Source organism: Nymphaea colorata, chromosome 13 (genome assembly GCF_008831285.2).
Source record: "Nymphaea colorata isolate Beijing-Zhang1983 chromosome 13, ASM883128v2, whole genome shotgun sequence".
NCBI classification, from domain to species: domain Eukaryota; kingdom Viridiplantae; phylum Streptophyta; class Magnoliopsida; order Nymphaeales; family Nymphaeaceae; genus Nymphaea; species Nymphaea colorata.
This window is the reverse complement of record NC_045150.1, coordinates 12,160,079-12,232,167: the sequence shown is the minus strand read 5'-3', so window position 1 is coordinate 12,232,167 and position 72,089 is coordinate 12,160,079. Positions and strand designations below refer to the sequence as shown.

The following is a 72,089-nucleotide window of genomic DNA, read 5'->3' as shown; positions in this document are numbered from 1 at the left end:
TTTTGTGTTTGAACCTTAGATCCAGTTAAGGAGCTGTTGGCAGGAGCTCCCAAGAGAGCTGGTGAGTGAGCTCCTTGGTGATTTTTTTTTTTTTTGAAACCCTCAACCTTGACTAGTGGCTTAACAAGGGAGAAAGAGAGAGAGAGAGAGAGAGGGAGCTTCTCTCCATTGCACATAAATCAAATATGCCTGTTAGTAAAGCTCAAGTTGGTAGTCAGTGTCCCAAATAGATTTAGGGGAAACTAATATGGCTGTTAGCGCATGTAAAGGAAGTCTTATCTAATCTACATATGGGGCAGGGAACTAGGGCTGCACACGTGCAGAGTCGAGCCTAAGCTTGCCCAGCTCGAGCTCAAACTCGAGCCAAGCAATAGCGTAGCTACATATAGGCTGGCGTGGGCAGTTGCCCACGCCAGCAACAAAAGTTTTACTTATTTTTGCATATTTTTACATAGATTTTTTACAATTTTTTACTTATTTATATATGTTGTGTCCCTTCAAAAATGAGAATTTCTATAACTGTGCCCCATAGCCAAAAATTTCTGGCTTCGACACTGGAGCCAAGCTCCCTAACAGAAGCTAGAGCTCGAGCTCGAGCTCGAGCTTGACTCCCTTAACTCTTGTTTATGTCCTAACTTGTTTTTTTAAGCTTGTTTACATCAACTCGTTTAACTCGTTTACAACTCCAAAGCAAAACTTGTTACCTCAAGTTGAAAGAAAAACTTATTATTGGTTTGCCTGTCATACAAACTAGGGTATGATTGTCCTGGAAAACCGAAATATTATTTTTAGTATTGTAAGTTAAATGAGCAACAACCTCGCTACACGTCAATGAGAACAAATTCTATGGTATAACCATAAAAACAAGAGGGTTCAACACAAGAAATGCTAACAAGATTGGTGAACAGTTTAAACAAGTTCCACAGAAGACTGATTAGGACTCGCCTAGCCCTAGCAGACACCATTCCTGGCGTTTTTTTCAAATCCGCATCCTTTTTTATGACCCTGCAATAGGGGTTATTCAGCTTGTAGACCCTATATGGATCAGAAAATCGGAACCGAAATCAATCTAGAATATTTTTATTGAAGGATCCAAAGCTTGTTTTTTAAAAATTAAAAGTTTACCAATAAAAAAAAAAGGGCAAATAAATATTTTGCGATTGTTCAGATCTTGCTCATTCAAGAATCAATTGCGAGGACTAGGTTTTAAAATTGAGCAGATAACAAGTTCAGATTTTTAAATCGTGTTGATCGTGTGATAGCCTCATATGTCAAATCCAAATCTTGTGTGCGTGCATGTGTGTGAATGAGAAAAGTGAGAAGATTGAAGAAGTTTGGTGCTGATGCCATTTGAGACTGTACATCCAAGCTTTGGGGAGAGAGAGAGGTACTTATCATCTGTGCTGTTTCAAGAGTTAAGAGATGAAGGACCCCCCAAAAGAAAAAAGCAGCCTTTAAGAGAAAGTGCTATTTCTTATTGTTGAATTCAGAAAGCTAATTTACCATCGTTCGAATAAGAGCTTTAGTTATATTTTTGAGCAAATATGTCGTCTAAAGGGGCTCTACCTGGCCACGAGAAGGATACCAAATTCGACCAGACGAGACAAAGTTGTTGATTGACAAATTCATAAAAGGAACTAACTCTTCAAAATGTAAAGGTGACAATGACGAGATGCATTGACTGCCGTTCATCTCACACTGGAATGGTGCGATGGACGGTTCCAATGGATGAGATTGTCACTGGCAACTATGCATGCGATGGAACCTTGCATAACATAAATATGCGTAGACATGTACATATATCCCAGTACAATTAAAGATGAAAATGCTTTCATTTAAATAAGAAAAATAAACTTTTCTAAAAACAAAAAAGGAAATAAAAAAAATTAAAAACTAAAAAAAAACATTTTTTTCAATAATTCTATAATTATCTTTTTTCAATAATTCAATAATTCTACCATCTCATGGTCGTCTGTAATTGTTCTATCCCTTTGATGAATAGTAAGGAGCACAAAAACAAGAGAGAAAAGGGTCAGTGCATGGTAGCATGATTTTACAAACAATTTTCAGATTTATATAGATATATTTTTCCTTCAGAAGCATGCGAAGGAACCTTGCATAACATAAATACAAATGTGCATAGGCATGTACATATAGCCCAGGTATGAGTTGAGGGTTTTACAAGTTTCTTATTAAGAAAAAAAGTCATTGAACAACCTCTGCCTTTTATTTTATGACCAGTGCAGGCGCTAGATTTTCACCCGACAATTTTTATTGACTTTAATTTTTTATTATTCTCTCTGGGGAGGGAAGGTAGCATAATAATCATATAAAGAAAAGATCATAACAACCTTCCCGACCGTTCCCGAGTCCGTTGAAACAATTCTCCTCCAGGTCAAGAAGAATGTGATCCCATGGCATGGCATGGACAAGCTGAAAGGGCATATAAGAAATGATGTCGTGGTCTTTTATGATTGGTTCGAGGTGGCAGCACCTAGAAGATTTGCACTAGTGTGCTTCAGGATCAGGGCAAAACAGTTAGCGCGTGCAATCCATGCTGAACCGCAGGCTGCTGGAGGCAGTTAACCCTAACCCTACTGGGAAGCTTTACATGACTCGTACTGTTGCTGCTGGTGCTTACATGCTGCGGTTTGCGATAGGCGCCACCTTGGCTGAAGAGCGCGGCAGCTTGGACAGTCATACAAGAGCAAGCTCGTCTCCTTCTCAGCAAGCAACCTCAACTACTTTAAGATATGCAGTAAAGGCGTCTGGTACAAACTGAACATCATCAGCAGGTGTTCGGTTTATTTGCTTGCTGTTGTTTAGCTATTGATAAATAAATGACATGAATATAACACAAGAGCAACACAACAACTAATCCATTACTTGTTTCTTCAAGTGATACAAAGGTTGACGACACTAAAAATTTGAGCATACTTGAAAATCTTTTTCACACACATTTGGCTTACCCAAATGGCAAAACTGAGAAATAAATGACATGATTCTTTTTGGTTCATAAGAATTTTGTTCTTTTGGCCTTTAGTATCTATTGGTGAGCAAAAATATCTGCAAAGAAGATCATAAACATGAAAATTGCCCTTTATGATGAAATGCAAAAAACCCTCTATAAGGACAAAAAAGGGAAAAACATTTATTTTCAAATGACGAAAATATGCATGTTTTCTCTCACAAGCCAAACTCATCCTTGTGGTGTTTTAACCAAAAGCCAAAAAATTTGTTTTAAGGTTGTATTTCAATTAAAAATATCAAAATTTTATTTTATAAAAGAAGTAATTAGAACACTTAAACGACATTGCCTGCCTAACACTTTTGAATCGTCCATGGAATCAGCTCGCTAGTTCAATTATGGTAATTTTAGAACGAGTTTGCCCTCGTCCCATCACTGGCACTTTACACCACACCAGGATGGAGCCAGAGGGATGGTTAGGGTGATGCCCAGAAACTCAAGTGGAGGGCCTGGCTCGCTGCTTGAAACCCGAGCTCAATCGGCTTGTTAAGGATAAAATAAATATATATATATTATTTTAAAAATAATAATAAATAATTTATCAGGCCGAATCGACCCCGTCGAGCAGACCTGGGCCGGGGGCCGGTGTTTTCGGGTCAGCTACCTATTAGGTATCTTGCCCGATGCCCATCCTAAGGATGGCAGGTGCCATGTCTCCGTCTCTCTCCCTTCCTATCAGCTTTTGAAATTTAAAATTGTATTGTTTGATATTTTGAAAACTTTAATTTAGTTCTCCCTAAAAACCTTAAAAATTATAAAATAGCCTACCTTTAAAAAAATTAAAAAATGCATTAGTTTGGCAAATGAATTAGTAAGTTCTCGACTCACTATACATCCCGTATAATTATATTGAGAGAAGAGGCAGAGGCAGGTGTAGGCACTGGGCAGTTGCCATCCAATTTTTTCTTTTATTTTCTTTTTTTTTTTGTATTGACATTTTTGAACAATTTTTCATATTTGCATGTTAGTGTCTCTAAAATTTTAAAAATTTATACCTCGTACCCTTAACCAGAAATTTTTGCCTGTGTCACTGATAAAAAAGATAATTGAAACTGAAAGCACACATTCGTGAAGCCTTGCATCATAACAAACAAGTCGACCGTGATGACTAAACTGAAATTTCTTAAATTATTGTCACGTTTTAGTCAAAAGGTGATCGTTTTTGACAAAATAAAAAAAAAATCAAAAGATAAGCTTTTGTAACAATCAATAAAATAAGTCTTTGGAATTGGAATGGATGAAAATTTTACATGTAAATTTCATTTGCCATATATAAAAAGTTTGAAAAATGATATTTTGGCCCTTATCAAAAGTTAGAAACTTTACTTTTGTTCCCCCTTATGAAAAATTTCTGACTTCACTCATAAGCTTACCTACAGTAAATGGTCGGACCTACACGTCATACAGAATGTGTCTCAAGTTTGATTCTTATGGGTTTTTGTTCCTCCTTATGAAAAATTTCTGACTTCGCTCATAAGCTTACCTACAGTAAATGGTCGAACCTACACGTCATACAGAATGTGTTTCAAGTTTGATTCTTATGGGTGTTACATATTTTTCATCAAGTAGAACCTACACGGCATCCACAATGTACTTTAAGTTTGATTTTTGCCTGGTATTACATATGAGTTCACATTAAAATATAAGAGACTGAACGTGAGGTCTTGTAGTCAAAAGGTGATTGTTTTTGACAAAATGCAAAAATAAAAAAAAATCCAAAAATCAATCAAATAAGTCTTTGGAATTGGAATGGATGAAATTTTTACATGTAAATTTTAGAAAAATTCATTTGTCATATATAAAAAGTTTGAAAAATGATATTTTGGCCCCTATCAAAATTTAGAAACTTTAATTTTCGTCCCTCTTACGAAAAATTTTTGGCTTCGCTCCTAAGCTTACCTACAGTAAATGGTCGGTCCGCAATGTGTTTCAAGTTTGATTCTTGTGGGTGTTACATAATTTTCATCACTGAGGTAAAAGAAAGAGACTGGTAAGACATACACCGCATGCACAATGTGCTTCAAGTTTAATTTTTGTGGGTGTTACATATGGGTTTGCATTAAAGTAAAAGAGACCCATGACCGTTTTGCTTCTGAGACCGATACATGGATGCGATTCGGTGGGCTGTCCTAACGATATTTTCTTCTTGCTCCGAGACGATATAGGTCTTGTTCTAAAAAGGAAAAAGGTGCATGCCTTGAAAAGAGAGAAAAATTTGCTGCACCCGTGTGTGGTGGTGATGTTCAAGAAATTTGCAGTCCAAGAAATTCAAATTTTGTTGTGGTGGATTGCCGTAAGTTTGTAATATCATTTCATATGCAAGGGATAGTTAAGATACATAGGAGCTTACATACACCAATTCAAGAATGATGGATCGGGAGACAGTTTAGATGTGAACTTGTGTGGGCAGTTGTCCACAATCCTACAAAATCTACTTGTTTAATTAGCCCTATCTATATGCTGATCTTATATCCATCAATCATTTGCTTATTCTTTATGTAGCGACCCGCAGTCTTTCACCATAAAAATTTGCCTCTACCACTACACTGTACGTTCTAGCCGTCGACCGATAGGGTTTCTTTAATTGATAGCTCGGGGTCCCTCCCTCCCATCTACTGTGAATGGATCGGTCATCTTCAGGCCAGATCCCAAAAGTAAAAAAGCAGTGGACCGCATTATTACTAAATAAATAAATATCACATCTGATTGAATTCAGATTCAGTTATAAATAAATATCTTAAAGTTGTATTCAACTTTAAAAAAATGTGGGAATTGCCCCAAACAATTTTTCAAAATTTTATGTAACGTATCATTCTTAAATTAAAAATGGTCAAATAAATAAAAAAAAAGAGCCATGTGACTGGGAAGTGTTGGAAAAATAAACTACAAAGACCAGATTGTCCTAATCTGGCTGCAAATCAATTCACACGAAAATTAATGACATAGAATGGACCATGGATATGATAAAGTTGCCCGACTTTCAGTTAAACCAAAAAATATTTAGATTAAAGTGTTATTGTACGCCACCTTGGAATTTTCGTTTATAAACATAAAAATACAAATTCCTGGCCTACTTGCTAAGATTTCACCAATAGAGTGTGTTTGATCTTCGTTTTTGCGTCGAAAGAAATTGCACCGAGGTCGAAAGAGTATGTGAAACCTCGAGACTAGCACTTGTGCTCAAGCAAAACGTTGATCTGCAAGGAAGTCGAACGAATCACTAGCTTTCTGACCAGCGCCACCAAACCTCCTGTTGCCAAAATTTGGGTTGTTTGCTTTTAACAAAGGGGTGGAGTGATCTAATATTGCGCAAACTATTTTTACACTGTAATGCAGACCGTTTGTAGATGGGAAATAAAATTTTGTACACTTGCCTCCATTTTCCTTCGTGCGAGAATCCGGGAGATGAGACCCGTTCTATCGGTGCCTTTACCACAGGTAATCAGACTAAGGAGTAAGTTTATGGCTTAAGTCTAATCATCTATACATATTATAACAGGAATAAACATGTCCTAGGTTTAGAAAATCTTATGATTTTGAAATCTATGTGGATCATCAAACTTTGGATTCATACAAACTGATAGTATGATTGAGGAACTTACTTCTTGATCCTGACCACCATGGATCCATGCAAACAGAACCTAAGTATAATATGATGCATGCAAAACTAAGTTTAAACATAGTTTAGCCCTAGTTTTTATAGTTTAGGGATGTGGACCAAAAAGATCTAAAATTCAATCAATTTTAAGATCCAAATCCAAGACCCAAATTTACTAAATGATGCTTGATCCACATTTAAATTGGGTTGATCTAAGTCTAGTTTGAAGTTTGAGTATGGTTTGACATCTGAGTTTAAGATGCAAAGCTCTCTTGATCTGAATTATGAAATCCATGATCCAATGTTCAAGCATTTGATCCAATATCTATATTTGATCCAAATTCAAATTCTAAGGTTTGAGCCCATCCAGGTTTGATCCAATTGACCTTGATTTGATAGAAACCTACATAGTTCAGTTTTAGAAGATTCTTTTCCTGCATTATATGTTCAAGGTTAGGGATTTGATCCAACATCTATATCCACTCTAGACTTAGATCTCAATTCAAGTTCTAAGTTCATTTGTTCCAAATCAAGATTTGATCTTGATTTATTATGAATTCTCATGGCTATGACTTAGTGGCATGGGGTAGACCTAGCAAAAGCTAAGCCAAAGTGAGTCTAGGCTCAAACTTTGAGTGGGCTGGAGTAGGGTCGGTAAGGTTAGATCTGGTTCAAGGACTTGGAATAGGTCTAAGTCAAGATGTAGTGGGTTATTGGACCGGTCTGAGCTAGGTCCTAAAAAACTCAGTGGCTTTAATCCTATACTAGGTATCCACAATGCTTGAGCTTAGAGTTTTAGAAAACTGTTTTGAAATGAGTTTGGATTTGATAAAATGCACATTTGAAAAGTCATGATTTGAAAGTGAATCCACACAAAGCCTAAGTTGAGCTGAGCTTTCACGTGTCAGGACTGTTGTTACATGGCGTGAATCAGTCAAATCTCGCTCCTACATGGTCCTGGATCTAGGAGCATGATTTAAAAATAATGCATATGATAGTCCTATTATACTATAATTAAAGAAGAGAAACTATACGCATGATGCAGAAGCGAAAGCAAAGAAAATACGGAATTGAAATAGAACAAGGAAGAAGAGAGATAGACATACAAGAATGAGGGTGAATACACTAAATTCGTTCAAAAATAATTGAACTATATGGATGAACTGTAATTTGAAAACGAGAAAAACATGTTAGAGATAAAAAAAAAGGGATGTAGGTTACTTGAGGTAGACTCGATGACATTTTAAAGTCATGAATATAATCCCCACATTTTATTAAAATGAGAATACCACTTCTATTCAAAGGCATCAGCCAAACCAAGGTGCCTTGCCTTCAAATTTTCATTGTTTTCCCCAACTCTTGGCCACAAGAGAGAAATCAAGGCAGAAATCAGTGTTGTTAACATGGAAAATGTTGGCCCTCACTAACATGGTGCAGGGCAAATATGGCTTATATTCTTTTTCATTTTTCCGTTTTCTAAATCAATTTAAAATTTTTTAATCATTTTTAAATTCAGAAAGATAAAAATTTAGGGTGATACAAGCCAATATCCAGTACTCACCGCTACAAAGATAGAAATGATCATTAATTAGAAAACAACCATGAGATTTCCATTTGTGTTCCAAGAAAGTTTTGTGCTTCTCTCTTTTCAGGGATATATATATGTTTGTCTTTTCTCATGCACACGTACGTGCATATGGAACCTAAGTAACATGGGTACAAGTACGGTTCACGTATATATATGTGGGTACAAACACAACAGCTTTAGAAAATATGGGTACAAGAGGTTGATAACGGATAGGTGTTGCTTTCTAAGAGAGAAGCATCACTTAAATGGAATGGATGCTTAAGGCTACTCAATTTTTATAAGTCAATTTTCTGTAGCACTTATTTCTTTAAGATTTTGTTTTTCTATAACGAAATATGTTATGTTAGATATTTATGTAGGATCAGATCTTTCATGATATTAAAGCTCATGGTACTTAAACAAAGTTTTAGATTATTGTATGTCATAGGTAACACAGCTTCTTGAAAAATGAAATGCTATATTTACCTTTTTTGGCAGTAGAATCTTAGGAAACATGTAGAGGCAATCTAGGGAAAATAAAAATCAGTCGGGCCATCTCCATGGCCAAATGGTTATTTTGAAATTTTGTGTCATTAAAAAAATCACGAAATAAAATCTTCAGAAACATGTATTGTAACTATCCCATCACCATGTCTATTGCCTTGGATAAATCTTCTGTCATGTTATCCATCTTGTAAGGTGATAACATATGTACTATATGTTATTTCTGTATAAGGATAAAATTATAATAAAAAACTTAATAATTCATATCGCAGTTTATGTCGGGGAAACGGCTTTGTGTATATTTTATGTTCAATTCCTATCATGTCACTAAAGGTTACTGCTTTTACGTCAGGATATTACTTCTCAACGGATCAGGTACTATTCTTTAGATTCAAGTATCAAAACTCAAGCTATCCACATTCGGGTTCGGATGATTGGGATCCAGATATTTTTTTAAATTTGAATGTTATGTTATCAATCTGAATCTGTATCAGAATCTGATTGAATAAGTATTCTTAAAACCAAAACCGATCCAAATTCCCAATCTGATCTTAGATGTTTTTCCATTTCACAATTATTTAAAATGGATTTGTCTGATATCTGGTCCGAAACCAAACCATTGACATCCCTATATACATATATAAGGCAACAAAATGAAAATAGTTCTATCCAAACAAAGTGAACGTTATTCCTATGGTTCATCAAAGTGATTAGTATAGTAAAAAAAAAAAAAAGAAAAGGGTCCAAGCAGTCCTAGTACTGTCTAGTAAATATATTGTTCATCGCGTACATACTAAGTATATGATGACCAAAAAAGAGAGACAAACAACCACACAAGCATAAACAGAAAATGGACTATTTTCCATTTGAAGCTTCTTCTGGCAATGCTCTTCGATCTTCTTCTCATTATTCTTTTCCTTCCTGTTATGTTTAATTAGTAATTGAAATGCATATATGCTGCTTTGAAAGTAGGGAAAAACCAATATGCTGAACCTTTATAACGGTAAACTTGCGGCTAACATTGCTCTCAAGTCACAATGTAATACTTTCGATGAGGCTTCATCTTTGATGCCTTACGAAACCAATGTATTAGACTCATACATTGGTAATGGAAATAATTTTTGCATATAAAATCAACATTCATGGTACAAAACTACACATATAATACATTAAGTAGTCTCATGGGACGAACCTACTATTCTGATAAAGAATGAACATTTGAGTTGTCAACTTCACGTTCACCTTTGAAAGGTGCAGATGGCGCTGTCTCATTTGATGGTCCCTCATCAACATCAAATTGCTTAGCATTAGCATTTTATTCTGAATTCAAATTATGTAATACACACGTCGTTAATACAATTTGAACTTGTTTTACAAATGAATATTCTCCTTGACATATTAGTATGGAAGTTTGTGAACCTTGTGTTACAGAAGCATGTGTACCAGTAATACAGTATTTTTCTCATCATACACACTTTGGGTGCTGAATCAAGGGCAACATTGTATGATATGGCTCCTAAGGAGAAGTAGCCCAATTAATTGGGCGGTTGATCAATTTTACAAAGATGAGTTATATCATTCTTAGTTCTAAGGCATGTGTCAAACTCTTCTCAAATTCGGGCAGGAGTTGGCTTGTTATATAACTCGTCATGCACACTTTTATAGTTCCGCCAGAGTCTATATGTATTTCGGGTTACACAAATGTCTTACTTTGGTTCAGATTTTGGCTGTCGTGACTATAGAAACTGAGGGGAAATACTTGTGTGATCGTCGTTCCCGATTGATTGGATTGTGAAGGCTGAACGTTGGTTCAGTGTTTGGATTTTTTAGTGCAGTCACCCTTGTTGTTTTCATGGCACATTTAATATATACACACACATTATATATATGTATATATATCTTGAATAAGGGCCACCCATTTGATGATGATGAATGATTAAAAGAAAAATATGAAAAAATGTGAGAACTCATACTAGAAGATTTAACCGTCTATCATGATTTAACTGTCTGACTTGACCGTCCAAAAGTATAGGTTCCCCCCCGAGTGACTCAGATTTGACAGTCATGTATGTATGAAACAAAATTTAAAGAGTTTAAAAATATAATATATCAAAGAATGTTGCAATTATTGGTTAAGTTCAATCTAAGTGGTAAACAATTTTATTTAGGTAGATCCTTGATTGATACTTAGTTAAAGTACTTAAAAAGTTGATTATTTTTTATATTTATGTTTAATTATTAATCATTTTACTGTTAGCATGAGCTGCAGGAGAGATTTAGATTTGATTCGATTTAGAAATTTGGTTCAACATCTTGAACTTACACAATTGGCTGCCCTTTTTAACAAATGTCACTAAGTTTCACATGTTGGTAGGTGCACCCAAGTTCACAACTTGTAATCCAAATTATAGAACAGCAAAGACTGAAATCTGAACTGAAACCACATGCCACAGTTCTTTACAACCACTTGCCATCTTTACTTCACCTTCAAATTTCAAAGTTCTCCTTCATTTCATAATTACATTGGCAATGCATCTGCCACCACCTTGTGCGGGTTCTTTACCGACAGTAAACACTGCTCGTGGCGGTAAGACGGTCCATATTGAAAGGGTCTTAGCGACAATAAACAGTAAATTTCTTTCTTTAGATAAAACGTTTAGTAGGCAAGGAAGCCCGACACTAAAAGCGAATCATACATTACTCGGGTTTTTTTAGATTTGATCTTCTCTTTTAAAGAAAAATAAATATATCAAGAAAAACTGCAGTCTAGATCATGCCAAATTGAATGGGTCGATTTTATCGGTCTCAACAATTTTTTGAAAAATCCCATTAAAAAAAAAGAATACAAAATGATGAATTGAATCAATCACGATTAACATCTTGCATGGCTTAATAACCTTTAGCATAAGATTTGGGCGGTAAAAAAAAAAGTTATAGAAAAAAATAAAATAGTTTAGATAAATAACGTAAAAGAAATTAAACCGAAGATAACTTGTTGATTGCGATAACAATTAGTTCAATCCTGACGATATTAACACGGAATGGACCTGATGTCTTAATCTAATTATTTCACATTTTATTTCTCAACGTTGTATTAAATAGATTAGCGGTTCCAGATATGGCGGCTAGTTAATATTAATAATGACAACGTTTGTATTGCCAAAATCCTTTTTGAGTGGACCGTCTTCCAAAAAGGATCAGAAAATCGGAACCAAAATCAATCTAGCATATTTTTATTGAAGGATCCAAAGCTTGTTTTTTTTTTAAATTAAAAACATACCAACAAAAAAATGGGCAAATAAATATTTTGCGACTGTCTAGATCTTGCTCATTCAAGAATCAATTGCAAGGACTAGGTTGTAAAATTGAGAAGATAAGAAGGTAAGATTTTTAAATCTTGTTGATCGTGTGATAGCCTCATATGTCAGATCCAAATCTGATCCTCATGCCCTAGATATCATAATGATTCCATATTGATGATACGATGCTGATTCCATATTGATGATATGCAAGTAGGGATGTCCATATATCTGATTTAAGTTGGATACCCACTAAACCATTTTGAAAAATTCAGATATGAAAAAAATTAATATATTTAATTTAAAAAATGACATCGGGTTTCATCTCAATTCAGATATACATAGATCGAATTTAGTTTTAAATAATTATCTATGCTTTTTGAGTTTTGAACATATACTAGATTTGGTTAAAAAATTAAGATTCAAATTCAGATATAAATGTAAAAATAAGATCCAGACTACATTCTTTATTCATTTTTTAATCTAAACATGTGAATATCCAAAAACTTACATATGATTCAGAATATATCAAATTCTAACCTACTCTATTGAGATCCCTATCTGCCGCCACATGCTGAATTTTGTGTTTGAACCTTAGATCCAATTAAGGAGCTGTTGGCAGGAGCTCCCAACAGAGCTGGTGAGTAAGCACCTTGATGTTTTTTTTTTTTTAATTTGAAACCCTCAACCATGACTAATGGTTTAACAGGGGTGAGAGAAAGAGAGAGAGAGAGAGAGAGATTTTCCTTTGCTGTCTTTTCTCCTCTTACATTTCCTGTGTCATCTTCAACCTAGTGTCTCATCCTCATCCTCTTAGTCAGTTATTTGTGGGTCATCCCAGTTTGCATCTGCTGTCATCTTATGTTTTCAATCATCCTTCCTCATATCCACATGGATAGGCACACCAAATAGAGGCCAAGACTTGCATAAGGAGGTCCACTTTTCTATCTTTCTCTGGCTGATTGATGTAGCTTTCACCAGCGAAGTCATCAACCATCGAACAATGATGACCCTGCTTCTCCCTCTTAAAATAGAAACATCTAGTTTCTATCTAATACATACATACATACATATTATGTATCTCCTTAATGTAATGAAAAGAAAAAAGCAAACGATAAGTGAAACTGCAATATATCATGTAACTCAGGAAAATGAAATAGTATCCACCACGCTCACCACTTACTCTTTTCCTTCATAAAGGGTTATCAGTCATTAATAGGCTTTACATTCTATAAAGAAAAAGTAAGTGGTGAGGTACTATCTAAAGTACATTCATGTTTTTATGTGAAATTTTATACCTACAACCTATCCACCTATTTCATTAGAGAGACCCTTCAAGGTCAACCCATATTGCAGGAGTTTGGTTGGCCTGCAAGTCTTCAACTGAAAGGAGCTCTGCACACATTGTAGTGAAGTGGGTAGCACATGATATTCTAGTCCACATCCATCCACGCAATGTCCTGCAAATTTTATCATTTTCGGCCAGCTCATATCCCCCAGTAGCTAACTGGTCAAAAATAGATATAATCCAATTCAAATGCTCCATGATAGGCAACAATACCTTTGTGAGCCTATGAAATTCTCGTTGAAGATAAGAGATGCTAGCTTCCAAGATCTGTGAATAAGCTTTCACAAGCTTGTCCCATAATTCCGTCACTGAACACTCGTCAGGAGCATGCACCAGCACCTCTTGGGAAAGGGTAGAAGTAATAAAAGCAATGGCTTCCTGATCGCGTTTCAACTACATTTCAAATTTAGGATTTGAAACTGATTCTTTAGTGGCAACTCCATGCCTATCCTTGGTCTCATATGTGGTTCAAAAGGGACTGGGTAGAACTATCTAAGTGTTCTGATAGACCTTGATGAATGGGAAGACTGGATGCTCCCAAGTAGGAGAATTGGTATTGGTAAGTTTTCAGAAATAAGCTGGCCCATAAAGTTAAAAGAGATGATAGACTGAGAGAAAGAATCCATGGAACAGCTCAGAAAGAGACCTGTTTTAAAGAATTACTCAGCAAAAAAGGAATACTAGCAGCCAATGAACAACATCGACGTTCAATGCTTACGTTGTTTTTTATGGAACAAACCAGATTAGAGTAACATGGCTGCAACAATTAACTTATCGTACAACAGATTAACTTTTGATCTGAATCCCTTTTTTCCCTTTTTAGCTTTAGGGAGGAAGAATGAAAAACAATAAGGTACAAGATGAGCAAAGAATTAAAAAAAAAAGGATTTTGATGGCTGCTGGGGACAGACTCTGCTAGAAAAAGCAAACAATTTCAATGTCAGGAAAAGAGAAATAGAGAGAATCACGGCTGACCAAGATCAAATGGGGGACAAAAAAGATACTTCCGGAAAGAGAAGAGGTGGTGTGGGGAGGGAGGGGTGGGGGGGGGGGGATTGGCTCTGACTTATTTGAAACTGATATATTAAGGCAAAAGACAGTTCACCAGAGACAAAAGGAAGATTAAGGCAGAATGATGGCCAAAGGAGAAGATTAGGCCAGAATGACTAGATGAAATTTATATATAAGGGGCCGTTTGATGGCCCGGAAAAAAATTTCTGGAAATATATTGCTGGAAATATAGGAAATGGAAAAATGAAATGAAAAAAAATTTTCCGATTCCAATTTTGGTGTGTGTGTGATGACTCAGAAATATATTTCCAATTCTGTATTTCTAAGTTTGATAGTACAAAAATATATTTCTAGAAATTTAATTCTTAGTTTCATAATAAGGAAACATTTATCTAGATTTACAAAAATATGGCAACAACATGGTTATGCATGTATGGACGTATAAACCGGATATACTCGCCCACACATTCGATTAGAACAATTCAATGTCTTATTATTAATTTTCTTTATTTATTTCACATTTACCTAATTTTCAAGATATTTTTAATTTATTAAACAATTTCTCGAATTTCGTCATATTATACCCAAGAAATAACTCGCCGTACATGCTCGTCACCTGACATTCGTCACCGATCACCCTCACCTTGCACCAACTCACAGTTTGTCAAATACTATAACGAATGTTCAATCAAGATCCCATAAAACCTGGTCAAAAACCCACATACAACCAAGTAGGTGGATCCTTGAGAAGAACGATATGTCAAAGTGCAGAAGGATGAAGCCTTATGAATCACTATCCTAACTCTCAACATGCACCGATGATCAACAACATCAACACCCTCAGTTGATAGAAACTATCAAAAACTGAAACCAAATGTGAATAAAAATCATGCCATGCCAGATCCGATCCACCTGTGTCAGATCAGAGATCACTGCAGAAGTAAAAATACTCAACCAAACACCCAACTCGCTGCAATATATACATCAGATCTGAATCTAACATAACCATAACAAAAACGGCTGTGATCTCCACTGCAAGCAGCCAACGACCTTAGCTGCAGTGCCAGGAAAATTGTAGTTGACATCAGACCAACCACCAACAGCATGATAAAAAAAATTGAATCAATCTGGCGTCAACTCCATCACAATTTCAACACTTTGCCCATATCATCACACGAAATCAAAAATCATGTATTCCTATTCTTGACAATTGAAATTCAGATTAATGAAGCATCAACTGCACACAGGAAAAGCAGCTCAATTACAATCGGAGGTCATGCGTCAGTCACCCATACATGGCACATGTTGCCAAAGCTCAACACAAAATACCAACACCCAATAATTGCTGCTCACCTCATTTGCAACTTTTTCAAGCCTGAGGGGCACATTTAAGCCATCTTCTGGAAAGTCATCAAAACAACTGTAATTGACATCAACAACAAAGCGTAACGATAGCACGACAAAGCGAATAAAGACCACACAAACCACATACATAAAGAAGGATCATATCATTGTTCCCATCAGTGATAAAATACTAAACAAACCACATACATAGTCCCATCAGTGTTAAAATATTTACATATTCCCATCAGTGTTCAGTGTTCAGAAGAGCTTCAACATTCAATAGAAAGCCAAGTGCATGTGTCGAGTATTCAAAGAAGCAAATACATATGCAGTGTCTTTGCACCATAACAAAACAAAAAAACTGAAACTGAATCAAACTTTCCCCTTTGCACGACCTTTAAACATACGTCAGACTGATGTCGGTGCTTCATCTTCAACCAGTCCTGCTAGTTGCATAACAATAACAATTAGCACTTAATGAGTTAGAATATGCTAATTAAGCAAGAAACACTGTCGTTGTATGACAATAACAAAATTAATAAATAAGTGAGCATCTAACAAGTAACATGTAATTATAACAGTCAGACCAAACCATGTAAGAAAAAGTTAACATAACTCGTCCGACTCTTCTTTGACAAACAGATAAAGCCAAACCATGTGCATCATTTTTGTTCCTGGTAAATCTACAACCATAGCAATCTGAAAAATGTCTTCATGAGCAGCCCATCGATCTAAAGCTGCCATTGAAGGCAACCCCATCAATCTGAAGCTGCTCAAAGGGCAACAGCTAAGTTGAAGGCTTAATTTTGCGAAATGCATGAAAGAGAATGTGAAGGCATGACCAAAATCATGCCAAACAAAATCTAGTAGAACAGAACTGATATGAGCAAAGCCATTTTAAGTCCAACTGAAACCCAAAATGAAGCCCAGCACAAATCTATTTTGAAATGTAATCCCCAGGCTCAGTTCCAAACTTTAAATTTCGAAATTTATCCTTAACAAGCCGATTGAGCTCGAGTTTCAAGCATCGAGCCAGGCCCGGATTCGACTTGAGTTTCTGGGATGATTGGGATCCAGATATTTTTTTAAATTTGAATGTTATGTTATCAATCTGAATCTGTATCAGAATCTGATTGAATAAGTATTCTTAAAACCAAAACCGATCCAAATTCCCAATCTGATCTTAGATGTTTTTCCATTTCACAATTATTTAAAACGGATTTGTCTGATATCTGGTCCGAAACCAAACCATTGACATCCCTATATACATATAAGGCAACAAAATGGAAATAGTTCTATTCAAACAAAGTGAACGTCATTCCTATGGTTCATCAAAGTGATTAGTATAGTAAAAAAAAAAGAAAAAGAAAAGGGTCCAAGCAGTCCTAGTACTGTCTAGTAAATATATTGTTCATCGCGTACATACTAAGTATATGATGACCAAAAAAGAGAGACAAACAACCACACAAGCATAAACAGAAAATGGACTATTTTCCATTTGAAGCTTCTTCTGGCAATGCTCTTCGATCTTCTTCTCATTATTCTTTTCCTTCCTGTTATGTTTAATTAGTAATTGAAATGCATATATGCTGCTTTGAAAGTAGGGAAAAACCAATATGCTGAACCTTTATAACGGTAAACTTGCTGCTAACATTGCTCTCAAGTCACTTATATTCCTCCTGACCTGCCTTCAAACACAATGTAATACTTTCGATGAGGCTTCATCTTTGGTGCCTTACGAAACCAATGTATTAGACTCATACATTGGTAATGGAAATAATTTTTTCCTATAAAATCAACATTCATGGTACAAAACTACACATATAATACATTAAGTAGTCCCATGGGACGAACTTACTATTCTGATAAAGAATGAACATTTGAGTTGTCAACTTCACGTTCACCTTTGAAAGGTGCAGATGGCGCTGTCGCATTTGATGGTCCCTCATCAACATCAAATTGCTTAGCATTAGGATTTTATTCTGAATTCGAATTATGTAATACACACGTCGTTAATACAATTTGAACTTGTTTTACAAATGAATATTCTACTTGACATATTAGTATACCGAACCATCAACAATCCAGTTGCTCTTTCAATTATTTTGTGTGAAGCTGTGAATGTCGATGATTAAATAGTTCATGTGCGATTCCAATACTACATGTCCCAATTACGTTAGATTCAAACACATGATAATATTGACCTCTATAAGAAGTAAACATGCTGAGAATAAGTTGATAACTACCATCCAACATTTGTTTCATGAAAAAATCTTGAAATGTCTGAGAACTGCTTGGATGTTTTAAGGAATTGGCTCTGACTTATTTGAAACTGATATATTAAGGCAAAAGACAGTTCACCAGAGACAAAAGGAAGATTAAGGCAGAATGATGGCCAAAGGAGAAGATTAGGCCAGAATGACTAGATGAAATTTATATATAAAGGACATCAATAGAGGATATGAATTATGGCAAACAAAAAAACGATAGAAGAGTGTCAACTAGGATAGAACGACTGCAAGACAGAGAAAATACTGACGTGAAAGAGAAATAGAAGGAAAGAAAATTCAGAAAGAATCACCATATCTCAGTGGACACACCCTATTCAGTCCAAGCCCACATGTGCTCTTATACCATGTGAGAAGTCCTCGGAAAATCATCACTCCAGAAAAAGGGAGAGAAGGAAAATTTGAAGATCTGTACATCTTGATGTTTCTGACATGCACAAAAGATTAATAAAATAATGTGACGCCCTAATGCGAACCTTTACAAAAATAACCTCAAGCATGATGGGTAATCACAAAAGATGTAGAAACAACATACCCTATGCAAATAATGGCAGTCGGGTCCATGATGGACCCTGACCCAATAATATTAGTACATACAATTCTTAACAAGCGTGACCATTTTGATGCTCCCCTTTTCATGGCATGTAGCACATTAGGATTGTGCACCTAGTTTTATAACTAAAAGGCTAATGAACCATGCCTGTATGTTCTTTTCTATGACTATTTGATTTCGTTAAATCTAATTTAGTTAATGATTGATAGTCCTGATTATATAGTAGAACCAGATAAATAAGAAAAAAGACTTGTATGTAACATATAGTGACAAATAACAGAGGAAAGAAATCTCATATTTTCATCTAATATGAAACTGGAGAACTTTTAATCATGAAGCTGATTTAATATATGCAAAATGCATGGGTTGAAGCTGATCTTTCTGATTGGGATAAGACTTGTATGTACCATTATCAAGCCCGTAATCTTGGTCGTCCATAGGAAACAAGCTGTCTAAATCAGATGCTGAAGTTGAGATTCAGGTGGTACTGTCAGGTAATTTAACAATCTCTCAAGGTCAGAGAAAGTGTTTATGGATGACCTAGCATTCATGTTATCCAAATATGAATTTGAATTTCCATACAGATCACCAAGATTCTGCATGTCCTGGCAAGGGTGTGATTGGCATATCATGCATGATTGCATTCCAAGGCTTATATGGGTGGAGTTCATGGGGTCGGTCCCAAAAGGGCTAGTGAATGGTTGAGTTGCAGAGCTTAAACCTGAAAAATCATTCTGAGCACATTGGAATATTTGATTAATGCCTTCGCTTCCTGTTTCGAATTCTGCCAGTGGATACCCAGTACTCTGATCATGCATATTATGAGATATGACTGCACTTGTTCCTGCATGCAGACCATCAAACTGAAAACCATCCACCATCAATCCACTCTTAGAACCAGGAGGCAGGAGCTACACCAAAATGAGATGTGTTAGCCAAATTTAACTGGTCATTATTTGCAGCTTGCTGACCAAAAGCATATCCATGAAATGGCAGAAGTTCATGGTCACCATGGTTCAAATTTGAACTCGAACTCCACATGGTTGAAGTAGGATCATATCCCGATTAAGCTACATATGGATTTTGAAGGGTGCTTTCATCTCCCTGCTTTCTCTGCTCCTGCATGAAGGATGGCATTGGTGGATTTTGAAGGCCGCTTTCATGTCCCTGGTTTCTCTGTTCCTGCATGAAAGATGTGTAAGATCATTTGGTGGGCCGACATATGTCTATGAGGAATTTCAGACATTATGGCTGTCTTAACGTAAATATCCGCTTAAGTGATTGCATTTTGGGATATTACATCATTTTAGATGGTATGGGGTAATTTTAAAATGTATAGATACCAATACGCAATTACGGACTCTTTGATGGGTTGAATCCGTAATTGTCCTCGTTATATAATGGTAGTGGTCCCTGGGGTCGTGCAAGGGGTTGCCTGAAACATTGGTTTCTAGGGTTTTCCTCTTCCCCATCTGAGAGAGACCTCAAGCGCGCCGCACGTACCCTGGAAGACCCTGCTGCGATCTTCCCGTGCACCAGTTCAGATGGATTCAGGTACGCTTCCGCTTCAGTTTAAGGTTTCGTTTATTTCAATGATTTAGCATGAGCATGATCCTGTTTAGGGTATATACGTTTGGTTTTGTATATGCGTTATGGGGAGAAATCCCAACATTTGGTATCAGAGCCTATGTTCTTCGTTAAATCGTTGATTGTTGATGATTTTGTGGGTCGTTTCCCGTTCGGATGTTCCTCGTTTGGTTCTTCGGCTCCAAGTTTTTCAAAAAAAAATTGTGTTGAGGGCGTGCGACGGAAGCCGTCGGGCTTCCGTTGCAGCGTAAAAGGGGACAACAGGATCGGGGGCGTCTGTCACCGTTGGGCGATGGCGGGCCTCCGGCCGTTGGGGCGCGTCGCTGCCTGCGGCCACCCACGCCGTGGGTGGCCTGTTGGTGCCGTCGGCGTCTCCTTCGCAGCCATGAAAGAAGAAAACAAGAGGAAGGGAAAAGGCGAAGGCAGGGAGACGATGGAAGGCGTTGGCCTTCCGTTGATGGGCGACGACTGGGGAGGGAGGCCACCGGCGGGTTCGCCGTCGCCGGAGGGAGCCGTGCGACCCACCGGTGCCCACCCGCGGCCTGCCCGCTGCCGTTTCAGCCGCCCATTCCAGTCGATAGGGGCGGAAATCAGAAAAGGGGCAAAAACTGAGAAATTAGGGCACTGCCAGAGGGCGACGGCCGGTCATAGACCTGCCGGCGACTTAGCCGTCGCCGGACGGCGCCGTGCGGCACCTGCCGGCGCCGACCCAAGCTCTCCGGAGGCCTGACGGTGGAGTTCCACCGTTCGGCAGGCCAACGGTGGAGCAGCGGCGTGCGAACCACGCGCGGTAGGCAGCGGGTCGGACCGGGTCGGGTCTTGTAGACCCGATCCGGATCCATCAGATTTTTAAAAAAAAAAAAAAAAAAATATTCGTTCGCCCGCCCGCCAGCCCGCTTTAAGTTTTTCGGACCGGATCGGGTCCTACCGGACCCGACCCGTACCCATACGGTTTGTTTTAAAACAGAACCGGTTCATTAAGTTTAGAACCGATTCCGTTTGATTTAGAACCGGTTCGCACCTTTCTGAACCGATTCGTGCCCTTTTTAGACCGGTTCAGCTGGTTTTCAGACCGGTTCGTACCCTTTTGGAACCGGTTCACACCTTTGGGGACCGATTCGGACATTTGGTGGAGCGGTTCATTCAGTTTTAGAACCGGTTCGGACTTTTTAAACCTGATTCGGACCATTTTGGGACCGGTTCATTCAGTTTTCGAACCGATTCGGGCACTTTCAGACCGGTTCACTTGATATTTAGACCGATTCAGGGCTTTTCAGACCGGTTCATTGGGTTTTGGAACCGATACGGTCTAACTTTGACCGGTACGTTCAATTTTTAGACTGGTTCAGCCCTATGTAGGGACATGCGGGTGCTGTTGTTGTGGTTTAAGAACGATACGGGCTATTTTAAGGCCGATTCAGTAGTTCTTGACCCTCTTAAACACGATTATGGTACCGGTTTATAAATTTTGGACTCTTTTGGGCTCATTTCATTGAATTATTTTGGTTTTGGATTTAATGTAGGGCATACGTGTATGGTAATTTGGTTTATGCATCAGGTTTTGGATTCAATGAATGACAAATTTTGTATGTAAATTTTAATTCATGTATCATGTTTTGCATGTTATTAAAATTATGGGTGTACTTTAGATGAATGTTTGGATTATGAATTTTGATCTTTGGCCATGTCTGTTGTTGGAAATGAGTACGTTTGTACTTTATGTCACCAAAGTGACCTCTGTTGTACGAATTTGCTTGTTTTAAACATTAGATGATAGTATACTTGATCCATGCGGACAATGATCAGCCCAAAGGAGGAGGATTGTTTGGTCAGGTTCAAGTATACAGGGCAATGAATATGTGATAATTTTTCAGGTTTCCATGTGAATAGCGAGTCAATCCAAAGATAGGCTCGTTGTTTGACAGGGTTAATTATCTATATTCATTGAAGAATGCCACTTGCAGTTAATATTTCAATCCAAAGATTGGATATTAGCGTTGCACCGGTACCTTGTGATGGGATTTAAGCCATTGTATTTAAATTCATTTATATTTGTTGTTTCATCTTTGTACATGTATTAATTGTGAGCATGTTTGGTATTTTTGTTGTTCTTTGTACAGTGAGTTCTGCTTATATGATATTTGCAAATTTTGAGTACTATTCCTGAGTTAAATGATTCGATTTTTTCGAGTAAGAAAAGAAAGACTGTTAAGAAAATTGCAGTTGATCCCGCATCCATTAAGAAACAGAAGAAGCATAAGGAAGGCAAATCAAGCTGCTTCTTTTGCAAGGGTGAAGGTCATATGAAGGAGGATTGTACTGAGTATCACGCATGACGTGAAATGGTGGGTACACTTCTCACTTTGGTTTGTTTTGAGGTTAATTTAACTTTAGTACCCAGAAACACTTCGTGGGTAGATTCGGTGTTACTAGTCACATAGTGTCTATGCAAGGCTGCCTAAATTGTCGAACGCCAAATGATGCTGAAAGATTCATCTATGTGGGCGATGACAAGAAGGCGAAGGTTGAAGCCATAGCAGATTTTTGGTTATTGTTAAAGACTGGTTGCTATTTGAATTTGACAGAAACTTACGTGGTACCGTCTTTTAAATGGAATTTGGTTCCTATTTCCTCATTGAACAAGTTTGGTTATTATTGTTCATTTGGAGGAAATTAATTTAAGTAGTTTCTGCATTCAAATTTGAATTCCACTGGTTCTTTGTCTAGTAGCGATAACCTTTATTTGCTTGATATGGTTGCTTCATATAATGAAATCTTGCATGTTACATCTAGTGGTACTAAAAGTAAAATTAGCAAATTAGAATTCTATTATGTTGTGGCATTGGCGCTTAGGACATATCTCTGAAAAGAGAATATAAAGGCTTATGTCAAAAGGAATTCTTGAGTCCCTTGATTTTGTAAACTTTAATGTCTGCACTGAATGTATAAAGGGAAAATGAACAAACATTAAGGGGTTATAAGTTTTATTTAATCCATTCAGTAAGTCTTTATTTGAAAAGGAAAATGTCATTTCTTTGAGGATATTGAGTTTGGGGAGGTGATTAGGTTAAACACATTGCCTTTAAAGAGGAACCTGAGTCCACTCTATTCAGAAGAAGGCAATGATGTCGATCTTCCTACTGGAGAACAAACTCAACAACCCCAAGAAAATCAAGCAGAGGTGCCACTGAGAAGATCCACTAAAGAGAGGAGAAATACAATTTCAAATGATTTTGTCTATCTCCAAGAACATGATGTTGATATGGGCTTAATGGAGGATAATCCTGTCAACCTCCAGCAAGCAATAAAGAGTTCTAAATCTCTTAAGTGGATAGATGCCATGAATGAGGAAATCAAGTCCATGATGGACAATGACGTATGGGAAGTTATTCCTTTGCCTGAAGGTGTGAAACTCATTGGTTGTAAATGGATATTTAAAACCAAGAGGGATTCATTAGGTAACATTGAAAGGTATAAGACACGTCTTGTCGTTAAGAGCTTTACTCAAAAGGAAGGCATTGATTATACAGAGACTTTCTCTCAAGTTTCGTTGAAAGACTCTTTCAGGACTATAATGGCACTTGTAGCTCATTATGACTTAGAGCTGCATTAGATGGATGTTAAAATAATGTTTCTAAATGGAGACATTGATGAAAAAATATATATGGTGCAACCAGAAAACTTTGCTTTAGGTGATGCAAAGAAAATGGTCTGCAAACTCAATAAATCCATCTATGGGCTAAAGCAAGTTTTCCAGTCAATGGTATTACAAATTTCATCAAGTTATAATTTCATTTGGTTTCGAAATTAATATGGTTGATGAATGTGTATACCAAAAGTTCAGTGGGGGTAAATTTATCTTTCTGGTTTTATATGTCGATGATATATTGTTGGCAAGTAATGATGTTGGCATATTGCATAAAACTAAGATTTTTAGTCAACAAAGTTTGACATGAAGGATCTTGGTTGTGCATCTTTTGTATTGGGGATCTAAATATTTCGAGATCGTTCTCGGGGTATTCTTGGATCATCACAAAAAGCCTACATTGATAAGGTGCTTCAGCGATATGACATGAAGGATTGTAAACCATGAAAGACTCCAGTTGCTAAAGGAGACAAGTTTAGTCTCAAACAGTGCCCTAAAAGTAAAATCGAATCTAAAGAAATGGAAATGATTCCCTATTTGTCTGTTGTGGGAAGCCTTATGTATGTTCTGGTTTGTACTCGTTTGGATATTGCATTTATCATTGGAATGTCAGGCAGATACTTAAGTGATCCTGGTATGGGTCATTGGAAAGCAGCCAAAAGAGTTTTGAGGTACTTAAAAAGAACATAAGATTTTATACTCACATACAGGAAGTCAGACCAGTGGGAGATCATTAGGTATTCAGATTCTGACTTTGCTGGGTGCCAAGATAATGGCATTCAATCAGGTTTTGTGATTGCAAAATTTTGTCACGAGGATGCGCATTATGTATGGTATAGAAAGACCACTAAGGTTGCAATTACAGTTCTTATAACAGCCACAGTTTGTCAAAGTCGAAGCACATCGACATTAAGTTTTTGGGCTGTTAAAGAGGGGATACAGAATGGTCAGGTGTCTTTAGAGCATATTGGGACAAACTCTATGATTGCGGATCCACTTACCAAGGGTTTAACACATAAGGTCTTTCACGAACATGTTGTTCATATTGGGGTGTTATCCTTGGATGATGTGCTGGTTTAGTGGGAGTTTGTATTTTGTTTGCTCTTATGTATGGACACAAATTCAGTTTTCTGCAGAATAAAGTTTAAAGTTCTTTGGTTCCATTCTGTGTTTATGTTTTGATCTCCATAAGGTTTTAAAGTTGGACCAGTTGAGAATAGACATGTTGTAATCACATTACATGTAATTCTCATGCTATACATCCATATCAGATCTATGTCATTGATTATGTTAACATTGTGATCATTGAAGGTTTAGCTAATTTTATTATGGAAATGGACGTTTAATAAGATAGCAGTTATGAGCTCTAAGTTTTATGTAATGTCTGAATGTATAAAGACATATTTGGCCCAAGTGGGAGATTGTAAGATCATTTGGTGGCCGACATATGTCTATGAGGAATTTCAGACATTATGGCTTTCTTAACGTAAATATCCGCTTAAGTGATTGCATTTTGGGATATTACGTTATTTTAGATAGTATGGGGTAATTTTAAAATGTATAGATACCAATACGCAATTACGGACTCTTTGATGGGTTGAATCCGTAATTGTCCTCGTTATATAATGGTAGTGGTCCCTGGGGTCGTGCAAGGGGTTGCCTGAAACAATGGTTCTAGGGTTTTCCTCTTCCCCATCTGAGAGAGACCTCAAGCGCGCCGCACGTACCCTGGAAGACCCTGCTGCGATCTTCCCGTGCACCAGTTCAGATGGATTCAGGTACGCTTCCGCTTCAGTTTAAGGTTTCGTTTATTTCAATGATTTAGCATGAGCATGATCCTGTAGGTATATCGTTTGGTTTTGTATATGCGTTATGGGGAGAAATCCCAACAGGATGGTGCCTTTCCTATAACGCTTGCTGGATCAGTAGACTTCATCAGTCTGTAAGTCCCCAAGCCTCTTCTATCATATGTCCTGAAACCGCTATAGTAACTAGGCATGTTGGTGAAAGAACCAAGAGAGCCGCTCTGCGGTTCCGCTACAGCTGTGGGAGGTAAAGGCTGTGTCACTTGGTTTGCTAGACGAGGACCTGTGGAAGAACCAAGGCCACCAGAAATGGGACGATCTTTATGTTCTCTACCTTCTGCCTCACGTTTTCTTCAGTAAATTCTGTGTTTCTGCATTCACAAACACATAAACAGATCTTTTCAGGAGTTTTGAGATGGATGACTGTTGGTTAAGAAAACATTTGATATCTTCTTAGGTGTTGCTTGGACTTTTTCCCTAAAAGGAACTCTTCCTGTTTGGGCCTTGCTTCAGCTGGAGCAACTTGGGACAAAAAGTAGAGTTACTTGGATCCGCAGTTCATATCAGAGAGGTTATACTGTGTTCTACAAGTGAATGGTTAGACAAGGTGAAACGGGGAAACCAGTGGAGAGACTTAGCGTTCCCATGGGTCTTGTTGGGTGTCAATGTGTTGGATTTGGGTCAAGATTCAAACTCTCTGGATCCGTCTCAATATGTTTTCTCCCTATCAAATTTGGGTTCACTGCCAAATCTGGCCAACTAGCTTAGGTTTTAATTTTACATGCAAATGGGTCACATCTTTGTTGGGATTAGGAGTTGGATGCAGATTATGCCAAACCCAGATCCGATTATCCTCAACTTATCTAGATCTCACTAAACTCATCTGGATGGCAAGCATGGCATTCTAAAGGGGAGAAGCAACAAAAATTGCACAAGAAAAACTTAAAATTCCTGGGTCAGTAGGTCCTACAAATATGAAAGACAGCTGATTTTCCCTCATCATCATCAACGGAAAACGGATAGATAAAGTTCAAAGGTTTAATATATAAAAACCATAGGATAATAAATTCAGCTTAACATCTAGAGGCGGACCTCATATCATTGTCGGTCCAAATCTGAGCCTTTGTTTTCCTTATAAAAACTTACCCATACAGAGCAAAAGACATAGTATGGGTAATTTCTTAGGCTTGTGTGCATTAATGGAAAAAAAAACCTCAAGAATATGATAAAACCTGTTAGTTAAATGAAATTTATCAATAACCGTAATATTTTGTTCCCAAGAAATGAATTTCACCTGCAATCTGCGGACTATCTGTTTCCTCGTCAGCTCTGTAACACCCATAACGTCGAGTATCTTCGAAGGAGTGGCATCTAATCCAGTCAATTGTCATAAAGTAGCCCAGTGAAATACTATCCTTGAAACAAAGATATACAAAAATATTGCACATGAAAATGCTTAGCTTTTGACAAAATGGTTCCAATCTTTTAGCAAATTCTATTTAAACCTTCTTAACTCAAGCATGTAACTGAAAGAGTTTGAAACTTGATCAGGACGGTTCGTTATTTCACTAAAATTACAGCGGATTTCAGCAAAATATTATATCCAAAGGAATAAATTTAATTGCCTACTTTCAAAACCCAACTGGTATACAACAAAAGCGAACTTCTTCTTCAGATCCGTCGTCCAGATGAACCTCTTCTTCCATTTCTGAGATGGTGGCGGAGATTCAGGCGCAGGCACCGTCTGCTTACTGGCAGTGCCTTCTTCAGCCTCTGTGACGGCAGCTTTGCCATGGGGTAAACTTCCTGTGCCGCAGAACGTGCTGCCACAGGTTTCTGAGCACATGACATGAGGGTAAAGCGGCTTCAACGGCACGGCCTTCACACCACTAAGTGTTGCCTTGACAAGGCTCTCCTGATCAGCATTATCTGATACAACTGTTCTCAGCACAACACAGACGTAAGTTTGGGTTATAATTCATACATCAGATAAATAATCTCTCTCACAAACAGGATCTGCAGTGAATGATAAGGGAAAGGTTTTCAGAGAAAAAAAAGAAAATCTTATGAAGGATGTTGATGTTAATATGAATCTGTAACCTTTACACTTTTAATTCACAATTTCCAAATCAGAAGTCTCCTTATTTGGAAATAAAGGAGATCTCAAATCCAAGTTATCTGCAATACTTAAAATCATGGCCTTTGGACCCCCTTGTGAATCCACTTCAGAATCTAAATAACCATGTCAGTTTGCCAAAAGCTGCAGTTCAAATATCGCTCCAACAGCCTTCCACTCGAGGGCCCATACATAGATGTAAATTGGATCTGGTATAGCTTTTGCAGAGCTCAACTAACAGGATTTAGGCCAGTGAAACTTGTGGCAGGAATCTGAATTCAGATTGACAAGACACAAAACCAAATCCCATTTTGGATCTGGATTCGGAAGATGCCCGTGAAATTCAATAAAAAAAATACTAGCCCATACTAATTTGGTTTTGACTTCCATAAAGTTGATTGACATCTCTCTCTCTCTCTCTCTCTCTCTCTCTCTCTCTCTCTCCACACACACACACACCCCCAGACCACATGGGTAAGGGATAAAAATTAGACCTCTTAAATTCATGTTAAAAAGTGTTTTAAATAAATGCGAACTTACTAATGTGTTTGCAAACACTATTTTAATATAAATCACCTTTTAGTTTAAACCATTTTTTTGGAAAAAAACTTGATCTTTATACTATCACAATTTTGATGCTATTAGATATGTTTTAATATATGTTTCTCACCAAATCACTCTTAAACTTATCGATAAGGTTAGATTGCAAAAAAATATTTTAACAGTCAACTTTAATGGGTCAGGACTGTCTAGTTTTTGTCTTTTATCCAATGGTCTGGTTTTTATCAACTTATATATATATATATATATATATATATATATAGCAGCCCCATGTTCACATTTTGTAAAAAAATATTTTAACAATTAATTTTAATGGGTCAGGACTGTCCGGTTGTTGCAGAGTTAACTAATTACACATCTACTTATGACAGATATGCATACATCTGATTTTGATGATAATGCCAACGACGTAAATGTTCCAATTGATTTAATCTGAATTTTACATTGGAAACAAAATTCAACCGGTTGGAAAATCAAATCCTGTACAACGTGAAGTTGTACTTCTTATGCTATATGTTTGATCGCCTATTTCATAAGTAGTAGTAACTTTTATAAGGAGAAAAGGTAGCACCTCCACGACAAATCAAATCAAGATTATACAAGAGAAACCTAGAAAATAATAGGCACACAAATATTCCACATTACTGAATTCCTTACATGAAATTGCAAAGACAAATCTCCATTTAATTAATAACAACAAGGGCTTCATGACTTAAAATTAATACATTGGATATTACATTTCCAACTTCATACCGACCCACATTCACACAAGAGCAATCAGACTCAAAACACGTACAATGGACGTGTAAAAGTCATCTATCTTGACGTTCAAGGAAGCCTACCGCCAAGTCTTCCACCAGCACCACAACCAAATCCACCGCCTAGGCCACCGAGCCCACTGCCTCCACGAAAACCATGACTGCCACCTTCACCCAGCCCGCCTCCTACACCAGCTCCGCCACCAAAGCCACCGCCAAGGCCACCAAGTTTGCCACCACCACAAAACTATCCACCACCTAGTCCAGCACTTCCACCAAAGCCTCCACCTTCTTCTTCATCGTCATCTTCATATGATACCAATCATCAGAACCATCATAACCACTATAGTCATCATCATCTGAATACGACTGGTCATCATAACCAATATAGTCATCACCATTATCATCATCTTCTTCTTCTTCTCCTTCTTATTCTTTTCTTCTTCCATTCTTCACAATTATACCAGTCATCATCAACATTAGAGTCATCATCATCCTCAATGTCATCAGCATCTTCCATCTTTTTTCTCATTCTTCTTCTTCTTCTTCTTCTTCTTTTTGCTCTTTTGTCTTCAACTGCTTAGTGTTATCATAATCCTCATTGCTGACTAGATCAACAAATACTTTTTCTCCTCCTTTCATATCATCATCCTCACTGCTGCCTAGATCAACACATATTTTTTCTCCTACTTTCATGACATTCGAGTGCATTCCTTCTTCGTGGCTTCTCAAAGGCGAAGTTGAATCCTCATTATCTTCCCCACTGGTCATGAGCTCAATTGCTCCTTTCTTCTCACATTTTCCATTAATAGAGGAGCAAATTGTGATCCGTAGCTTCCTGCATTTCATTTTTGTCCTCCATAACCTTCGAGAAACCCTGGAAGATGTGTCTGATGGTTCCTTCCCTTTTCATGAACTTGAACACCCTTTTTCCTTCCAAACTTTCTCATTTCAACATCATTGTCATCCTCTGCTATCTTACCTTTCTGCACATTCGAACTCCTGTTTCTTGTCTTGAGCTTCTCTGCATGATCACTGCCCTCCTCTTCTTCGCTCAAGAGAATGACTTCTTTGGTTCTTTTGCCTTTTCTACTACTTGAGCAATGGGGAATCATGCCCATGCTCCCTTCTTGAACAATCCGCAGCCTAAAAAGACAAAAAAAAAGAAAATTCTTAAACTGAAGCTTAAACCACCTTTTGTTTAGAAAAAGAAAAGCAGAATAACTGTTACGGGAGGAAGAGACATTTGGCTTCTTGTTCTTTAAACAATTCAGTTCAAGGCTGCCAAGAGACATGCATTAAGAAAAAAAAGGGTTGGTAAAAAATGACGAAATATATAGAAAGAAAATGAACATATAACTTGAAAAAATACGGAGCAATATTTTCCAACTTGAACCTCACTTTGAGTGCCATTTCCATTAGATTATTTAAGCACAAAAAATCAACATCTTAAAAAGATACATGGAAACAAAAAAGATAGTTATAAAATCCAAAACTAAAGTATAAGAAACTTAAATGCAAGAGTAGTAGATTCACTGGCAAATCAAATGTCTCTTTGGTCCTTGCATTTCATTAAAATCTATTTAACGTCTACAACAAAAAAAAATGTGGAGGACGGTCCGCAGAGTGATGGAGAGACGAGATGACTGTCTGGGATGGCGGAGCCTACTGGCTACTCGGCGTGGAGAGCACACTCAACTCCGGAGGACGGCCCTTGACTGACGGACTGACGAGATGACCGTTTGGGCGGGTGAGCATACCGGCTACTCGACGTGGAGAGCACACTCAGTTCTGGAGGACGGCCCGTAGAGTGATGGAGAGACGAGATGACCGCCTAGGCTGGCGGAGCCTATCGGCTACTCGGCATGGAGAACACACTCAGTTCTGGAGGACGAGATGACCGTTTGTGGTGGCGGAGCCTACCAGCTACTCGACGTGAGAGCACACTCAGTTCCGAAGGACGGCCCGCAGAGTGACGGAGGGATGGAGATGACCGTCTGGGCTAGCGGGGCCTACCGACTACTCGGCGTGGAGAGCACACTCAGTTCTGGAGGACGGCACGCAGAGTGACGGAGAGACGAGATGATCGTCTGGGCTGGTGGAGCCAACCGACTACTAGGCGTGGAGAGCACACTCAGTTCCGAAGGACGACATGCAAAGTGATGCAGAGACGGGATGACTGTCTGCGCTAGCGGAGCCTACCGACTACTCGGCATGGAGAGCACACTCAGTTCCGGAGGACGGCCCGCAGAGTGATGCAGAGACAGGATGACTGTCTGGGGTGGTGGAGCCTATCGGCTACTCGACATGGAGAGCACACTCAATTTCGGAGGATCGCAGAGTGACGCAGAGATGGGATGACCGTCTGGGTTGGCAGAGCCTAATGGCTACTCGGCGTGGAGAGCACACTCAGTTTTAGAGGAGGTTCCGCTGAGTGACGGAGCGACAGGATGACCGTCTGGGTTGGCAGAGCCTACTGGCTACTCAATGTGGAGAGCACACTTAGTTCCGGAGGAGGGCCCGCTGAGTGACGGAGGGACGAGATGATCACCTTGGCTGGCGAAGCCTACTGGCTAATCGGCGTGAAGAGCACACTCAATTCTGGACGACGTTCCGCAGTCACCGTCTGGGCTGGCAGAGACTACTGGCTACTCGGCATGGAGAGCACACTCAGTTCCGAAGGATGGCCTGCAGAGTGACGTAGAGATGAAATGACCGTTGGGGCTGGTGGAGCCTACTGGCTACTCTGCGTGGAGAGCACACTCAGTTCCGAAGGACGGCGCATAGAGTGACAAAGAGACTCACACATAGAGAGAGAAGGAGAGAGCGGAAGAGAGAGTTTCTGCTGGTAAGATCGAAGAAAAGAAGAAGAGAAGAGAAACGGTACAAGACACACATGCGAAGAAAAAGCATGTAGCGCGCTTCGACAGCACTGCCGACCTTTTTCATGATGACGAAAAACCCCGATGGAGCGTGCCAAATGAAGAACGTTACTATTTACGTAACGTTGGACTAGACCATTACAGGTTTCCTTCCGTACATAATTTAAAGATTTCAAAAATATAATATATCAAAGAACATTGAAGTTATTGGTTAAGAGCACCTTACAGTTCAGCAGTAGCCTTTATAAGGAGAAAATGTAGTGCCTCAACAACAAATCAAATCAAGATTATAAAGAGATACCTAGAAATAATAGGCACACAAATATTCCATATTAATGAATTCTTCACATGAAAATGCAAAGACAAATTTTCAGTTAATCAATAACGGGAAGGGCTTCATGACTCGAAATTAATACATTTGACATTATATTTCAACTTCATACCAAACACACATTCACACAAGAGCAATCAGACACAAAATACGTACAATGGAAGTGTACAAGTCGTCTATCTTGACGTTCAAGGAAGCCTGCCGCCAAGTCTTCCACCTGCACCACCACCAAATCCACCGCCTAGGCCACCGAGCCCACTGCCTCCACGAAAACCATGACTGCCACCTTCACCCAGCCCACCTCCTACACCAGCTCCGCCACCAAAGCCACCGCCAAGGCCACCAAGTTTGCCACCACCACAGAACTATCCACCACCTAGTCCAACACCACCACCAAAGCCTCCACCTTCTTCTTCATCGTCATCTTCATAATGATACCAATCATCAGAACCATCATAACCACTATAGTCATCATCATCTGAATCATACAGGTCATCATAACCAATATAGTCATCGCCATCATGATCCTCGTCAATATCTTCTTCTTCTTCTTCTTCTTCACAATTATACCAGTCAAGGTCTACATTAGAGTCATCATCATCCTCAATGTCATCAGTATCTTCCATCTTTTTCTCATTCTTTTATTCTTCTTCTTCATTTTGGTCTTTTGTCTTCAACTGCTTAGTGTTATTATCATCATCATTGCTGACTAATCAACAAATACCTTTGCCCATCATTTCAGGTCATCATCCTGCTGACTAGATCAACAAATACTTTTTCTCCTACTTTTATGACGTTCGAGTACATTCCTTCTTGGTAGCTTCTCAAAGGCAAAGTTGAATCATCATTATCATCCCCACTGCTTATGAGCTTAATAGCTCCATTCTTCTCATCTTTTCTACTAATAGAGGAGCAAATTGTGATCCATAGCTTCCTGCATTTCATTTTTGTCCCTCATAACTTTTGAGAAACCCTAGAAGATGCGTCTGATGACTCCTTCCCTTTTCATGAACTTTAACACCCCTTTTTCCTACCTATAAACACAAAAAAAAATATGACCTTCTGGGCTACTGGCTACTCGGCATGAAGAGCACACTCAGTTCCGGATGATGGCCAGTAGAGTGACGGAGAGACGAGATGACCGTCTAGGGCGGCGGAGCCTACCAGTTGCTCGGCGTGGAGAGCACACTCAGTTGCGGAGGAGGGCCCACATAGTGAAAGGGAGACGAGATGACCGTCTAGGATGGTGGAGCCTACCGGCTACTCGGCGTGGAGAGCACACTCAGTTACGGAGGAGGGCCTAGAGAGTGACGAGGAGACATGATGAATGTTTAGGCTGGCAGAGCCTACCAACTAACTCAGTTCCAGAGGAGGGCCAGCTGAGTGACGGGGAGACGGGATGTCCGTTTGGGGTGGCGGAGCCTACAGGCCACTCGGCGTAGAGAGCACACTCAGTTCCGTAGGAGGGCCCACAGAGTGACGGAGAGACGAGATGACCATCAGGGCTGGCAGAGCCTACGGCTACTCGGCGTGGAGATCACACTCTGTTCTGGACGACGGTCCACAGTCATCGTCTGGGCTGGCAGAGCCTACTGGCTACTCGGCGTGGAGAGCACACTCAGTTCCGAATGATGGCCCGCAGAGTGACAGAGAGATGGGATGACCGTCTGGGTTGGCGGAGCCTGCTGGCTACTCGGCGTGGAGAACACACTTAGTTCCGGAGAAGGGCCCACAGAGTGACGAAGAGACGGGATGACCGTTTAAACTGGTGGAGCCTACCGGCTACTTGGCGTAGAGAGCACAGTCAGTTCCGGAGGACGGCCCATAGAGTGACGAAGAGACGCGCACACACACACACACACACACACACAGAGAGAGAGAGAGAGAGAGAGTTTCTGTTGGTAAGATCAAAGAGAAGAAAAATGGTACACGACACACATGGAAAGAAAAAGCACGTAGCGCAATTCAGCAACACTACCGGCCTTTTTCATGATGACGAAAAAGCCCGATGGAGCGCGCCGAATGAATGACATTACGATTTAGGTAACATTAGACTAGACTGTTACTGGTTTCCTTCCATACAAAATTTAAAGAGTTCGAAAATATAATATATCGAAGAACATTGGAATTATTGGTTAACAGCACCTTACAGTGCGAGGGAAAAGAAACCTCTTTCATAAGAAGTAGCTTTTACAAGGAGAAAAGGTAGCTCTTCCACGCCAAATCAATTCAAGATAATACAAGAGAAACCTGGAAAATAATAAGCATACAAATATTCCATATTACTGAATTCCTCATATGAAATTGCAAAGACAAATTTTTATTTAATCAATAACAGGAAGGACTTCATGACTCGAAATTAATACGTTTGATATTATATTTCCAACTTCATACCAAACTCACATTTACACAAGAGCAATCAGACTCAAAACACATACGATGGAAGTGTAAAAGTCGTTTGACTTGACGTTCAAGGAAGCCCTTCGCCACCAGCATCAACACCAAATCAATCGCCTAGGCCACGGAGCCCACCGCCTCCACGAAAACCACGACCGCCACCTCCACCTAGCCCACCTCCAACACCAGCTCCGTCACCAAAGCCACCGCCAAGGCCACCAAGTTCGCCACCACCACCGAACCGTCCTCCACCGGCATCAAAGCCTCCACCTTCTTCTTCATCGTCATCTTCATAATTATACTGGTTATCATAACCATCATAACTACTATAGTCATCATCATATGAATCAGACTGGTCATCATAACCAATATAGTCATCACCATCGTCATCATTGTCAGTATCTTCTTCTTCTTCTTGCTCTTTTGTCTTGAACTTCTTAGTGTTATCATCATCCTCATTGCTGACTAATCAACAAATACTTTTTCTCCTCCCTTCATATCATCATCCTCACTGCTGACTAGATCAACAAATACTTTTTCTCTTACTTTCATGACGTTCGAGTGCATTCCTTCTTGGTAGCTTCTCAAAGGCGAATTTGAATCCTCATTATCATCCCTACTGCTCATGAGCTCAATTGCTCTGATATAGGAGCAAATTGTGATCCGTAGCTTCCTGCATTTCATTTTTGTCCTCCATAACCTTCGAGAAACCCTAGAAGATGTGTCTAATGGTTCATTCCCTTTCCATGTTGAACACCTCTTTTTCCTTCCAAACTTTCTCATTTCAACATCATTGTCATCCTTCGCTGTCTTACCTTTCTGCACATTCGAACTCCTGTTTCTTGTCTTCAGCTTCTCTGCATGATCACTGCCCTCCTCCTCTTCGATCAAGAGAATTACTTCTTTGGTTCTCTTGCCTTTTCTACTACTTGAGCAATGAGGAACTCTTGCATGCTCCCTTCTTGAATAATCCACAACCTAAAAAGACCCAAAAAAAAGGAAAGGAAAAATCTTAAACCTGAAGCTTAGACCACCTTTTATACCGAAAAAGGAAATATGGAAGAACTCTTACAGGAGGAAGGGAGATTTGGGTTCTTGTTCTTCTAGCGATTCAGTTCAAGGCTGTCTAGAGACATGCATTAAGAAAAAGAAGGGTTGGTAAAAGATGACAAAGAATATAGAAAGAAAATGAATAAATAACTTGAAAAATACAGAGCCATATTTTAAACTTGAGTCTCACTTTGAGTGCCATTCCATTAGATTATCTAAGCACAAAAAAATCAACATCTTAAAAAGATACATGGAAACAAAAAAGATAGTTATAAAATCCAAAACTAAAGTATAAGAAACTTAAATACAAGAGTAACAGATTCACTATCAAATCAAATGTCTCTTTGGTCCTTGCATCTCTTTAAAATCCATTTAATGTCTACAACAAACAACCAATCTACACTTTTCATTTGCCATTTTTTAATTACATTCTAAACAAAATGCACTAATTTCCAGCAACATGGCATTTTCTGAATGTATCGTTTTAGATCCACATTTGTTAACTTTCTTAAAAGCTTGAATCCAAGAAACATAATCCACAGTTGCTATGAAAAACAAACATAAAAAAAAAAGTAAAACCCAACAAAAGAAGAAAAGGAGAACAAGGTCGTCAGTTATACCTGAAAATGACACTTTACAACAATGGTTTGCCAAAGCAACAATGTGAAAGAAAAGGAGCACAAAAGCAAGAGAGAAAAGGGTTAGTGCAGCATAAAAAAAAAAAAGAACACAGAGAAATATAAAACCAGCTATATGCAAAAATGGTAGAAAAAGAAAAACAGAAACAAGAAGAACATTTATAAGGTGCACACTTCAGTGTTCATTCAGTGGGATAGTGCAGCAAGAGAAATGGAGTCACTTCAGAACAAATATATGGCGGGTTCACCTGAACCGATGTCCTACAACGTGGTTTCCTGTTCCTGTATCCTGGAATGTAAAAAGAAATGATTCTTACAACATGAAAGAAAAAGGAAAGAAAAACAATGCATAAGAAAAGAACAATATACAAACCGAAAAATTAGAATAACAACCATAAGAAAAAAGATGAAAAATGAAACACACCACTTGCAAAAAAAAAGGCTACAAAAAGTAAAAGAAAACCTTACAAATACAAAAAAAAGATGACCGTATGGCTACTCCCTGCTCGGCGTGAAGAGTACACTTAGTTCCGAAGGACAGCCTATAGAGTGTCGGAGAGATGAGAAGACCATCGGGCTGGCTGAGCCTACTGGCTACTCGGCGTGGAGAGCACACTCAGTTTCGGAGGACGGCCCGCAGAGTAACAGAGAGACGAGATGACCGTCTGGGCTGGCGGAGCCTACTGGCTACCTGGCGTGGAGAGCACACTTAGTTCTGGAGGACGGCCCGTAGAGTGACGGAGAGACGAGATGACCGTCTGGGCTAGCGGAGCCTACTGGCTACTCGACGTGGAGAGCACACTCAGTTACGAAAGACGGCCTGAAGAGTGACAGAGAGACGAGATGACGATCTGGGCTGGCGAAGCCTACTGGCTATTCAGCGTGTAGAGCACACTCAGTTCCAGAGGAGGGCTGACAGATAGATGAGTTGACTATCTGGGCTGGAGGAACCTACTGGATACTCGGCGCAGAGAGCATACTCAGTTTCAGAGGGCGGCCCGCAGAGTGACGGAGATACAAGATGACCATCTAGGCTGGCGGAGCCTACTGGCTGCTCGGCGTGTAGAGAACACTTAGTTCTGGAGGGCGGCCCGTAGAGTGACGAAGAGATGAGATGACCGTCTGGGCTGGCGTAGCCTACTGGCTACTTGGCTTGGAGAGGAGGGCCCACAGAGTGACGGAGAGACGAGATGACTTTCTGGGTTGGCGGAGCCTACTGGCTACTCGGCGTGGAGAGCACACTCAGTTTCCGAGGAGGGCCCGCAGAGTGACGAGATGTCCGTCTGGTTTGGTGGAGCCTGCTGGCTACTCGGCGTGGACAACACATTCAGTTACAGAGGAGGGCTCGCAGAGTGACGGGGAGACGAGATGACCGTCTTGGCTGGCGGATCCTACTGGCTAATCGTCGTGGAGAGCACACTCACTTCCGAAGGACGACTCGTAGGGTGACGGAGAGACGAGATGACCGTCTGGTCTGGTGGAGCCTACTCACTAGTCGGCGTGGAGAGCTCACTCTATTCCAGAGGACGGCCCGCAGAGTGACGTAGAAACGCACAGACAGAGAGGAAGTTTCTGTTGGTAAGATCGAAAAAAAGAAGAAGAAGAGAAGAGAAATGGAACAGAATGCACATGGAAAGAAAAAACACTTAGCGCACTTCAGCAGCACTTCCAGCCTTTTTCATGATGACGAAAAGGCCCCGATGGAGCCCACTGAATGAAGGACGTTACTATTTAGGTAACGTTGGACTAGATTGGTACAAGTTTCCTTCCGTACAAAATTTAAAGAGTTCATAAATATAATATATCAAAGAACATTCGAATTATTGGTTAAGTTCAATCTTAAGGGGTAAACAATTTTATTTAGGTAGATCCTTGATTGATACTTAATCAAAGTGGTCACCAATTTCTCTCATCATGTTCATATATAGCATCAATCAAAACATTTGGTGGTTCTCTGTAAATAGATGAAATGTGAGCTGGTCATCGCAAATTGATTTAAATCTTTCACGCCGTACCTTTCATGAGCAAAAAAATCATTAAATTAAGTACAAGAGACTCATTTTCTATTATTTTTAAAAAAAAGTGGCTCAAATTACTGAAGACCTCAAATAAATCCACGTTCACTCCATCATGCTATCTTAAGGAAATTAAAATAGAAAGGAAGTCCTCGCTTGTAGACGCAGAAATGTTTAGGAAGTTGGTAACAATGATGACCCTTTATGAATTTGTCTTTAAAAATGCGAGCTTTGCCACACCCCTAAGGATCCATTAAACTATTAGTTTCATCATAGCATAATTCTGCTTAATTTTTTAGCAAAAAGTTGTGTTAATTTAATTACTTAATAATTATACACATATTAAATTATCGTATTTTATATAAGATTTGAGAAGTAGACACCTGTTCATGTGAGAAATTTACCCAAGCTACCATTGAACTTTTTATATTACCAATGAACTTTTTGTCTCCTTTTATGTCAAAAAACTTCGAGCAAGCAATCCCCAAGTTGGAATTCAAATTAAGGTTGATGGTAAAAGTTATTGTTGTGGTGGTCTTTGGCCATCTTATTCATTGTAAAGAAGAATACTAACCTGATCTATTGACATCCTTATCTGCCGCCACATGCTGAATTTTGTGTTTGAACCTTAGATCCAGTTAAGGAGCTGTTGGCAGGAGCTCCCAAGAGAGCTGGTGAGTGAGCTCCTTGGTGATTTTTTTTTTTTTTGAAACCCTCAACCTTGACTAGTGGCTTAACAAGGGAGAAAGAGAGAGAGAGAGAGAGAGGGAGCTTATCTCCATTGCACATAAATCAAATATGCCTGTTAGTAAAGCTCAAGTTGGTAGTCAGTGTCCCAAATAGATTTAGGGGAAACTAATATGGCTGTTAGCGCATGCAAAGGAAGTCTTATCTAATCTACATATGGGGCAGGGAACTAGGGCTGCACACGTGCAGAGTCGAGCCTAAGCTTGCCCAGCTCGAGCTCAGACTCGAGCCAAACAATAGCGCAGCTACATATAGGCTGGCGTGGGCAGTTGCCCACGCCAGCAACAAAAGTTTTACTTATTTTTGCATATTTTTACATAGATTTTTTACAATTTTTTACTTATTTATGTATGTTGTGTCCCTTCAAAAATGAGAATTTCTATAACTGTGCCCCATAGCCAAAAATTTCTGGCTTCGCCACTGGAGCCAAGCTCCCTAACAGAAGCTAGAGCTTGAGCTCGAGCTTGACTCCCTTAACTCTTGTTTATGTCCTAACTTGTTTTTTTAAGCTTGTTTACATCAACTCGTTTAACTCGTTTACAACACCAAAGCAAAACTTGTTACCTCAAGTCGAAAGAAAAACTTATTATTGGTTTGCTTGTCATACAAACTAGGGTATGATTGTCCTGGAAAACCGAAATATTATTTTTAGTATTGTAAGTTAAATGAGCAAACAACCTCACAAAGCTGCACGTCAATGAGAACAAATTCTATGGTATAACCATAAAAACAAGAGGGTTCAACACAAGAAATGCTAACAAGATTGGGGAACAGTTTAAACAAGTTCCACAGAAGACTGATTAGGACTCGCCTAGCCCTAGCAGACACCATTCCTGGCGTTTTTTTCAAATCCACATCCTTTTTTATGACCCTGCAATAGGGGTTATTCAGCTTGTAGACCCTATATGGATCAGAAAATCGGAACCAAAATCAATCTAGAATATTTTTATTGAAGGATCCAAAGCTTGTTTTAAAAAATTAAAAGTTAACCAATAAAAAAAAATGGGCAAATAAATATTTTGCGATTGTTCAGATCTTGCTCAATCAAGAATCAATTGCGAGGACTAGGTTGTAAAATTGAGCAGATAACAAGTTCAGATTTTTAAATCGTGTTGATCGTGTGATAGCCTCATATGTCAAATCCAAATCTTGTGTGCATGCTTGTGTGTGAATGAGAAAAGTGAGAAGATTGAAGAAGTTTGGTGCTGATGCCATTTCAGACTGTACATCCAAGCTTTGGGGAGAGAGGGAGGTACTTATCATCTGTGCTGTTTCAAGAGTTAAGAGATGAAGCTGCTGGTATGCAGCCTGTCCCAGTAGATCGAAGAAATTAAACATCATATGTACAAGGCTCTCTCTCTCACACACATTGCCCATATGCGATGCATGTGCTGATGTTAGTAGTTCATAGGCACGAGGTAGAATTGTAGAATTAATTCATGTTGATGTTATTCTGAATATAAAAAATTCTGTGATCCTATAGTCATTGCAACGAGCCCCCGAAACTGAACCCTCCAAGGCGTTAGAAGCCTTCACAAGTGCTCCATCTCCAATCTCCTGATCATCACACTGACGGTAGAACCGTTCTTCACTCATATGTTTTATCATTCTCTTGATCGATTTTCATTGTACAGTGGAAAAATGACCAAAAGATTAATTAACCTCATTGCAAATGGTATCCTCGAGTGCTCGGTGGACTGATCAAATTAAGCTTTTAAGGAACTTGAATTGGGAAAAATCTAGTTTCAAATGGAAGTGGGAAATCTGTCCAGCTTTTTCAAAATCAAGAATGGAGGACCCCCCAAGTGCTCCATCTCCGACTTATTGTTGAATTCAGAAAGCTAATTTACCATCGTCCGAATAAGAGCTTTAGTTATATTTTTGAGCAAATATGTCGTCTAAAGGGGCTCTACCTGGCCACGAGAAGGATACCAAATTCGACCAGACGAGACAAAGTTGTTGATTGACAAATTCATAAAAGGAACTAACTCTTCAAAATGTAAAGGTGACAATGACGAGATGCCTTGACTGCCGTTCATCTCACACTGGAATGGTCCGATGGACGGTTCCAATGGATGAGATTGTCACTGGCAACTATGCATGCGATGGCACCTTGCATAACATAAATATGCATAGACATGTACATATATCCCAGTACAATTAAAGATGAAAATGCTATCATTTAAACAAGAAAAATAAACTTTTCTAAAAACAAAAAAGGAAATAAAAAAAAGTTAAAAACTAAAAAAAAACATTTTTTTCAATAATTCTATAATTATCTTTTTAAAAATGATTAAAAAATTTTAAATTGATTTAGAAAACGGAAAAATGAAAAAGAATATAAGCCATATTTGCCCTGCACCATGACATACAATAATCTAAAACTTTGTTTAGGTACCATGAACTTTAATATCATGAAAGATCTGATCCTACATAAATATCTAACATAACATATTTCGTTATAGAAAAACAAAATCTTAAAGAAATAAGTGCTACAGAAAATTGACTTATAAAAATTGAGTAGCCTTAAGCATCCATTCCATTTAAGTGATGCCTCTCTCTTAGAAAGCAACACCTATCCGTTATCAACCTCTTGTACCCATATTTTCTAAAGCTGTTGCGTCTGTACCCACATATATGTACCTGAACCGTACTTGTACCCATGTTACTTAGGTTCCATATGCACGTACGTGTGTATGAGAAAAGACAAACATATATATATATATATCCCTGAAAAGAGAGAAGCACAAAACTTTCTTGGAACACAAATGGAAATCTCATGGTTGTTTTCTAATTAATGATCATTTCTATCTTTGTAGCGGTGAGTACTGGATATTGGCTTGTATCACCCTAAATTTTTATCTTTCTGAATTTAAAAATGATTAAAAAATTTTAAATTGATTTAGAAAACGGAAAAATGAAAAAGAATATAAGCCATATTTGCCCTGCACCATGTTAGTGAGGGCCAACATTTTCCATGTTAACAACACTGATTTCTGCCTTGATTTCTCTCTTGTGGCCAAGAGTTGGGGAAAACAATGAAAATTTGAAGGCAAGGCACCTTGGTTTGGCTGATGCCTTTGAATAGAAGTGGTATTCTCATTTTAATAAAATGTGGGGATTATATTCATGACTTTAAAATGTCATCGAGTCTACCTCAAGTAACCTACATCCCTTTTTTTATCTCTAACATGTTTTTCTCGTTTTCAAAGTCATTGAGTTTTTTAGGACCTAGCTCAGACCGGTCCAATAACCCACTACATCTTGACTTAGACCTATTCCAAGTCCTTGAACCAGATCTAACCTTACCGACCCTACTCCAGCCCACTCAAAGTTTGAGCCTAGACTCACTTTGGCTTAGCTTTAGCTAGGTCTACCCCATGCCACTAAGTCATAGCCATGAGAATTCATAATAAATCAAGATCAAATCTTGATTTGGAACAAATGATCTTAGAACTTGAATTGAGATCTAAGTCTAGAATGGATATAGATGTTGGATCAAATCCCTAACCTTGAACATATAATGCAGGAAAAGAATCTTCTAAAACTGAACTATGTAGGTTTCTATCAAATCAAGGTCAATTGGATCAAACCTGGATGTCCTCAAACCTTAGAATTTGAATTTGGATCAAATATAGATATTGGATCAAATGCTTGAACATTGGATCATGGATTTCATAATTCAGATCAAGAGAGCTTTGCATCTTAAACTCAGATGTCAAACCATACTCAAACTTCAAACTAGACTTAGATCAACCCAATTTAAATGTGGATCAAGCATCATTTAGTAAATTTGGGTCTTGGATTTGGATCTTAAAATTTATTGAATTTTAGATCTTTTTGGTCCACATCCCTAAACTATAAAAACTAGGGCTAAACTATGTTTAAACTTAGTTTTGCATGCATCATATTATACTTAGGTTCTGTTTGCATGGATCCATGGTGGTCAGGATCAAGAAGTAAGTTCCTCAATCATACTATCAGTTTGTATGAATCCAAAGTTTGATGATCCACATAGATTTCAAAATCATAAGATTTTCTAAACCTAGGACATGTTTATTCCTGTTATAATATGTATAGATGATTAGACTTAAGCCATAAACTTACTCCTTAGTCTGATTACCTGTGGTAAAGGCACGATAGAACGGGTCTCATCTCCCGGATTCTCGCACGAAGGAAAATGGAGGCAAGTGTACAAAATTTTATTTCCCATCTACAAACGGTCTGCATTACAGTGTAAAAATTGTTTGTGCAATATTAGATCAGTCCACCCCTTTGTTAAAAGCAAACAACCCAAATTTTGGAACAGGAGGTTTGGTGGCGCTGGTTAGAAAGCTAGTGATTCGTTCGACTTCCTTGCAGATCAACGTTTTGCTTGAGCACAAGTGCTAGTCTCGAGGTTTCACATACTCTTTCGACCTCGGTGCAATTTCCTTCGACGCAAAAACGAAGATCAAACACACTCTATTGGTGAAATCTTAGCAAGTAGGCCAGGAATTTGTATTTTTATGTTTATAAACGAAAATTCCAAGGTGGCGTACAATAACACTTTAATCTAAATATTTTTTGGTTTAACTGAAAGTCGGGCAACTTTATCATATCCATGGTCCATTCTATGTCATTAATTTTTCGTGTGAATTGATTTGCAGCCAGATTAGGACAATCTGGTCTTTGTAGTTTATTTTTCCAACACTTCCCAGTCACATGGCTCTTTTTTTTTTTTTATTTGACCATTTTTAATTTAAGAATGATACGTTACATAAAATTTTGAAAAATTGTTTGGGGCAATTCCCACATTTTTTTAAAGTTGAATACAACTTTAAGATATTTATTTATAACTGAATCTGAATTCAATCAGATGTGATATTTATTTATTTAGTAATAATGCCGTCCACTGCTTTTTTACTTTTCGGGTCTGGCCTGAAGATGACCGATCCATTCACAGTAGAGGGGAGGGAGGGACCCCGAGCTATCAATTAAAGAAACCCTATCGGTCGACGGCTAGAACGTACAGTGTACCAGTAATACAGTATTTTTCTCATCATACACACTTTGAGTGCTGAATCAAGGGCAACATTGTATGATATGGCTCCTAAGGAGAAGTAGCCCAATTAATTGGGCGGTTGATCAATTTTACAAAGATGAGTTATATCATTCTTAGTTCTAAGGCATGTGTCAAACTCTTCTCAAATTCGGGCAGGAGTTGGCTTGTTATATAACTCGTCATGCACACTTTTATAGTTCCGCCAGAGTCTATATGTATTTCGGGTTACACAAATGTCTTACTTTGGTTCAGATTTTGGCTGTCGTGACTATAGAAACTGAGGGGAAATACTTGTGTGATCGTCATGCACACTTTTATAGTTCCGCCAGAGTCTATATGTATTTCGGGTTACACAAATAGTTTTAAGAATGATACGTTACATAAAATTTTGAAAAATTGTTTGGGGCAATTCCCACATTTTTTTAAAGTTGAATACAACTTTAAGATATTTATTTATAACTGAATCTGAATTCAATCAGATGTGATATTTATTTATTTAGTAATAATGCGGTCCACTGCTTTTTTACTTTTCGGGTCTGGCCTGAAGATGACCGATCCATTCACAGTAGAGGGGAGGGAGGGACCCCGAGGCACGGGTCAAGTATCGGCTATCAATTAAAGAAACCCGATCCGTCGACGGCTAGAACGTACAGTGTAGTGGTAGAGGCAAATTTTTATGGTAAAAGACTGTGGGTCGCTACATAAAGAATAAGTAAATGATTGATGGATATAAGATCAGCATATAGATAGGGCTAATTAAACAAGTAGATTTTGTAGGATTGTGGACAACTGCCCACACAAGTTCACATCTAAACTGTCTCCCGATCCATCATTCTTGAATTGGTGTATGTAAGCTCCTATGTATCTTAACTATCCCTTGCATATGAAATGATATTACAAACTTACGGCAATCCACCACAACAAAATTTGAATTTCTTGGACTGCAAATTTCTTGAACATCACCACCACACACGGGTGCAGCAAATTTTTCTCTCTTTTCAAGGCATGCACCTTTTTCCTTTTTAGAACAAGACCTATATCGTCTCCGAGCAAGAAGAAAATATCGTTAGGACAGCCCACCGAATCGCGTCCATGTATCGGTCTCAGAAGCAAAACGGTCATGGGTCTCTTTTACTTTAATGCAAACCCATATGTAACACCCACAAAAATTAAACTTGAAGCACATTGTGCATGCGGTGTATGTCTTACCAGTCTCTTTCTTTTACCTCAGTGATGAAAATTATGTAACACCCACAAGAATCAAACTTGAAACACATTGTGTATGCCGTGTAGGACCGACCATTTACTGTAGGTAAGCTTAGGAGCGAAGCCAAAAATTTTTCGTAAGAGGGACGAAAATTAAAGTTTCTAAATTTTGATAGGGGCCAAAATATCATTTTTCAAACTTTTTATATATGACAAATGAATTTTTCTAAAATTTACATGTAAAAATTTCATCCATTCCAATTCCAAAGACTTATTTGATTGATTTTTGGATTTTTTTTTTTCATTTTTGCATTTTGTCAAAAACAATCACCTTTTGACTACAAGACCTCACGTTCAGTCTCTTATATTTTAATGTGAACTCATATGTAATACCAGGCAAAAATCAAACTTAAAGTACATTGTGGATGCCGTGTAGGTTCTATTTGATGAAAAATATGTAACACCCATAAGAATCAAACTTGAAACACATTCTGTATGACGTGTAGGTTCGACCATTTACTGTAGGTAAGCTTATGAGCGAAGTCAGAAATTTTTCATAAGGAGGAACAAAAACCCATAAGAATCAAACTTGAGACACATTCTGTATGATGTGTAGGTCCGACCATTTACTGTAGGTAAGCTTATGAGTGAAGTCAAAAATTTTTCATAAGGGGGAACAAAAGTAAAGTTTCTAACTTTTGATAAGGGCCAAAATATCATTTTTCAAACTTTTTATTTATGGCAAATGAAATTTACATGTAAAATTTTCATCCATTCCAATTCCAAAGACTTATTTTATTGATTGTTACAAAAGCTTATCTTTTGATTTTTTTTTTATTTTGTCAAAAACGATCACCTTTTCACTAAAACGTGACAATAATTTAAGAAATTTCAGTTTAGTCATCACGGTCGACTTGTTTGTTATGATGCAAGGCTTCACGAATGTGTGCTTTCAGTTTCAATTATCTTTTTTATCAGTGACACAGGCAAAAATTTCTGGTTAAGGGTACGAGGTATAAATTTTTAAAATTTTAGAGACACTAACATGCAAATATGAAAAATTGTTCAAAAATGTCAATACAAAAAAAAAAAGAAAATAAAAGAAAAAATTGGATGGCAACTGCCCAGTGCCTACACCAGCCTCTGCCTCTTCTCTCAATATAATTATACGGGATGTATAGTGAGTCGAGAACTTACTAATTCATTTGCCAAACTAATGCATTTTTTAATTTTTTTAAAGGTAGGCTATTTTATAATTTTTAAGGTTTTTAGGGAGAACTAAATTAAAGTTTTCAAAATATCAAACAATACAATTTTAAATTTCAAAAGCTGATAGGAAGGGAGAGAGACGGAGACATGGCACCTGCCATCCTTAGGATGGGCATCGGGCAAGATACCTAATAGGTAGCTGACCCGAAAACACCGGCCCCCGGCCCAGGTCTGCTCGACGGGGTCGATTCCGCCTGATAAATTATTTATTATTATTTTTAAAATAATATATATATATATTTATTTTATCCTTAACAAGCCGATTGAGCTCGGGTTTCAAGCAGCGAGCCAGGCCCTCCACTTGAGTTTCTGGGCATCACCCTAACCATCCCTCTGGCTCCATTCTGGTGTGGTGTAAAGTGCCAGTGATGGGACGAGGGCAAACTCGTTCTAAAATTACCATAATTGAACTAGCGAGCTGATTCCATGGACGATTCAAAAGTGTTAGGCAGGCAATGTCGTTTAAGTGTTCTAATTACTTCTTTTATAAAATAAAATTTTGATATTTTTAATTGAAATACAACCTTAAAACAATTTTTTGGCTTTTGGTTAAAACACCACAAGGATGAGTTTGGCTTGTGAGAGAAAACATGCATATTTTCGTCATTTGAAAATAAATGTTTTTCCCTTTTTTGTCCTTATAGAGGGTTTTTTGCATTTCATCATAAAGGGCAATTTTCATGTTTATGATCTTCTTTGCAGATATTTTTGCTCACCAATAGATACTAAAGGCCAAAAGAACAAAATTCTTATGAACCAAAAAGAAAAAGTAAATTCTGTATAAGGATAAAATTATAATAAAAAACTTAATAATTCATATCGCAGTTTATGTCGGGGAAACGGCTTTGTGTATATTTTATGTTCAATTCCTATCATGTCACTAAAGGTTACTGCTTTTACGTCAGGATATTACTTCTCAACGGATCAGGTACTATTCTTTAGATTCAAGTATCAAAACTCAAGCTATCCACATTCGGGTTCGGATGATTGGGATCCAGATATTTTTTTAAATTTGAATGTTATGTTATCAATCTGAATCTGTATCAGAATCTGATTGAATAAGTATTCTTAAAACCAAAACCGATCCAAATTCCCAATCTGATCTTAGATGTTTTTCCATTTCACAATTATTTAAAATGGATTTGTCTGATATCTGGTCCGAAACCAAACCATTGACATCCCTATATATATATATAAGGCAACAAAATGAAAATAGTTCTATCCAAACAAAGTGAACGTTATTCCTATGGTTCATCAAAGTGATTAGTATAGTAAAAAAAAAAAAAAAAAAAAGGGTCCAAGCAGTCCTAGTACTGTCCAGTAAATATATTGTTCATCGCGTACATACTAAGTATATGATGACCAAAAAAGACAGACAAACAACCACACAAGCATAAACAGAAAATGGACTATTTTCCATTTGAAGCTTCTTCTGGCAATGCTCTTCGATCTTCTTCTCATTATTCTTTTCCTTCCTGTTATGTTTAATTAGTAATTGAAATGCATATATGCTGCTTTGAAAGTAGGGAAAAACCAATATGCTGAACCTTTATAACGGTAAACTTGCGGCTAACATTGCTCTCAAGTCACAATGTAATACTTTCGATGAGGCTTCATCTTTGATGCCTTACGAAACCAATGTATTAGACTCATACATTGGTAATGGAAATAATTTTTGCCTATAAAATCAACATTCATGGTACAAAACTACACATATAATACATTAAGTAGTCCCATGGGACGAACCTACTATTCTGATAAAGAATGAACATTTGAGTTGTCAACTTCACGTTCACCTTTGAAAGGTGCAGATGGCGCTGTCTCATTTGATGGTCCCTCATCAACATCAAATTGTTTAGCATTAGCATTTTATTCTGAATTCAAATTATGTAATACACACGTCGTTAATACAATTTGAACTTGTTTTACAAATGAATATTCTACTTGACATATTAGTATGGAAGTTTGTGAACCTTGTGTTACAGAAGCATGTGTACCAGTAATACAGTATTTTTCTCATCATACACACTTTGAGTGCTGAATCAAGGGCAACATTGTATGATATGGCTCCTAAGGAGAAGTAGCCCAATTAATTGGGCGGTTGATCAATTTTACAAAGATGAGTTATATCATTCTTAGTTCTAAGGCATGTGTCAAACTCTTCTCAAATTCGGGCAGGAGTTGGCTTGTTATATAACTCGTCATGCACACTTTTATAGTTCCGCCAGAGTCTATATGTATTTCGGGCTACACAAATGTCTTACTTTGGTTCAGATTTTGGCTGTCGTGACTATAGAAACTGAGGGGAAATACTTGTGTGATCGTCATGCACACTTTTATAGTTCCGCCAGAGTCTATATGTATTTCGGGTTACACAAATAGTTTTAAGAATGATACGTTACATAAAATTTTGAAAAATTGTTTGGGGCAATTCCCACATTTTTTTAAAGTTGAATACAACTTTAAGATATTTATTTATAACTGAATCTGAATTCAATCAGATGTGATATTTATTTATTTAGTAATAATGTGGTCCACTGCTTTTTTACTTTTCGGGTCTGGCCTGAAGATGACCGATCCATTCACAGTAGAGGGGAGGGAGGGACCCCGAGGCACGGGTCAAGTATCGGCTATCAATTAAAGAAACCCGATCCGTCGACGGCTAGAACGTACAGTGTAGTGGTAGAGGCAAATTTTTATGGTAAAAGACTGTGGGTCGCTACATAAAGAATAAGTAAATGATTGATGGATATAAGATCAGCATATAGATAGGGCTAATTAAACAAGTAGATTTTGTAGGATTGTGGACAACTGCCCACACAAGTTCACATCTAAACTGTCTCCCGATCCATCATTCTTGAATTGGTGTATGTAAGCTCCTATGTATCTTAACTATCCCTTGCATATGAAATGATATTACAAACTTACGGCAATCCACCACAACAAAATTTGAATTTCTTGGACTGCAAATTTCTTGAACATCACCACCACACACGGGTGCAGCAAATTTTTCTCTCTTTTCAAGGCATGAACCTTTTTCCTTTTTAGAACAAGACCTATATCGTCTCCGAGCAAGAAGAAAATATCGTTAGGACAGCCCACCGAATCGCGTCCATGTATCGGTCTCAGAAGCAAAACGGTCATGGGTCTCTTTTACTTTAATGCAAACCCATATGTAACACCCACAAAAATTAAACTTGAAGCACATTGTGCATGCGGTGTATGTCTTACCAGTCTCTTTCTTTTACCTCAGTGATGAAAATTATGTAACACCCACAAGAATCAAACTTGAAACACATTGTGTATGCCGTGTAGGACCGACCATTTACTGTAGGTAAGCTTAGGAGCGAAGCCAAAAATTTTTCGTAAGAGGGACGAAAATTAAAGTTTCTAAATTTTGATAGGGGCCAAAATATCATTTTTCAAACTTTTTATATATGACAAATGAATTTTTCTAAAATTTACATGTAAAAATTTCATCCATTCCAATTCCAAAGACTTATTTGATTGATTTTTGGATTTTTTATTTTATTTTTGCATTTTGTCAAAAACAATCACCTTTTGACTACAAGACCTCACGTTCAGTCTCTTATATTTTAATGTGAACTCATATGTAATACCAGGCAAAAATCAAACTTAAAGTACATTGTGGATGCCGTGTAGGTTCTATTTGATGAAAAATATGTAACACCCATAAGAATCAAACTTGAAACACATTCTGTATGACGTGTAGGTTCGACCATTTACTGTAGGTAAGCTTATGAGCGAAGTCAGAAATTTTTCATAAAGAGGAACAAAAACCCATAAGAATCAAACTTGAGACACATTCTGTATGACGTGTAGGTCCGACCATTTACTGTAGGTAAGCTTATGAGTGAAGTCAGAAATTTTTCATAAGGGGGAACAAAAGTAAAGTTTCTAACTTTTGATAAGGGCCAAAATATCATTTTTCAAACTTTTTATATATGGCAAATGAAATTTACATGTAAAATTTTCATCCATTCCAATTCCAAAGACTTATTTTATTGATTGTTACAAAAGCTTATCTTTTGATTTTTTTTTTATTTTGTCAAAAACGATCACCTTTTGAATAAAACGTGACAATAATTTAAGAAATTTCAGTTTAGTCATCACGGTCGACTTGTTTGTTATGATGCAAGGCTTCACGAATGTGTGCTTTCAGTTTCAATTATCTTTTTTATCAGTGACACAGGCAAAAATTTCTGGTTAAGGGTACGAGGTATAAATTTTTAAAATTTTAGAGACACTAACATGCAAATATGAAAAATTGTTCAAAAATGTCAATACAAAAAAAAAAAGAAAATAAAAGAAAAAATTGGATGGCAACTGCCCAGTGCCTACACCTGCCTCTGCCTCTTCTCTCAATATAATTATACGGGATGTATAGTGAGTCGAGAACTTACTAATTCATTTTGCCAAACTAATGCATTTTTTAATTTTTTTAAAGGTAGGCTATTTTATAATTTTTAAGGTTTTTAGGGAGAACTAAATTAAAGTTTTCAAAATATCAAACAATACAATTTTAAATTTCAAAAGCTGATAGGAAGGGAGAGAGACGGAGACATGGCACCTGCCATCCTTAGGATGGGCATCGGGCAAGATACCTAATAGGTAGCTGACCCGAAAACACCGGCCCCCGGCCCAGGTCTGCTCGACGGGGTCGATTCGGCCTGATAAATTATTTATTATTATTTTTAAAATAATATATATATATATATATTTTATCCTTAACAAGCCGATTGAGCTCGGGTTTCAAGCAGCGAGCCAGGCCCTCCACTTGAGTTTCTGGGCATCACCCTAACCATCCCTCTGGCTCCATCCTGGTGTGGTGTAAAGTGCCAGTGATGGGACGAGGGCAAACTCGTTCTAAAATTACCATAATTGAACTAGCGAGCTGATTCCATGGACGATTCAAAAGTGTTAGGCAGGCAATGTCGTTTAAGTGTTCTAATTACTTCTTTTATAAAATAAAATTTTGATATTTTTAATTGAAATACAACCTTAAAACAATTTTTTTGGCTTTTGGTTAAAACACCACAAGGATGAGTTTGGCTTGTGAGAGAAAACATGCATATTTTCGTCATTTGAAAATAAATGTTTTTCCCTTTTTTGTCCTTATAGAGGGTTTTTTGCATTTCATCATAAAGGGCAATTTTCATGTTTATGATCTTCTTTGCAGATATTTTTGCTCACCAATAGATACTAAAGGACAAAAGAACAAAATTCTTATGAACCAAAAAGAAAAAGTAAATTCTGTATAAGGATAAAATTATAATAAAAAACTTAATAATTCATATCGCAGTTTATGTCGGGGAAACGGCTTTGTGTATATTTTATGTTCAATTCCTATCATGTCACTAAAGGTTACTGCTTTTACGTCAGGATATTACTTCTCAACGGATCAGGTACTATTCTTTAGATTCAAGTATCAAAACTCAAGCTATCCACATTCGGGTTCGGATGATTGGGATCCAGATATTTTTTTAAATTTGAATGTTATGTTATCAATCTGAATCTGTATCAGAATCTGATTGAATAAGTATTCTTAAAACCAAAACCGATCCAAATTCCCAATCTGATCTTAGATGTTTTTCCATTTCACAATTATTTAAAATGGATTTGTCTGATATCTGGTTCGAAACCAAACCATTGACATCCCTATATATATATATAAGGCAACAAAATGAAAATAGTTCTATCCAAACAAAGTGAACGTTATTCCTATGGTTCATCAAAGTGATTAGTATAGTAAAAAAAAAAAAAAGAAAAGGGTCCAAGCAGTCCTAGTACTGTCTAGTAAATATATTGTTCATCGTGTACATACTAAGTATATGATGACCAAAAAAGACAGACAAACAACCACACAAGCATAAACAGAAAATGGACTATTTTCCATTTGAAGCTTCTTCTGGCAATGCTCTTCGATCTTCTTCTCATTATTCTTTTCCTTCCTGTTATGTTTAATTAGTAATTGAAATGCATACATGCTGCTTTGAAAGTAGGGAAAAACCAATATGCTGAACCTTTATAACGGTAAACTTGCGGCTAACATTGCTCTCAAGTCACAATGTAATACTTTCGATGACGCTTCATCTTTGATGCCTTACGAAACCAATGTATTAGACTCATACATTGGTAATGGAAATAATTTTTGCCTATAAAATCAACATTCATGGTACAAAACTACACATATAATACATTAAGTAGTCCCATGGGACGAACCTACTATTCTGATAAAGAATGAACATTTGAGTTGTCAACTTCACGTTCACCTTTGAAAGGTGCAGATGGCGCTGTCTCATTTGATGGTCCCTCATCAACATCAAATTGCTTAGCATTAGCATTTTATTCTGAATTCAAATTATGTAATACACACGTCGTTAATACAATTTGAACTTGTTTTACAAATGAATATTCTACTTGACATATTAGTATGGAAGTTTGTGAACCTTGTGTTACAGAAGCATGTGTACCAGTAATACAGTATTTTTCTCATCATACACACTTTGAGTGCTGAATCAAGGGCAACATTGTATGATATGGCTCCTAAGGAGAAGTAGCCCAATTAATTGGGCGGTTGATCAATTTTACAAAGATGAGTTATATCATTCTTAGTTCTAAGGCATGTGTCAAACTCTTCTCAAATTCGGGCAGGAGTTGGCTTGTTATATAACTCGTCATGCACACTTTTATAGTTCCGCCAGAGTCTATATGTATTTCGGGTTACACAAATGTCTTACTTTGGTTCAGATTTTGGCTGTCGTGACTATAGAAACTGAGGGGAAATACTTGTGTGATCGTCGTTCCCGATTGATTGGATTGTGAAGGCTGAACGTTGGTTCAGTGTTTGGATTTTTTAGTGCAGTCACCCTTGTTGTTTTCATGGCACATTTAATATATACACACACATTATATATATGTATATATATCTTGAATAAGGGCCACCCATTTGATGATGATGAATGATTAAAAGAAAAATATGAAAAAATGTGAGAACTCATACTAGAAGATTTAACCGTCTATCGTGATTTAACTGTCTGACTTGACCATCCAAAAGTATAGGTTCCCCCCGGAGTGACTCAGATTTGACAGTCATGTATGTATGAAACAAAATTTAAAGAGTTTAAAAATATAATATATCAAAGAATGTTGCAATTATTGGTTAAGTTCAATCTAAGTGGTAAACAATTTTATTTAGGTAGATCCTTGATTGATACTTAGTTAAAGTACTTAAAAAGTTGATTATTTTTTATATTTATGTTTAATTATTAATCATTTTACTGTTAGCATGAGCTGCAGGAGAGATTTAGATTTGATTCGATTTAGAAATTTGGTTCAACATCTTGAACTTACACAATTGGCTGCCCTTTTTAACAAATGTCACTAAGTTTCACATGTTGGTAGGTGCACCCAAGTTCACAACTTATAATCCAAATTATAGAACAGCAAAGACTGAAATCTGAACTGAAACCACATGCCACAGTTCTTTACAACCACTTGCCATCTTTACTTCACCTTCAAATTTCAAAGTTCTCCTTCATTTCATAATTACATTGGCAATGCATCTGCCACCACCTTGTGCGGGTTCTTTACCGACAGTAAACACTGCTCGTGGCGGTAAGACGGTCCATATTGAAAGGGTCTTAGCGACAATAAACAGTAAATTTCTTTCTTTAGATAAAACGTTTAGTAGGCAAGGAAGCCCGACACTAAAAGCGAATCATACATTACTCGGGTTTTTTTAGATTTGATCTTCTCTTTTAAAGAAAAATAAATATATCAAGAAAAACTGCAGTCTAGATCATGCCAAATTGAATGGGTCGATTTTATCGGTCTCAACAATTTTTTGAAAAATCCCATTAAAAAAAAAGAATACAAAATGATGAATTGAATCAATCACGATTAACATCTTGCATGGCTTAATAACCTTTAGCATACGATTTGGGCGGTAAAAAAAAAGTTATAGAAAAAAATATAATAGTTTAGATAAATAACGTAAAAGAAATTAAACCGAAGATAACTTGTTGATTGCGATAACAATTAGTTCAATCCTGACGATATTAACACGGAATGGACCTGATGTCTTAATCTAATTATTTCACATTTTATTTCTCAACGTTGTATTAAATAGATAAGCGGTTCCAGATATGGCGGCTAGTTAATATTAATAATGACAACGTTTGTATTGCCAAAATCCTTTTTGAGTGGACCGTCTTCCAAAAAGGATCAGAAAATCGGAACCAAAATCAATCTAGCATATTTTTATTGAAGGATCTAAAGCTTGTTTTTTTTTTAAATTAAAAACATACCAACAAAAAAATGGGCAAATAAATATTTTGCGACTGTCTAGATCTTGCTCATTCAAGAATCAATTGCAAGGACTAGGTTGTAAAATTGAGAAGATAAGAAGGTAAGATTTTTAAATCTTGTTGATCGTGTGATAGCCTCATATGTCAGATCCAAATCTGATCCTCATGCCCTAGATATCATAATGATTCCATATTGATCATATGCAAGTAGGGATGTCCATATATCTGATTTAAGTTGGATACCCACTAAACCATTTTGAAAAATTCAGATATGAAAAAAATTAATATATTTAATTTAAAAAATGACATCGGGTTTCATCTCAATTCAGATATACATAGATCGAATTTAGTTTTAAATAATTATCTATGCTTTTTGAGTTTTGAACATATACTAGATTTGGTTAAAAAATTAAGATTCAAATTCAGATATAAATGTAAAAATAAGATCCAGACTAGATTCTTTATTCATTTTTTAATCTAAACATGTGAATATCCAAAAACTTAGATATGATTCAGAATATATCAAATTCTAACCTAATCTATTGAGATCCCTATCTGCCGCCACATGCTGAATTTTGTGTTTGAACCTTAGATCCAATTAAGGAGCTGTTGGCAGGAGCTCCCAACAGAGCTGGTGAGTAAGCACCTTGATGTTTTTTTTTTTTTAATTTGAAACCCTCAACCATGACTAATGGTTTAACAGGGGAGAGAGAGAGAGAGAGAGAGAGAGAGAGAGTTTCCTTTGCTGTCTTTTCTCCTCTTACATTTCCTGTGTCATCTTCAACCTAGTGTCTCATCCTCTTCCTCTTAGTCAGTTATTTGTGGGTCATCCCAGTTTGCATCTGCTGTCATCTTATGTTTTCAATCATCCTTCCTCATATCCACATGGATAGGCACACCAAATAGAGGCCAAGACTTGCATAAGGAGGTCCACTTTTCTATCTTTCTCTGGCTGATTGATGTAGCTTTCACCAGCGAAGTCATCAACCGTCGAACAATGATGACCCTGCTTCTCCCTCTTAAAATAGAAACATCTAGTTTCTATCTAAGACATACATACATACATATTATGTATCTCCTTAACGTAATGAAAAGAAAAAAGCAAACGATAAGTGAAACTGCAATATATCATGTAACTCAGGAAAATGAAATAGTATCCACCATGCTCACCACTTACTCTTTTCCTTCATAAAGGGTTATCAGTCATGAATAGGCTTTACATTCTATAAAGAAAAAGTAAGTGGTGAGGTACTATCTAAAGTACATTCATGTTTTTATGTGAAATTTTATACCTACAACCTATCCACCTATTTCATTAGAGAGACCCTTCAAGGTCAACCCATATTGCAGGAGTTTGGTTGGCCTGCAAGTCTTCAACTGAAAGGAGCTCTGCACACATTGTAGTGAAGTGGGTAGCACATGATATTCTAGTCCACATCCATCCACGCAATGTCCTGCAAATTTTATCATTTTCGGCCAGCTCATATCAGTAGCTAACTGGTCAAAAATAGATATAATCCAATTCAAATGCTCCATGATAGGCAACAATACCTTTGTGAGCCTATGAAATTCTCGTTGAAGATAAGAGATGCTAGCTTCCAAGATCTGTGAATAAGCTTTCACAAGCTTGTCCCATAATTCCGTCACTGAACACTCGTCAGGAGCATGCACCAGCACCTCTTGGGAAAGGGTAGAAGTAATAAAAGCAATGGCTTCCTGATCGCGTTTCAACTACATTTCAAATTTAGGATTTGAAACTGATTCTTTAGTGGCAACTCCATGCCTATCCTTGGTCTCATATGTGGTTCAAAAGGGACTGGGTAGAACTATCTAAGTGTTCTGATAGACCTTGATGAATGGGAAGACTGGATGCTCCCAAGTAGGAGAATTGGTATTGGTAAGTTTTCAGAAATAAGCTGGCCCATAAAGTTAAAAGAGATGATAGACTGAGAGAAAGAATCCATGGAACAGCTCAGAAAGAGACCTGTTTTAAAGAATTACTCAGCAAAAAAGGAATACTAGCAGCCAAGGACATAAAAAAATCAATGAACAACATCGACGTTCAATGCTTACGTTGTTTTTTCTGGAACAAACCAGATTAGAGTAACATGGCTGCAACAATTAACTTATCGTACAACAGATTAACTTTTGATCTGAATCCCTTTTTTCCCTTTTTAGCTTTAGGGAGGAAGAATGAAAAACAATAAGGTACAAGATGAGCAAAGAATTAAAAAAAAAAGGATTTTGATGGCTGCTGGGGACAGACTCTGCTAGAAAAAGCAAACAATTTCAATGTCAGGAAAAGAGAAATAGAGAGAATCACGGCTGACCAAGATCAAATGGGGGACAAAAAAGATACTTCCGGCAAGAGAAGAGGTGGTGTGGGGAGGGAGGGGTGGGGGGGGGGGGGGGGGTGATTGGCTCTGACTTATTTGAAACTGATATATTAAGGCAAAAGACAGTTCACCAGAGACAAAAGGAAGATTAAGGCAGAATGATGGCCAAAGGAGAAGATTAGGCCAGAATGACTAGATGAAATTTATATATAAGGGGCCGTTTGATGGCCCGGAAAAAAATTTCTGGAAATATATTGCTGGAAATATAGGAAATGGAAAAATGAAATGAAAAAAAATTTTCCGATTCCAATTTTGGTGTGTGTGTGATGACTCAGAAATATATTTCCAATTCTATATTTCTAAGTTTGATAGTACAGAAATATATTTCTAGAAATTTAATTCTTAGTTTGATAATAAGGAAACATTTATCTAGATTTACAAAAATATGGCAACAACATGGTTATGCAGGTATGGACGTATAAACCGGATATACTCGCCCACACATTCGATTAGAACAATTCAATGTCTTATTATTAATTTTCTTTATTTATTTCACATTTACCTAATTTTCAAGATATTTTTAATTTATTAAAAAATTTCTCGAATTTCGTCATATTATACCCAAGAAATAACTCGCCGTACATGCTCGTCACCTGACATTCGTCACCGATCACCCTCACCTTGCACCAACTCACAGTTTGTCAAATACTATAACGAATGTTCAATCAAGATCCCGTAAAACCTGGTCAAAAACCCACATACAACCAAGTAGGTGGATCCTTGAGAAGAACGATATGTCAAGGTGCAGAAGGATGAAGCCTTATGAATCACTATCCTAACTCTCAACATGCACCAATGATCAACAACACCAACACCCTCAGTTGATAGAAACTATAAAAAACTGAAACCAAATGTGAATAAAAATCATGCCATGCCAGATCCGATCCACCTGTGTCAGATCAGAGATCACTGCAGAAGTAAAAATACTCATCCAAACACCCAACTCGCTGCAATATATACATCAGATCTGAATCTAACATAACCATAACAAAAACGGCTGTGATCTCCACTGCAAGCAGCCAACGACCTTAGCTGCAGTGCCAAGAAAATTGTAGTTGACATCAGACCAACCACCAACAGCATGATAAAAAAAATTGAATCAATCTGGCGTCAACTCCATCACAATTTCAACACTTTGCCCATATCATCACACGAAATCAAAAATCATGTATTCCTATTCTTGACAATTGAAATTCAGATTAATGAAGCATCAACTGCACACAGGAAAAGCAGCTCAATTACAATCGGAGGTCATGCGTCAGTCACCCATACATGGCACATGTTGCCAAAGCTCAACACAAAATACCAACACCCAATAATTGCTGCTCACCTCATTTGCAACTTTTTCAAGCCTGAGGGGCACATTTAAGCCATCTTCTGGAAAGTCATCAAAACAACTGTAATTGACATCAACAACAAAGCGTAACGATAGCACGACAAAGCGAATAAAGACCACACAAACCACATACATAAAGAAGGATCATATCATTGTTCCCATCAGTGATAAAATACTAAACAAACCACATACATAGTCCCATCAGTGTTAAAATATTTACATATTCCCATCAGTGTTCAGTGTTCAGAAGAGCTTCAACATTCAATAGAAAGCCAAGTGCATGTGTCGAGTATTCAAAGAAGCAAATACATATGCAGTGTCTTTGCACCATAACAAAACAAAAAAACTGAAACTGAATCAAACTTTCCCCTTTGCACGACCTTTAAACATACGTCAGACTGATGTCGGTGCTTCATCTTCAACCAGTCCTGCTAGTTGCATAACAATAACAATTAGCACTTAATGAGTTAGAATATGCTAATTAAGCAAGAAACACTGTCGTTGTATGACAATAACAAAATTAATAAATAAGTGAGCATCTAACAAGTAACATGTAATTATAACAGTCAGACCAAACCATGTAAGAAAAAGTTAACATAACTCGTCCGACTCTTCTTTGACAAACAGATAAAGCCAAACCATGTGCATCATTTTTGTTCCTGGTAAATCTACAACCATAGCAATCTGAAAAATGTCTTCATGAGCAGCCCATCGATCTAAAGCTGCCATTGAAGGCAACCCCATCAATCTGAAGCTGCTCAAAGGGCAACAGCTAAGTTGAAGGCTTAATTTTGCGAAATGCATGAAAGAGAATGTGAAGGCATGACCAAAATCATGCCAAACAAAATCTAGTAGAACAGAACTGATATGAGCAAAGCCATTTTAAGTCCAACTGAAACCCAAAATGAAGCCCAGCACAAATCTATTTTGAAATGTAATCCCCAGGCTCAGTTCCAAACTTTAAATTTCGAAATTTATCCTTAACAAGCCGATTGAGCTCGAGTTTCAAGCATCGAGCCAGGCCCGGATTCGACTTGAGTTTCTGGGATGATTGGGATCCAGATATTTTTTTAAATTTGAATGTTATGTTATCAATCTGAATCTGTATCAGAATCTGATTGAATAAGTATTCTTAAAACCAAAACCGATCCAAATTCCCAATCTGATCTTAGATGTTTTTCCATTTCACAATTATTTAAAACGGATTTGTCTGATATCTGGTCCGAAACCAAACCATTGACATCCCTATATACATATAAGGCAACAAAATGGAAATAGTTCTATTCAAACAAAGTGAACGTCATTCCTATGGTTCATCAAAGTGATTAGTATAGTAAAAAAAAAAAAAAAAGAAAAGGGTCCAAGCAGTCCTAGTACTGTCTAGTAAATATATTGTTCATCGCGTACATACTAAGTATATGATGACCAAAAAAGACAGACAAACAACCACACAAGCATAAACACAAAATGGACTATTTTCCATTTGAAGCTTCTTCTGGCAATGCTCTTCGATCTTCTTCTCATTATTCTTTTCCTTCCTGTTATGTTTAATTAGTAATTGAAATGCATATATGCTGCTTTGAAAGTAGGGAAAAACCAATATGCTGAACCTTTATAACGGTAAACTTGCTGCTAACATTGCTCTCAAGTCACTTATATTCCTCCTGACCTGCCTTCAAACACAATGTAATACTTTCGATGAGGCTTCATCTTTGGTGCCTTACGAAACCAATGTATTAGACTCATACATTGGTAATGGAAATAATTTTTTCCTGTAAAATCAACATTCATGGTACAAAACTACACATATAATACATTAAGTAGTCCCATGGGACGAACTTACTATTCTGATAAAGAATGAACATTTGAGTTGTCAACTTCACGTTCACCTTTGAAAGGCGCAGATGGCGCTGTCTCATTTGATGGTCCCTCATCAACATCAAATTGCTTAGCATTAGGATTTTATTCTGAATTCGAATTATGTAATACACACGTCGTTAATACAATTTGAACTTGTTTTACAAATGAATATTCTACTTGACATATTAGTATACCGAACCATCAACAATCCAGTTGCTCTTTCAATTATTTTGTGTGAAGCTGTGAATGTCGATGATTAAATAGTTCATGTGCGATTCCAATACTACATGTCCCAATTACGTTAGATTCAAACACATGATAATGATGACCTCTATAAGAAGTTAACATGCTGAGAATAAGTTGATAACTACCATCCAACATTTGTTTCATGAAAAAATCTTGAAATGTCTGAGAACTGCTTGGATGTTTTAAGGAATTGGCTCTGACTTATTTGAAACTGATATATTAAGGCAAAAGACAGTTCACCAGAGACAAAAGGAAGATTAAGGCAGAGTGATGGCCAAAGGAGAAGATTAGGCCAGAATGACTAGATGAAATTTATATATAAAGGACATCAATAGAGGATATGAATTATGGCAAACAAAAAAACGATAGAAGAGTGTCAACTAGGATAGAACGACTGCAAGACAGAGAAAATACTGAGGTGAAAGAGAAATAGAAGGAAAGAAAATTCAGAAAGAATCACCATATCTCAGTGGCCACCCTATTCAGTCCAAGCCCACATGTGCTCTGATACCATGTGAGAAGTCCTCGGAAAATCATCACTCCAGAAAAAGGGAGAGAAGGAAAAGTTGAAGATCTGTACATCTTGATGTTTCTGACATGCACAAAAGATTAATAAAATAATGTGATGCCCTAATGCGAACCTTTACAAAAATAACCTCAAGCATGATGGGTAATCACAAAAGATGTAGAAACAACACACCCTATGCAAATAATGGCAGTCGGGTCCATGATGGACCCTGACCCAATAATATTAGTACATACAATTCTTAACAAGCGTGACCATTTTGATGCTCCCCTTTTCATGGCATGTAGCACATTAGGATTGTGCACCTAGTTTTATAACTAAAAGGCTAATGAACCATGCCTGTATGTTCTTTTCTATGACTATTTGATTTCGTTAAATCTAATTTAGTTAATGATTGATAGTCCTGATTATATAGTAGAACCAGATAAATAAGAAAAAAGACTTGTATGTAACATATAGTGACAAATAACAGAGGAAAGAAATCTCATATTTTCATCTAATATGAAACTGGAGAACTTTTAATCATGAAGCTGATTTAATATATGCAAAATGCATGGGTTGAAGCTGATCTTTCTGATTGGGATAAGACTTGTATGTACCATTATCAGGCCCGTAATCTTGGTCGTCCATAGGAAACAAGCTGTCTAAATCAGATGCTGAAGTTGAGATTCAGGTGCTACTGTCAGGTAATTTAACAATCTCTCAAGGTCAGAGAAAGTGTTTATGGATGACCTAGCATTCATGTTATCCAAATATGAATTTGAATTTCCATACAGATCACCAAGATTCTGCATGTCCTGGCAAGGGTGTGATTGGCATATCATGCATGATTGCATTCCAACGGAATACGGAAAACGGATAGATAAAGTTCAAAGGTTTAATATATAAAAACCATAGGATAATAAATTCAGCTTAACATCTAGAGGCGGACCTCATATCATTGTCGGTCCAAATCTGAGCCTTTGTTTTCCTTATAAAAACTTACCCATACAGAGCAAAAGACATAGTATGGGTAATTTCTTAGGCTTGTGTGCATTAATGGAAAAAAAAACCTCAAGAATATGATAAAACCTGTTAGTTAAATGAAATTTATCAATAACCGTAATATTTTGTTCCCAAGAAATGAATTTCACCTGCAATCTGCGGACTATCTTTTTCCTCGTCAGCTCTGTAACACCCATAACGTCGAGTATCTTCGAAGGAGTGGCATCTAATCCAGTCAATTGTCATAAAGTAGCCCAGTGAAATACTATCCTTGAAACAAAGATATACAAAATATTGCACATGAAAATGCTTAGCTTTTGACAAAATGGTTCCAATCTTTTAGCAAATTCTATTTAAACCTTCTTAACTCAAGCATGTAACTGAAAGAGTTTGAAACTTGATCAGGACGGTTCGTTATTTCACTAAAATTACAGCGGATTTCAGCAAAATATTATATCCAAAGGAATAAATTTAATTGCCTACTTTCAAAACCCAACTGGTATACAACAAAAGCGAACTTCTTCTTCAGATCCGTCGTCCAGATGAACCTCTTCTTCCATTTCTGAGATGGTGGCGGAGATTCAGGCGCAGGCGCCGTCTGCTTACTGGCAGTGCCTTCTTCAGCCTCTGTGACGGCAGCTTTGCCATGGGGTAAACTTCCTGTGCCGCAGAACGTGCTGCCACAGGTTTCTGAGCACATGACATGAGGGTAAAGCGGCTTCAACGGCACGGCCTTCACACCACTAAGTGTTGCCTTGACAAGGCTCTCCTGATCAGCATTATCTGATACAACTGTTCTCAGCACAACACAGACGTAAGTTTGGGTTATAATTCATACATCAGATAAATAATCTCTCTCACAAACAGGATCTGCAGTGAATGATAAGGGAAAGGTTTTCAGAGAAAAAAAAGAAAATCTTATGAAGGATGTTGATGTTAATATGAATCTGTAACCTTTACACTTTTAATTCACAATTTCCAAATCAGAAGTCTCCTTATTTGGAAATAAAGGAGATCTCAAATCCAAGTTATCTGCAATACTTAAAATCATGGCCTTTGGACCCCCTTGTGAATCCACTTCAGAATCTAAATAACCATGTCAGTTTGCCAAAAGCTGCAGTTCAAATATCGCTCCAACAGCCTTCCACTCGAGGGCCCATACATAGATGTAAATTGGATCTGGTATAGCTTTTGCAGAGCTCAACTAACAGGATTTAGGCCAGTGAAACTTGTGGCAGGAATCTGAATTCAGATTGACAAGACACAAAACCAAATCCCATTTTGGATCTGGATTCGGAAGATGCCCGTGAAATTCAATAAAAAAAATACTAGCCCATACTAATTTGGTTTTGACTTCCATAAAGTTGATTGACATCTCTCTCTCTCTCTCTCTCTCTCTCTCTCTCTCCACACACACACCCACACCCCAGACCACATGGGTAAGGGATAAAAATTAGACCTCTTAAATTCATGTTAAAAAGTGTTTTAAATAAATGCGAACTTACTAATGTGTTTGCAAACACTATTTTAATATAAATCACCTTTTAGTTTAAACCATTTTTTTGGAAAAAAACTTGATCTTTCTACTATCACAATTTCGATGCTATTAGATATGTTTTAATATATGTTTCTCACCAAATCACTCTTAAATTTATCGATAAAGTTAGATTGCAAAAAAATATTTTAACAGTCAACTTTAATGGGTCAGGACTGTCTAGTTTTTGTCTTTTATCCGAATGGTCTGGTTTTTATCAACTTATATATATATATATATATATATATATATATATAGCAGCCCCATGTTCACATTTTGTAAAAAAATATTTTAACAATTAATTTTAATGGGTCAGGACTGTCTGGTTGTTGCAGAGTTAACTAATTACACATCTACTTATGACAGATATGCATACATCTGATTTTGATGATAATGCCAAGGACGTAAATGTTCCAATTGATTTAATCTGAATTTTACATTGGAAACAAAATTCAACCGGTTGGAAAATCAAATCCTGCACAACGTGAAGTTGTAGTTCTTATGCTATATGTTTGATCGCCTATTTCATAAGTAGTAGTAACTTTTATACGGAGAAAAGGTAGCACCTCCACGACAAATCAAATCAAGATTATACAAGAGAAACCTAGAAAATAATAGGCACACAAATATTCCACATTACTGAATTCCTTACATGAAATTGCAAAGACAAATCTCCATTTAATTAATAACAACAAGGGCATCATGACTTAAAATTAATATATTGGATATTACATTTCCAACTTCATACCGAACCCACATTCACACAAGAGCAATCAGACTCAAAACACGTACAATGGACGTGTAAAAGTCGTCTATCTTGACGTTCAAGGAAGCCTACCGCCAAGTCTTCCACCAGCACCACAACCAAATCCACCGCCTAGGCCACCGAGCCCACTGCCTCCACGAAAACCATGACTGCCACCTTCACCCAGCCCGCCTCCTACACCAGCTCCGCCACCAAAGCCACCGCCAAGGCCACCAAGTTTGCCACCACCGCAGAACTATCCACCACCTAGTCCAGCACTTCCACCAAAGCCTCCACCTTCTTCTTCATCGTCATCTTCATATGATACCAATCATCAGAACCATCATAACCACTATAGTCATCATCATCTGAATACGACTGGTCATCATAACCAATATAGTCATCACCATTATCATCATCTTCTTCTTCTTCTCCTTCTTATTCGTTTTCTTCTTCACAATTATACCAGTCATCATCAACATTAGAGTCATCATCATCCTCAATGTCATCAGCATCTTCCATCTTTTTTCTCATTCTTCTTCTTCTTCTTCTTCTTCTTTTTGCTCTTTTGTCTTCAACTGCTTAGTGTTATCATAATCCTCATTGCTGACTAGATCAACAAATACTTTTTCTCCTCCTTTCATATCATCATCCTCACTGCTGCCTAGATCAACACATATTTTTTCTCCTACTTTCATGACATTCGAGTGCATTCCTTCTTCGTGGCTTCTCAAAGGCGAAGTTGAATCCTCATTATCTTCCCCACTGGTCATGAGCTCAATTGCTCCTTTCTTCTCACATTTTCCATTAATAGAGGAGCAAATTGTGATCCGTAGCTTCCTGCATTTCATTTTTGTCCTCCATAACCTTCGAGAAACCCTGGAAGATGTGTCTGATGGTTCATTCCCTTTTCATGAACTTGAACACCCCTTTTTCCTTCCAAACTTTCTCATTTCAACATCATTGTCATCCTCTGCTATCTTACCTTTCTGCACATTCGAACTCCTGTTTCTTGTCTTGAGCTTCTCTGCATGATCACTGCCCTCCTCTTCTTCGCTCAAGAGAATGACTTCTTTGGTTCTTTTGCCTTTTCTACTACTTGAGCAATGGGGAACTCATGCCCATGCTCCCTTCTTGAATAATCCGCAGCCTAAAAAGACAAAAAAAAAGAAAATTCTGAAACTGAAGCTTAAACCACCTTTTGTTTAGAAAAAGAAAACGCAAAATAACTGTTACGGGAGGAAGAGACATTTGGCTTCTTGTTCTTTAAACAATTCAGTTCAAGGCTGCCAAGAGACATGCATTAAGAAAAAAAAGGGTTGGTAAAAAATGACGAAATATATAGAAAGAAAATGAACATATAACTTGAAAAAATACGGAGCAACATTTTCCAACTTGAACCTCACTTTGAGTGCCATTTCCATTAGATTATTTAAGCACAAAAAAATCAACTTCTTAAAAAGATACATGGAAACAAAAAAGATAGTTATAAAATCCAAAACTAAAGTATTAGAAACTTAAATCCAAGAGTAGTAGATTCACTGTCAAATCAAATGTCTCTTTGGTCCTTGCATTTCATTAAAATCTATTTAACGTCTACAACAAAAAAAAATGTGGAGGACGGTCCGCAGAGTGATGGAGAGACGAGATGACTGTCTGGGATGGCGGACCCTACTGGCTACTCGGCGTGGAGAGCACACTCAACTCCGGAGGACGGCCCCTTGACTGACGGACTGACGAGATGACCGTTTGGGCGGGTGAGCATACCGGCTACTCGACGTGGAGAGCACACTCAGTTCTGGAGGACGGCCCGTAGAGTGATGGAGAGACGAGATGACCGCCTAGGCTGGCGGAGCCTATCGGCTACTCGGCATGGAGAACACTCAGTTCTGGAGGACGAGATGACCGTCTGGGCTGGCGGAGCCTACCAGCTACTCGACGTGAGAGCACACTCAGTTCCGATGGACGGCCCGCAGAGTGACGGAGGGATGGAGATGACCGTCTGGGCTAGCGGAGCCAACCGACTACTCGACGTGGAGAGCACACTCAGTTCTGGAGGACGGCACGCAGAGTGACGGAGAGACGAGATGATCGTCTGGGCTGGTGGAGCCAACCGACTACTAGGCGTGGAGAGCACACTCAGTTCCGAAGGACGACATGCAAAGTGACGCAGAGACGGGATGACTGTCTGCGCTAGCGGAGCCTACCGACTACTCGGCATGGAGAGCACACTCAGTTCCGGAGGACGGCCCGCAGAGTGATGCAGAGACAGGATGACTGTCTGGGGTGGTGGAGCCTATCGGCTACTCGACATGGAGAGCACACTCAATTTCGGAGGATCGCAGAGTGACGCAAAGATGGGATGACCGTCTGGTTGGCAGAGCCTAATGGCTACTCGGCGTGGAGAGCACACTCAGTTTTAGAGGAGGGTCCGCTGAGTGACGGAGTGACGGGATGACCGTCTGGGTTGGCAGAGCCTACTGGCTACTCAATGTGGAGAGCATACTTAGTTCCGGAGGAGGGCCCGCTGAGTGACGGAGGGACGAGATGATCACCTTGGCTGGCGAAGCCTACTGGCTAATCGGCGTGAAGAGCACACTCAATTCTGGACGACGTTCCGCAGTCACCGTCTGGGCTGGCAGAGACTACTGGCTACTCGGCATGGAGAGCACACTCAGTTCCGAAGGATGGCCCGCAGAGTGACGTAGAGATGAAATGACCGTTGGGGCTGGTGGAGCCTACTGGCTACTCTGCGTGGAGAGCACACTCAGTTCCGAAGGACGGCGCATAGAGTGACAAAGAGACTCACACATAGAGAGAGAAGGAGAGAGCGGAAGAGAGAGTTTCTGCTGGTAAGATCGAAGAAAAGAAGAAGAGAAGAGAAACGGTACAAGACACACATGCGAAGAAAAAGCATGTAGCGCGCTTCGGCAGCACTGCCGACCTTTTTCATGATGACGAAAAACCCCGATGGAGCGTGCCAAATGAAGAACGTCACTATTTACGTAACGTTGGACTAGACCATTACAGGTTTCCTTCCGTACATAATTTCAAGATTTCAAAAATATAATATATCAAAGAACATTGAAGTTATTGGTTAAGAGCACCTTACAGTTCAGCAGTAGCCTTTATAAGGAGAAAATGTAGTGCCTCAACAACAAATCAAATCAAGATTATAAAGAGATACCTAGAAATAATAGGCACACAAATATTCCATATTAATGAATTCCTCACATGAAAATGCAAAGACAAATTTTCAGTTAATCAATAACGGAAAGGGCTTCATGACTCGAAATTAATACATTTGACATTATATTTCCAACTTCATACCAAACACACATTCACACAAGAGCAATCAGACACAAAATACGTACAATGGAAGTGTACAAGTCGTCTATCTTGACGTTCAAGGAAGCTTACCGCCAAGTCTTCCACCTGCACCACCACCAAATCCACCGCCTAGCCACCGAGCCCACTGCCTCCACGAAAACCATGACTGCCACCTTCACCCAGCCCACCTCCTACACCAGCTCCGCCACCAAAGCCACCGCCAAGGCCACCAAGTTTGCCACCACCACAGAACTATCCACCACCTAGTCCAACACCACCACCAAAGCCTCCACCTTCTTCTTCATCGTCATCTTCATAATGATACCAATCATCAGAACCATCATAACCACTATAGTCATCATCATCTGAATCATACAGGTCATCATAACCAATATAGTCATCGCCATCGTGATCCTCGTCAATATCTTCTTCTTCTTCTTCTTCTTCACAATTATACCAGTCAAGGTCTACATTAGAGTCATCATCATCCTCAATGTCATCAGTATCTTCCATCTTTTTCTCATTCTTTTTCTTCTTCATTTTGGTCTTTTGTCTTCAACTGCTTAGTGTTATTATCATCATCATTGCTGACTAATCAACAAATACTTTTGCCCATCATTTCAGGTCATCATCCTGCTGACTAGATCAACAAATACTTTTTCTCCTACTTTTATGACGTTCGAGTACATTCCTTCTTGGTAGCTTCTCAAAGGCAAAGTTGAATCATCATTATCATCCCCACTGCTTATGAGCTTAATAGCTCCATTCTTCTCATCTTTTCTACTAATAGAGGAGCAAATTGTGATCCCTAGCTTCCTGCATTTCATTTTTGTCCTTCATAACTTTTGAGAAACCCTAGAAGATGCGTCTGATGACTCCTTCCCTTTTCATGAACTTTAACACCCCTTTTTCCTAGCTATAAACACAAAAAAAAATATGACCTTCTGGCTACTGGCTACTCGGCGTGAAGAGCACACTCAGTTCCGGATGATGGCCAGTAGAGTGACGGAGAGACGAGATGACCGTCTAGGGCGGCGGAGCCTACCAGTTGCTCGGCGTGGAGAGCACACTCAGTTGCGAAGGAGGGCCCACATAGTGAAAGGGAGACGAGATGACCGTCTAGGCTGGTGGAGCCTACCGGCTACTCGGCGTGGAGAGCACACTCAGTTACGGAGGAGGGCCTAGAGAGTGACGAGGAGACATGATGAATGTTTAGGCTGGCAGAGCCTACCAACTAACCAGTTCCAGAGGAGGGCCAACTGAGTGACGGGGAGACGGGATGTCCGTTTGGGCTGGCGGAGCCTACAGGCCACTCGGCGTAGAGAGCACACTCAGTTCCGTAGGAGGGCCATAGAGTGACGGAGAGACGAGATGACCGTCAGGGCTGGCAGAGCCTACGACTACTCGGCGTGGAGATCACACTCTGTTCTGGACGACGGTCCGCAGTCATCGTCTGGGCTGGCAGAGCCTACTGGCTACTCGGCGTGGAGAGCACACTCAGTTCCGAATGATGGCCCGCAGAGTGACAGAGAGATGGGATGACCGTCTGGGTTGGCGGAGCCTGCTGGCTACTCGGCGTGGAGAACACACTTAGTTCCGGAGAAGGGCCCACAGAGTGACGAAGAGACGGGATGACCGTTTAAACTGGTGGAGCCTACCGACTACTTGGCATAGAGAGCACAGTCAGTTCCGGAGGACGCCCATAGAGTGACGAAGAGACGCGCACGCACACACACACACACACACACACACACACACACACACACACAGAGTTTCTGTTGGTAAGATCGAAGAGAAGAAAAATGGTACACGACACACATGGAAAGAAAAAGCACGTAGCGCAATTCAGCAGCACTACCGGCCTTTTTCATGATGACGAAAAAGCCCTGATGGAGCGCGCCGAATGAGTGACATTACGATTTAGGTAACATTAGACTAGGCCGTTACTGGTTTCCTTCCATACAAAATTAAAGAGTTCAAAATATAATATATCGAAGAACATTGGAATTATTGGTTAACAGCACCTTATAGTGCGAGGGAAAAGAAACCTCTTTCATAAGAAGTAGCTTTTACAAGGAGAAAAGGTAGCTCTTCCACGCCAAATCAATTCAAGATAATACAAGAGAAACCTGGAAAATAATAAGCATACAAATATTCCATATTACTGAATTCCTCATATGAAATTGCAAAGACAAATTTTTATTTAATCAATAACAGGAAGGACTTCATGACTCGAAATTAATACGTTTGATATTATATTTCCAACTTCATACCAAACACACATTTACACTAGAGCAATCAGACTCAAAACACGTACGATGGAAGTGTAAAAGTCGTTTGACTTGACGTTCAAGGAAGCCCTTCGCCACCAGCATCAACACCAAATCAATCGCCTAGGCCACTGAGCCCACTGCCTCCACGAAAACCACGACCGCCACCTCCACCTAGCCCACCTCCAACACCAGCTCCGTCACCAAAGCCACCGCCAAGGCCACCAAGTTCGCCACCACCACCGAACCATCCTCCACCGGCATCAAAGCCTCCACCTTCTTCTTCATCGTCATCTTCATAATTATACTGGTTATCATAACCATCATAACTACTATAGTCATCATCATATGAATCAGACTGGTCATCATAACCAATATAGTCATCACCATCGTCATCATTGTCAGTATCTTCTTCTTCTTCTTGCTCTTTTGTCTTGAACTTCTTAGTGTTATCATCATCCTCATTGCAGACTAATCAACAAATACTTTTTCTCCTCCCTTCATATCATCATCCTCACTGCTGACTAGATCAACAAATACTTTTTCTCTTACTTTCATGACGTTCGAGTGCATTCCTTCTTGGTAGCCTCTCAAAGGCGAATTTGAATCCTCATTATCATCCCTACTGCTCATGAGCTCAATTGCTCTGATATAGGAGCAAATTGTGATCCGTAGCTTCCTGCATTTCATTTTTGTCCTCCATAACCTTCGAGAAACCCTAGAAGATCTGTCTAATGGTTCATTCCCTTTCCATGTTGAACACCTCTTTTTCCTTCCAAACTTTTTCATTTCAACATCATTGTCATCCTTCGCTGTCTTACCTTTCTGCACATTCGAACTCCTGTTTCTTGTCTTCAGCTTCTCTGCATGATCACTGCCCTCCTCCTCTTCGATCAAGAGAATGACTTCTTTGGTTCTCTTGCCTTTTCTACTACTTGAGCAATGAGGAACTCTTGCATGCTCCCTTCTTGAACAATCCACAACCTAAAAAGACCCAAAAAAAAGGAAAGGAAAAATCTTAAACCTGAAGCTTAGACCACCTTTTATACCGAAAAAGGAAATATGGAAGAACTCTTACAAGAGGAAGGGAGATTTGGGTTCTTGTTCTTCTAGCGATTCAGTTCAAGGCTGTCTAGAGACATGCATTAAGAAAAAGAAGGGTTGGTAAAAGATGACGAAGAATATAGAAAGAAAATGAATAAATAACTTGAAAAAATATAGAGCCATATTTTTAAACTTGAGTCTCACTTTGAGTGCCATTCCATTAGATTATCTAAGCACAAAAAAATCAACATCTTAAAAAGATACATGGAAACAAAAAAGATAGTTATAAAATCCAAAACTAAAGTATAAGAAACTTAAATACAAGAGTAACAGATTCACTATCAAATCAAATGTCTCTTTGGTCCTTGCATCTCTTTAAAATCCATTTAATGTCTACAACAAACAACCAGTCTACACTTTTCATTTGCCATTTTTTAATTACATTCTAAACAAAATGCACTAATTTCCAGCAACATGGCATTTTCTGAATGTATCGTTTTAGATCCACATTTGTTAACTTTCTTAAAAGCTTGAATCCAAGAAACATAATCCACAGTTGCTATGAAAAACAAACATAAAAAAAAAAGTAAAACCCAACAAAAGAAGAAAAGGAGAACAAGGTCGTCAGTTATACCTGAAAATGACACTTTACAACAATGGTTTGCCAAAGCAACAGTGTGAAAGAAAAGGAGCACAAAAACAAGAGAGAAAAGGGTTAGTGCAGCATAAAAAAAAAAAGAACACAGAGAAATATAAAACCAGCTATATGCAAAAATGGTAGAAAAAGAAAAACAGAAACAAGAAGAACATTTATAAGGTGCATACTTCAGTGTTCATTCAGTGGGATAGTGCAGCAAGAGAAATGGAGTCACTTCAGAACAAATATATGGCGGGTT

At 38.1% G+C, this 72,089-nt stretch overlaps 1 protein-coding gene across 1 annotated transcript; it reads right to left on the bottom strand.

Annotated features, from left to right (window-relative positions):
* Window positions 1-34,732: 34,732 nt before the first annotated feature.
* Window positions 34,733-65,071, bottom strand: LOC116266682 (uncharacterized). The gene is made up of 8 exons (XM_031647994.1): window positions 65,030-65,071; window positions 64,847-64,927; window positions 64,643-64,805; window positions 62,819-63,062; window positions 58,649-58,715; window positions 56,474-56,653; window positions 35,104-35,601; window positions 34,733-35,056 (listed from the first exon to the last, which is right to left on the bottom strand). Exons 1-8 carry the CDS (start codon window positions 65,069-65,071, stop codon window positions 34,733-34,735), a joined length of 1,599 nt encoding a protein of 532 aa, XP_031503854.1.
* Between the last annotated feature and the right edge of the window lie 7,018 nt (window positions 65,072-72,089).

Coding starts and splice junctions, on each gene's coding strand:
- LOC116266682 (XM_031647994.1), bottom strand. CDS start 65,071: ATGGAAGATGCTGATGACATTGAGGATGATGATGACTCTAAT. Junction 64,806..64,846: donor AGATGACGATGAAGAAGAAG/GTGGAGGCTTTG, acceptor GGTGGTGGATAG/TTCTGCGGTGGTGGCAAACT. Junction 63,063..64,642: donor TGCTGGTGGAAGACTTGGCG/GTAGGCTTCCTT, acceptor TGCTGAGAACAG/TTGTATCAGATAATGCTGAT.